The following is a 72,089-nucleotide window of genomic DNA, read 5'->3' on the forward strand; positions in this document are numbered from 1 at the left end:
TCTGCTCAGCATCGCACGCCGCTCACGGTTAGCCTGCTTTGTGGCAAAAAATAATATAATTGTAATGTTATTGTTATTATATATTATACTTTATTCACTCTAATTTGCAGCAATAATCCAGATTTCTTAAGCTAGTCATGCATTTACCCTGTATTAGATCAACATTGTTGCGACATGCTTATGGGAGTCATTTCAAACTAGATTGCTCAGCCAGAGTAAGTGCACATGAAAGTCTCTATGTTTATTCCAATTTGGTATTCCTAAGCGGATTATATTGGCAGAATTTTATGCCTGCTTGCATTTCCTGGAATTCCATGTCCTGAGCTGCAAAAATTGATTCCTTTTCTTGCTGTAGAAAGGCTGCTTCAATCCCGATTGCAAGCTATAATTACTCATTTCAAAGGTGTTCATCAATGACTACATCTCTAAACTTATCAGTGCGTTTTTGTTCCACGAACGCAATTCAGTTTTCTTTCTCCCTCTCATTGACAGCCATGGAAGTAAACTGTTCACTTTCATAAGTATCAGGATGCAAACATTCTGGGGTTTGTCTTGAGCATTTGTCCGCGTGCTATAGTGTGCATGTTTGTATCAAGTTCAGGTGTTGCAATCGCAGTGAGCTACGCATATTTTTATATTGCAACAAACGAATTTCGTTAACTTTACTTTCAAATCTACAATGGGAGGGGGGGGGGCATGCAGTAACGACCATATTAATAAGCAAAAGAAACTGCTGACAGAGTGTACGTCTTGGAATCTGTGCGAAATAAAGTTTTGTCAAATGGTCAAATAAATGCTGTTAAAGTAACCGCGATATATACACTTTGTCTTGTTTTCAACAATCCAACATGTTATCTTGTGCAAGGTTTGCTTATCAATCGCAAAGGTCACAACCTTTATGTCATGTAATCTTTATGCACTACACTGTTCACAAACTATACCGAAATGCGCGCAACAGTTAATGTTGCACACTGCGAGACATCAACACAGTGACGTTTGTTGAACAAGGAATGGTGCGAGGTGTATACACATGAACGAATGACATGTGCTTATGTACATATTTATTTATATTCATCGTAGGCTGCAAGGCTAGAGTATTCTTTGAAGGGGGAATAAAAAGTAGTTCTGAAAGGAAGATGGAAACCAGCAAACCAGCAAAATAAGCAGCACCAATACAATGCACGAACTAGTACAACGTGTTTTACAGGCACAACCTTATACAATACTTAACAAACAATAACAGAAAAAATTACTGCCCTTGCACCCTCCACAGATTGTAAACCAGCGAAACTGTAATGTGCGGCCCCGGTGTTTATCACTGGGTTAGTTCCGACGGTTTATTCAAGTCTTTCTATATTATTGATTATGTCTGCGTATCCTAATTAGGTCATGCGCACGTTTGGTTTGGGTTTATCACATTGTTTATTTGGAATGCCACACATTGCACATTGCAAGATCACCAAAATGGAAAGTGCAGTAAGTGGTTCCTTGTGTTAATAGAGCTGGTCCATCAAAGTCTTTCTGAATTATGTTACGCCTTTGTGTTTTGTAATGCGTTAATCATAGTATTTACGACCCGGTTATGTACTGTAGTTACCAATACCAAGTGGCACATTGGGGCTGCCCATTTTATTTAAATAAATACAAGGCCACTTTTAACCTATTGCCAAGTCGGAGAGAGAGTTGCTGCACGCGCGCTCTGCAGCGAGAGAAAAACGACCTCACTATTGCTGCAGTCAATGGCCCGCCACACCTTTGCTGCGAGAAAATTATGTCATCCTGACTTCGTCTTAACCCGTCCCGCTCTGTGTCCCGTCCATGCAATAATACGTAGATAAATGTCTATGTTTTAAATGCTTCAGCATTCGTGAGCGTAACGTGTACTTTGTGGCGCATAGCAGCAGGAAACAATACCAGGAACCGGAAGCGCAACCAAGCTTTAGGTATAACAATATGAATTGTCAAGCAATTTTAACTTAACTGCCAAATTCGTTTCGTAAATAAAGTGTCTTGAAGCCACATATGCATGGGCTCACGGTGTCTTTGGAGAATGAGATAGAATATATAAAGTTTATATTTATTAGGAATAAATGAAATACTACGTGTAGAGGGCTGAAAAGCTTTCAGGTGAATGTCCTACTTAGAGACGACATAAAAAAAAAACTTCGCTAGATGTTTGTTTTCTGCCTGCTTAATGGCGGTATTTGAAAGGCTTATCAAGTTTTCCCGCTGCTCTGGAAAAACCTTAATGAATAGTAATGTTTTATTTGCTAGAAAAAATGGCCATCCTGTGGGTGACCTGTTCGGCAAGGTGGAGGCTTGTGCGTTGTTTAAAGTTATCATACAATACGGTTTACGCAAGCTTTACAGAGATCTAGAAACATATCAGAAGCAATCTGTTAGCCCCTCAGTATTTTTCTTGGCTTCTACTGTTAGCAAATATGTGGATCAGTCCCAGCGGCAGTGAATGGGCGGAGCAGTGGATCGTACGCCCGTAAGGCAGCAAAATCAAGCATTCAGCAAAGGGAAGCGAACCGGGCATACATTCTTTGCAATTACGTACACAACACACTGTGCAGGGGCGCTATAACGTAAAACTATTCCAGTCTGTTTTTATTCCAACTCCTTACATCAAATTTACGCAAGCGCTGTGGCAAGCACCGGGCGGTGACCAGTAGCATTGTCTTAATAGCCAAATCAAACGCTCTCCTCGTTTGTAGGAGGTCACTTTGGTTCGTTTTACAAACGAATAACATTATCTGCATTGAGAGGGTCCTATTATCTAATTGCATGACAAGAGGTCCGGAGCACGCTCAAGTGGAGAGGGTTTCTATGGGGCCGAGTCAGCGCAGTGAAAATAGGTAATCGGATGAAGAGGGTGGTGCCGGCGTCTGCCATTGGTCCACTAAACCTTAATTTGTTGCGGTGGCTGTTCGAAAATCGCGGCGGCATGCAACAGAAGGTTAACCCTACCGCCAAAACGAATCCTTAGCAAATAGTTGGCAGAGGGCTGTAGTTTACGTTCTGAAAATGCCCGATGGCCTTATACGGCCAAGCAAAAAGTTTTACGATACGTAAATAAACCCACACTCTCTGGTAGGTGCCAGTAACCAGTGCCTGAGCGATCGGCGGGCAGTCATCTTCCATTACTTTTGTAACGGGGCAGTTTCCGACTATTCAGAAGAAAAATATGTTTTCTTCGGCATATTATTGCATCTTTCATGCGTACATGTCCCTTTGACACAGTGACATTTCGCGGTTTTGGGACGTGGCGTTACAGATGGGTTAATCCGTTATACGACGCACCCTTAGTGTCCTTATTAAGGCTAAATGGACCAGGTTTGTATTTCCTTAAAATAGGGACAACTTGTGGGTAACGTGTAGCCAAATTTCTATTTAGCTAGCTACAGACTACAATGTAAAATAGAAACGCGAGCACTGCGGAGTGTTCTAATTGTGGCTTACGAAAAGCTAAGGGTTAGTGCTCCTGTCCAGGGAGAACAAGAGTTATCCCAGAGATCAAAAGTGCTGAACATCTAGGAAACCTTCTCAGCAAAATGCATACCCAGTAAAAGCGTGTGGATGCCTTGAAGCCTTCAGAAGAGTACTTGTTTACCCAGTACCAGAACGCCATGTACGGGCGTTCTCCTTATAGTTTCCCAGTGTCCTAGTACAGCTGTACATCAGACGGAGTTCCCATTCTCTGGATACGGGATGGATCTTGTGGCTATTGAGTGTCGATGTTTTACCATTTTTGTCCTAAAGACAATTTTTTTCTGGTAATCACTGAACCATATTTGTTTTGCTGTATTCATTTGGGAATCGACGTTCGCGCAGTATTGTCAGTGAAACAAAATGAATGATCTTGCTCATATTTAGTGGAAATAGGGACGGAATATGAACAATGTGAATGCAGAGCAGTGTGCGGGTCTAGTGCTGCACCTCTATGGTTCTCTGTCTAAAATATTCCACAATTATTTGACGAACACAAAAACTGTTTCTTCACCTGCTCTCTTTCTATGACAACTAACTCGCCAACCCCGCCCTACGGCCTTCTTTGCCTGTTTTCTTTTTTGCATTTTCTTTCTCTTCTTTTTATGAATTTGGTTTCACTTAACGTATTCCACGAATCTGCGCATTCCCGTCCTCACTCATTTAGAATGTGCAACAGTGACCTGCCCGAACGTAATAACGCGGTTAAGGACCGCATGTGCAGCCATGACGAAGACAAGTCTTTTGTGGAAACGTTCGCTCCAGAGGCGTTTCTTGTTCCACTACTATTCATAATTAGGAGACTCCGTCTTCTTATGACTGTCTGCCTAATTTGATCATGTGGCAGGGTATAATGGAGTCTGCATTGGCAACATTACAGCCGATTATGTGCACGGGCATATCAGCACGAACAAAGCAATACCTGCGTGTCTATATTTTTCAGCTTTCTGATTGTTTGTGAGAGATATTACAATTCATTTCTTAGTGCTAATCAATATATAACTCTCCAGAGAGAACCAATATACGCCCCTGGCTGAAAACAAAAGAACCTTGCCATGCATCAGTACTTCATGCTGAATGCCCAGCTTGTAAGGCACTTGCATAATTGCACATAAGACTATTCGCGATAAAGACACTGCGTGTAGTGAGTATTGGTTCATTCAATTAGGCCCCCTGACAGCGATTTATTTGGCTTCTATGTGTGTGACTGCAGGCAAATAAGATTCGACTTTCTTACGAAAGTGAGTGCCGTGCGTTACTGAACGTGTGCATTAGTGCAAATGTTGCAGGTATTTAATGACTGTAAGCGATTGAGAAGAGTGACTAGTTACGATTGTAGCTTTCGCATAATTCTTACAAATAATCCGGTGCTTATTCAGAGATCAACAATAACAATTTTCCCCCTATTATCAGAGAGTACCCCCCGAATGTGAGCTGATGTTTTAGCGAGGTCTGTGCCTTTTCTAATAAAATTCACTACCGCTCAATGTCTACTTTGTACAGGCAATACAACTCATTCAAGGAATAGCTGGTCTTCTCTATTCAATTAGGAATTTTGTATCTTGGTCTTTGTGGTGAAAATGTTTGGGCAAAAGATACTATCCTAACGCCATCAGGTGATGACACCATCGCGCCTCGGCACATGTGAACTGATATTACATCTTCCTATTAATGTTTTATGCGTTCTTTCAAACACGACGATCGTGGTTGTAGGCCCCCTAGTATAAGTCCTGAATGCTTGCATTACTACGCAATTTATTTCCCGTTAGTGCAGGATGTTCTACAAGAAGAACTCGATTTTAAGCCAATGCGGTTTTATATTATTTGCAAGACGTCACTGACAGTACAAGTGCTGCATCGACCATCGTCGCCTTCAAGTTTTCGAAAGATAGGATTAGTCGTTGAAAAAGTAATGGAACACGAATTTACAACAAGCAAATCTGTAAGCACAACCGGGCATGCAAAAAGTGTCCAAAACGTATCTACGCTAAAATGACAAACGAAATCCATAGTTTCGAGTAGGTACGGCTCAATACTCCAGAGCATTTACAATGAGCTGTTCATGATGTACTAATCTATGGTAGATGTTTTTCTACGTTCGAAGAACGAAATTCTCCACCACACAGCTGATTTCCTTGTTGCATCATAATCTTCAGCGTTATGTAGTCTAAGTAGACACTATTGTACACTGTTCAAAGTATGGGCAATTTTTTGTGCGGCATTATTATTAATGTCGCAAACCATCTTAGGCTGCAAATATATTTGTTTTGATTGTTTTATTTTTGTTGATTTGTTTGGCTCACACAATAATTAGCGGTTTATCGCCCGTCACCTGATCGTACATGCCTTTACGCATAATAACATCCACTTCTTCTGTGGACCCTTGTGGAAGCAGAGCTCGGTTAAATCTCCCATCAAATATCGCACGTTTTATGTTTTCAACACATTTCACTGAGCTGACGATTGCGCCATGTGTATATAACTAATAAAAACGAACTGATGCTACGGTAGCAAAGCTTCTTTGTAATGAACTTGCAAATGGGAAACTCCTCTCATGGTTTTTTACTTGTTAGAATGTGCAGTAGCAATAAGTACTTGTCTTCACAAGAAGGAGAAAATTATCAGGAATACCGTTAAATAAAACTAGGTTTAATTGTGAGGCATGCCGTAGTGGGGTACTACGGGTTAATTTTCAGCTCTCGGTGTTCTTTATAGTTCACCCAACGCACGGTGCATGGGCTTTTTCGCATTTCGCCCTTATGCAAATCCCGCTACCACAGCCGGGATTAGATTGCGTGCCCTCGGGCTTCGCAGCGAAGCGCCAAAGTGACGACACCACCACGGCAGGTTATACCATCAAAAAAAACGGTGGTATGTAAAATACATAAGCACTACATTAGCGCATAAGCGCATAACAATAGAAGGCACGAAAAAGTGAAGAATGCGGAATTCTTTAGGCACAATCAAATCTACGCTGCAGAGAAAAGTGAATAGTTCGGTGGATTACTTTTGTACTCGAATACCGCCAGTTTCGCGTTTGAACTTTTCCCGGCAGTAGTAAAAGACTCATTCACATTACATGAGCCTGTGCTATAGTTGTCAAGTGTAAAACATATATTATCAATAAGAAGCTTAAGAAGTACTTCTAACATTTGCTTGGCGGAAAGCATAATATACTGTAGCCAAAACACTGCATGCCGGCTAAAGAGACGTCTATCTATTTATGTGTAGTGTTACAAAACGAAAATGTCATCATTTTCTTGGGATTCTTGCAGAAGGCGTTCTTTCCGCATTAACAGCTTTTTCTTTTCTAAGCTTTTTCTACAGGTGTCACGCGATGATGGAGACCAGCCAGTAACGCGTCATTTGCGGCCTCTTGGGATTCCATCAAGTTTTCTGATGCGCTGTTTAGAGGTGAGTTTGAAAAAAAAAATGTTTCATTAAACAAAGCACATCTGGCTCTCTGCGCCTGAAGAAGTTGCAGAAATAATTATTGTTGTTCATATTCCTGGCTAATTGCAGCAGTAGATGCAGACTCATATTATACTTGCAATACATCAAGTACATATGAATATTATGGTCTATACTGCTATGACTTTTATTAATAATACTGCAGAAACACGCAGACGAAACGCACTTCTTTAAATCTATGAGTAGAAAAGCTTTTCTCAAGCGTTTGTATAGGTGCTTTACAACTAACCTTTACAAGAATTGTACAGGCTTTCAGCCTAGGCCAACTAAAATTCAATCTCTTGTTTACGTGAATCTGACACAGAGGTCACAACTTTATTGATTTAGAAATCATCGGTTTATGTATTAAAGTGCCCACAAGCTATTGCGAAATGCAAACACCTTGTCAGGTGGACCCGGAGTGTAAGACATATATGCAGCATAGTCACAAGGATGTAGCCAATGTACCTTGAAGCTTGACGAGGGAGGAACAGAGACGACAGGCGTTTGCCCATAGAAGTATAAAAGTGTATGTGGCTAAGTTTTTTCAGTATTTGTGGCAGCACATTTGCACATACCCGTCCAGGAGGGTCATTCTGGAGGGCAAGAATAGGCACGCACCAAATGACATATACGAAATGTCTAACTGAACATAAATCAGGCCGACCGAATATTTTGTCAAAAATAATGCGCAGCGTCATTAAGATATTGTTGTTTTTTGGCGATACCTGTGGGCAAACTTTATATGTTGAAGTCGTAAGTTGGAATTTATTTCGATACAATGGCATGCAGCTGAGCGCTTGAAACGGAATTTACCTTAACCCTAAATCGGTCCTTAGTCTTTTCCGATACGCTGACGATAACCGCTGCCGTCATCGGCAACACATAACAATTTTTGTCGTCGTCAAGCCATCTCGTCACTCCCGGCTTCACTATGCGCACAGGGCGAAGAAAAATGAAATCTATTCGGAACCACCACCACTGAGATTCAAACTCCTTGTACTGGAGCAATGCGCATTTCAAGGCCGGGCGCCTTAACCATGGTGCTATCATTCAAAAACTGCGCCATGAAATTACTGCATGCATTACGCTCCACACCGACTTTATAGCGGTGGCGCCTGTGCATGCATTTTGTTGGCCAAACAAGCAATACTGCAGTGGACGAAGAAAGCATTACGTGATCACATAGGCATTCTTCTGGACAAGATTGCTGAGCGCTGCCGTGAAAGTATTTGCTGTCATACTGTTGAAAACAGTGTCGGCGGCACATAGTGGCAATAAGCGTACATGCACATGATGATGATTAGCCTAAAAACCTGGCCCATGCTCGCAATTTAGTTTACGCGAAGAATCAGGCGCTTTCTAGAAAAGAACGCAGAAAGCCTGGATAGTGTGAATATTGGTAATGACGTTGCAGTGATAACGCCACCTAATTTAGACGCTGGTTCACAGGTTTCGCAACCACCAAGTGCTCAGCAAGGGCACATGACGGTTAACGAAAAAAATCGCTCAAGTGTCGTAGATGGTACTACGTCATTTCGCTTATGACATCAGTTCTAGTAGTCCTTAAACACCTCGCTCTCTGCTTTTCCAAGATATGTCTCTCGGAGCTGGCTAATGAGCTCGTCATCTGTGCCACCAAAGCCATGCTTCGCTCTCACCTGGTTTGTGTTACCCCATCACGACGACAGAGGTTAGAGCAGAGATTAATAATCTCCGAAAGAGATCGGCCACCGGTCCGGACTGGATAACGAACACAGCCCTCAGGAATCTAGAAGATCAGTCCATCATTGCATTAACCAAATACATGGACCAGTTGTGGGAGAAAGGAGAACTCCCCAAAACATGGAAACAGGCGAACGTAGTCTTTGTTCCCAAGCCAGGCAATGTACCCGGCTTGAACAACATGCGACCAATCTCTCTCAACTCGTGTGTCGGGAAATTGATGGACCATGCTGCTCAAACGAGACTGACCAGGTACATGGAGGACAATGATCTCTGGCTGCATGAAATGGTTGGATTCAGGCCAGAGCTCAGTACACAAGATGTTATGCTCAGACTTAAGCATGATATCCTAGACCGATACGACTGAACTGACACCAAGGCGATCCTAGGCCTCGACCTCACCAAGGCATTTGACAACGTTGGCCATAAGGCTATCTTGGTAGGCCTCGAAGAGGTAGGTGTGGGGCACAGGGTCTATGCATACGTCAAAGACTTTCTGTCACAGAGTGAGGCGAATGTAAAATTTCTGGTTGTAAAATCTCCTCCCATCACACTTGGGAGCAAGGGGACCCCGCAAGGGTCGGTGCTATCACCCTTCCTATTCAACATAGCGATGAGGGGTCTCCCGGCGGAACTCAATAAGAATAAATTGATTAAATTTAGCATGCACGCGGATGATATCAACATCTGGATTAACACTGGGAGTGACGCAGCCATACAACTTAAACTACAGATAGCAGCGACAATGGTGGGAGAGTATGGGGCCAGCAGAGGGTTGGCGTGCTCGCCACAGAAATCGGATCTGGTAATCATTGAGCCGAAACTTCAAAGGGGACACGCTGCGAGCAGCTGACCCATCAATGTCTTCCTCGACGGAAATGAGGTTCGCAAGGTGGAGGACCTCAGAAGTCTGAGCATGTATATCGAGAGAAATGGATGCAACCACATGACAATCAAGAAGTTAGAAGGCTATGCGGTGCAGGTGACGGGGACCTTTAGGAGAGTTGCACTCAAAGGCAGGGGCCTCAAAGAGAACAGCCTCCTCAGACTCATGCAAGCCTTCATTACCAGCCGAATAAAGTATGCCACAACGTATCTTGTGTTTAAAGGAGAAGAAAAGGACAAAATAGATGCGATCATTAGGAAGAGCATTAAGAGAGCCCTAGGGCTCCCAGACTCGACCTCGATAGACCTCCTCCTCAAAATGGGGGTTCACAACACGCTAGTTGAGCTCACTGAGGCAGTACGAGTGCCTCAGTTGGAAAGAATAGGCCAGTCTAAAACAGGGAGAAAAATCATGGAATGGATAGGAATACAGTGCGGCAGGGTTGCCCCGACTGAAAAGAAGTACATTCCATTCAACGTGCGTAAACGCTACCGAATCGCCCCCCCCCCCCGCCTAAAAATATGCATCCTATCTACAACAAAGAGAGGAGAGCTTACAGGGCTAAGGCTCTAGTAAATAAACTTAAAAAGACATCGGCGAATAAAGTAGCGCACGTGGACACCGCTTGCAGCAGATACGTGGCTGCGGTATCGACGGTGGTTAATGGCGACGGGTGCGTTAAGATAGCGTGTTCCACGTGCACGAGGGGCGCCTATACAGGCGAGGAGGGTGCAGTAGCGCTCGCTTGTGTGGGCACAAAAGCGCGAGTAATATTATGCGATAACAAATTAGCTGCTCGAAATTTTAACAAATGGACAATCTCGGAAGAAGCCCTCCAAATTCCACTCATAAACCCACTCACAATGGACATAACTTTTATTTGGGTTCCGGCCCATGAAGGAGTCCCAGGCAACGAAGCTGCTCACGAGCTCGACCGAGCACTCTACCACCGGGCAACTCTAGAGCAGCCAATTCCAGGGATCATCACGTACAGGGAAATTGTAGTTCATTACAAAACCGAAAGAAGAATCTTTCCGCCTCCGCATCGGTCTGTCTATTTGGAGGACGCTCGAATTTGGCGGCGCCTTCAGGGAAACAATTTTACATCCCAACATTGGATCTACTTAACACAGACGAGGCACTATAATGACGCCCTCTGCAAAATTTGTTAGCAAAAAGGCACCTACTCTACGCCATATAATATAGGAGTGTGCTGGCTCCCCAGGGGCCAAGGAAAGCATTGACAGTAGGAAAGCCTGGGAGGCCTTGCTCCCGAGCGAGCCTGAGACGACCAGCGTCGAGCAATCCGCCTGGCCCTTGAGGCCGTGAAGACTCACCATCCTTAACGCATGGGGACTGCTTCGCCCTGCCCCCCCCCCCCCCCCTACCTACGTTTAGGTTAAGAGGCGGGCACCCCAGCTCGGTGGAATATTAAAGTTTTCAATCAATCAATCAATCAATCAATCAATCGATCAATCAATCAATCAATCAGTTGTTCTAGAAGTTTGGGCCTCATAGTTGTTTAGGTTCCCGGTGGGGCATTCACAACAACTGCTGAAACCTCAAAAGCCAGAAGCCTTTAACATAGGAATTTCCTAATCTGCGGTGACCTAAACATTGATATCAACAAAATGAAAGTACGAAAAGCGATGAAATGTAGTTCATAAAGGTTATCCGAAATGCCACGCTGTCGGAATGTCAACCAGGATGGTGCTTTGAAGTTAGCGTATTGATTACGCGAAACATAAAATATGATTGTTTCACACAAGTTTTCGAATATTCTTGCACGGCCCTAAATGAAGCATTACCAAACCAACAGACAAAATGAATGCAAATCAACATGTCTGAAACATTTACGAATGTACGCATTGTAGATCATTACAAAACCGAAAGAAGAATCTTTCCGCCTCCGCATCGGTCTATCTGGAGGACGCTCGCATTTGGCGGCGCCGTCAGGGAAAAAATTTTACATCCCAACATTGGATGGGAGGCACTATAATGACGCCCTCTGCAAATTTTTTTAGCAAAAAGGTACTCTAGGCCATATAATATAGGAGTGTGCTGGCTCCCCAGGGGCCAAGGAAAGCATTGACAGTAGGAAAGCCTGGGAGGCCTTGCTCCCGAGCGAGCCTGAGACGACCAGCGTCGAGCAATCCGCCTGGCCCTTGAGGCCGTGAAGACTCACCATCCTTAACGCATGGGGACTGCTTCAGCCTGCCCCCCCCCCCCCCCTACCTACGTTTAGGTTAAGAGGCGGGCACCCCAGCTCGGTGGAATATTAAAGTTTTCAATCAATCAATCAATCAATCAATCAATCGATCAATCAATCAATCAATCAATCAGTTGTTCTAGAAGTTTGGGCCTCATAGTTGTTTATGTTCCCGGTGGGGCATTCACAACAACTGCTGAAACCTCAAAAGCCAGAAGCCTTTAACATAGGAATTTCCTAATCTGCGGTGACCTAAACATTGATATCAACAAAATGAAAGTACGAAAAGCGATGAAATGTAGTTCATAAAGGTTATCCGAAATGCCACGCTGTCGGAATGTCAACCAGGATGGTGCTTTGAAGTTAGCGTATTGATTACGCGAAACATAAAATATGATTGTTTCACACAAGTTTTCGAATATTCTTGCACGGCCCTAAATGAAGCATTACCAAACCAACAGACAAAATGAATGCAAATCAACATGTCTGAAACATTTACGAATGTACGCATTGTAGATCATTACAAAACCGAAAGAAGAATCTTTCCGCCTCCGCATCGGTCTATCTGGAGGACGCTCGCATTTGGCGGCGCCGTCAGGGAAAAAATTTTACATCCCAACATTGGATGGGAGGCACTATAATGACGCCCTCTGCAAATTTTTTTAGCAAAAAGGTACTCTAGGCCATATAATATAGGAGTGTGCTGGCTCCCGAGGGGCCAAGGAAAGCATTGACAGTAGGAAAGCCTGGGAGGCCTTCAATAAAAAAATATTTCCGCAAGTCCGTGACCAAAACCTGCCAACATAAGTTCCCTTAGCTATAGATATGCACTAAATACGTGTTGCCTATAGTAATACATGGGGAGTCTCACAGGGCTAAGGTCTCTTCATGTATTCATTTGTAACTCCACCACATGCACTGACATGTCGTAGGGAGGAAGTTGCTCAAACAACGAATCAGATAAAGCCATAACCCATTTTTATAGTCTGTATCTTTCTTTCTCTAATATCATATTCATTTTTTGCGTATTACGGCAAAGCTCGTAGGCAATCTGACAGTAATTTTTCGGCCCGCACGTACGTCCTATAAAGGCCTGTTTGTTCGCAACTGCAGTGGGTGCACATATCTCTAAATAATGTATTCGAAGAGTGACGGCAGCACCAGACACCTGCAGCAGCCATGCAAAACCCAGAAAAATTGTGAAATAAGGCTTAGTTTCATCATACTAACGAGAGAGTTTCGTTCCATCTTATTATAATAGCTTGTTATGCAGGGCTACATGTATACTTCTCAATTCTGTATCTTTCTTTCTCTAATATTATATTCATTTTTTGCGCATTACGGCAAAGCTCGTAGGCAATCCGACAGTAATTTTTCGGCCCGCACGTACAGATATGTGCACCCACCTGCAGTGGGTGCACATATCTCTAAATAATGTATTCGAAGAGTGACGGCAGCACCTGCAGAGACACCTGCAAAGACACCTGCAGCAGCCATGCAAAACCCAGAAAAATTGCGAAATAAGGCTTAGTTTCAAAATACTAACGAGAGAGTTCCGTTCCCTCTTATTATAATAGCTTGTTGTGCACGGCTACATGTATACTTCTCAAGTCTGCCGGGCGAAGTGGACTAGCTACTTTATTAGGGCTGAAATCTTATGCCGATGTTGAAACATTTGCTCATATTAACGCGCGACAAAAACTCCTGCTTTGCCACCGAGTGGATTATTCCTGGTGTCGTACACAGCATTAAAAAGTACGGGGCATGCTTCGAGAGACAGAGAGTGAAAGCAAGGACAGGAAAGGCAGGGAGGTCAACCAGAAAAGTATCCGGTTTGCTACCCTACACTGAGGGGAATAGAAATAGGAGAAAGGGAGGGAGAGGGCATGCTTCGATCTTTCAAAAAATGTGAAGGCGAAAGGATACTTGGAGTTTCTGTTGATCTGCTGTTGAACTTTCTGCCGAACTTTCTCGATTATAAATACTGCATTACAAGAACACCTGCGTCGCAGCAAGCCCCATGTTGCTCTCGTCGGGCCGCTGTGGCAGCTTCATCCATAGCAGCTTCCTGCCGACGGCGGTTATGACGAATGGCATTTCGAGCGTCACAAGCCTCTTCGGCCATGGCGTGCTTTCCCGGTATTCCCCGCCCACGATTAGGTTTTGGGGCGCCTTCAGCCAATAGGCACCCTGCAATGCAGTTTGGCTGTACACGTCGCGCCACCTAGCAGCGGCGGTGAGCACCCGCGGGTAGGCCTTCGCCGCCGCGGCACCTTTATTCGTACTACGCTCAAGCACGCCTGACAGCCTCGTTTTCCAATTTTGCAATGGATTTACCGCTGCCTTTCGGCAGCTCCTCCGTGAGAGGTGTGAAGAAGAAGAACAAGCGCAGATACTGCTGCGTTAAGGATTGCCACAACTGCGAAGGTGATGACGGCATCAAATTTTACCGCTTCCCTTCAAGACCGTGGGAAGCAAACCGGCGGCTGAAGTGGATCGTCGCGGTTCGGCGCGTCAAGTAAGTGTCGCTCTTGCGAATTTCCGTTAAACGAACGAAGGCCTAAACGGCCAAGTAAAGTGACAACTGCATAAAGGCGCGTCAACTGATTCCTGCTGATGTAAATTGGTTAAATAGTCGTTTAGCTCGTCTCGCTCCAAAACAAATGTGCAGTGGTGTTTACGTGTCAAATCTAGCTTCGTAAGCGCTCCGTGCTGGAACTTTGTACGCAGTGTGCTTGTGTTATGCATTCATAAGCCAACGTGCAGCTCGTGTCTGCGCCGGGATCAAGACGCGAGTGCTAGAACCGGACTCAATCATGCCGATATTTTCTCGCGCGTAAAACAGAACCAAGGCTGGAGTGCACTGCACCGCAAGTCGAGTGTTCGCAAATTAGCATTTCTCTCGCGCACGCTAGCACACATTTGTTCAGTCTTCGCGGTACTTAGTGTCAGATTGCTTCGCGCACGCTAGCACACATTTGTTCAGTCTTCGCGTTACTTAGTGTCAGATTGCTCTCTGTCATGTTTCAGCGGTGATGACCTCTCACATTGGAGCCCGAATAACAATACGAGAATTTGTTCGAGGCACTTCGTCAACGAAGAAAAAAGCAACATCGAGAATCATCCGGGTTACCTGCCAACAATATTCGCACCCGTCTACAAGAAGCGGTCCACGGTTCCTGCTGCACAGATTTCCAGGTTCAGCAGGTACCTGCTTTACTCGTGCCGCGGTAAATTATAGATGATACGTATCGGACGGCCCCTTGTACACGCGCTTACTTTTGTCGCTTCAGAAGGGTTTGGTGTTGAACTAGTTGATACATAATGAAAAAAAAAGCTAAAGAATTAGCATGAGGAAGAGTGACCAGTCAACACAGCACTGACTTTCAACTGAAGGTTTATATTTGCAGTAATGCAAAATATATTCATGCAACGAATTGCGCACTGGGCTGCATGGGACAAAAAGCAGCCACAACAGAAGGGGGGGGGGGATTCTCTTGTAGCCACAACTTCAGCTGCATTTAATTTGCGATGCTGAGGCGTATAAATTTTTTAATGTTGTTGAATTGCTGTTATTCACTTATCCTTATTTGCTGTTATGATATTACTTTTGCTAGGGATATCAAATATACTTCATTTTCCTTCGACAACCGTCAACACATAAGTCTTTCTTTCGATATTGCATCTTGCCTGCCTTCGTCATAAATAAAATATGGCCTGTGGTGTGGTATCGCACTTTATAGCAGTCATGATTACTGGCTGAATTACATAGAGGTTGTCACACTTGAGCTTTCCGTGCGTTTGCAGGTGGATGCACAGATCTGCGGCTTCAGCTACTGCAGCGCCTTGTGCGGCAGAAGTAGCAGAATTTGATGCTGAAGATGCCAGCAGCAGTGCCCTCTCTGTAGCAGCCGAGGTGACTGGCGATTCTATAGATGCAGCAGCATGGGATGGCCTGAACGTGTTGTGCGCTGCTGCTGAGGTCCACGTAGCAGCCAGATCAGTGGTGAGCTTTATAAGAAACTGTGCACTAGCAGAAACACCCCACTACATTTCATCAGCAGAAAATTTTGAACTAAACCTTTCTTTGCCTCTTCCTGCAGTTTGGCATGAGTCTATGGTTTCTTGCCTGACATATTCGTGGAGCATATGTGAAGCTTATATATGCTCTGAATGGTAGTACCAGCTTACAGGATTATATATACTGTATGTTAACCAACAAGGTGTGCGAGGAAGTGGATGACTGTTCAGTGTAATAAAACATTATTTCATGCACAACACATTAGCCCGTAATGTATGCCTGTAGGCATATCGAAAGGACACCAATTCTTTAATGAAAAGTGCATTGTATTTAATGGCTTCCTTCAGGTACTTTATTTTTTATGATTTAGCCATTCAGTATATGCGAATTATTGGCTAATTTTCCAGAATGAGTATATGCCACTGTTACACAAGGAATATAAAAGCCTTAAATGTATTTAGAAGTAAATGCCAACATGGCATAAGAGATATAGAAATTGTTGCGTTTGTTGCACATAAAAATAACTGTTGCATGAGATTACATATTGCATATGGATGAAAATAAACACGATTGGCAAGCAATGTCGTTAGTTGTACAGCATTTATTAACCACTCCATTAAAGTTTTGCTTCATTAATACTCCAGCATTTGCATTTTGATCTGCATAATTCTATCAGAGTCCTTGTTTTAGGGTTCTAATTTCTATCATATCTAAAAGTATGGAGTCGATTATACCGATAGTGATTTTAGTACCTTGCTCACTACTGTAATTGTGAAGCAAATTTCAAAACAATGAGAGTATCTTTTTAAGTACCTAGTCTTCTGGGTTGTGCTTTTGTGCAAACAGAAGCAATTGGCAGTCTTTGTATAATAAGCTGAAAACAAATTGAAAACAGTCATGTCAATAAAATGCGTCTGCTGCACATGAAAGCCATGGCTTTATGAATAGAATGCAGCGATATAGAAATGGTAGATCAGCTGTCGCACTGACAATTTTGTACCCTAGTTATCCTTACAAGATTTGACACATAACAAACCTTTTGAGAACATGTCACAGTCTATACTTTTTAATTGCTATGAAGTGTTAGAATTGTGAGAGCAGCACCTCCCTAATATAACATGACATTTCTCTTAGGAAACTCAAACATCGGAGACGAGCAGCGTGACCACAAGCTTTTCAGTGTTTATTTGCTGCACTGAAGGCAACAACCTGTCAACGCAGATAACCCACCACGAGACACGCGACTGTGAAGTGCAACACATTCCGAACGTTTCCAGCAAGCACAGTGGTCCAGACCATCGGACAAGCTATTTTGCTGGCCACGAAAGTGTTTCAAGGAGTACAAGTGCTCTTGAATACTTATCTAATGTAAGTCAGGTGGTTTTCGCTGTGCTCTTGAGCGTGTTTCCGGTCTCGACTGAGCGCAGATGTGACGTATCTAAAGAAGACCGACTGCTGCTGTTCCTGATGAAATTGAAACTTGGCATCAGCTATTCATCCCTGGCTACCCTGTTCAGCATTAGTGAAACATCAGCCTCACGGCATTTCAAAAGTGTCCTCAAAACCTTGGCATTTGCTACAAAGCAATGGATTTTTCGTCCTCCACTCAGAGTTATTCAGGCTACCATGCCAGACTGTTTTAGGGCACATTATCCGGACTGCACAATGATAATTGACTGCACAGAAATCCGCACTGAGCAGCCACCTACTGTACAGCAGCAGAGGACTCTGTACTCCCAGTACAAAGGCGGGTATACCTTGAAATTTCTTGTTGCGGTTACACCTGGTGGGATGATATGTTTCCACTCAGATGCATATGGGGGAAGGGTGTCCGACACACACATTACTGTCGATTCTGGTTTCCTTGATGTCATTGAGTCTGGTGATAAAATACTTGCAGACAAAGGATTTCCTGGGATACGTACAGTTATTGGTGAATGAAACGCTGTACTTGTCATGCCCCCATTTTTACAAGGCCCTCAGTTCAGTGCTCAAGAAGTTAGGGACACACATAATATTGCACAAGTGCGAGTTCATGTGGAGAGGATGATCCAGAGAATTAAAGTGCATAACATCTTAAACAACAGGGTGCCAATTGAAATGATAGCACTCATGACAGACGTGTTTCACGTGTGCTGTGTGCTGGCGAACCTTCAGCCTCCAATAATTAAGTTCAGTTAAATCACTGAGAATCAAGTCATCTAGCGCAGCAACTGCCTCATTTAACAGATTCCACTGGCCGACACTGTTGTTGAGCAACTGCTCTAGTCGGACAAAGAGCACCTGTCTTGCTTGAATCCTGTCACCGGTGTTTGCAGATTTAAGACACCAGAAAGATGTACTCACTTTTAATCTGCCAATAAACTTTGACACATGCGGACATTTTACAATCAGTATTTATTGTTCCCACTTCATTTCACAAGCATGAATATGTGGGTGCAGTTTTCTTTGACCATGTAAAAGGAAAAGGTGTCGCCTCAGATCAGAAAATTCAATGCACAAACTTCCCTCAGAAATTTTCTAATGCTTATTAGACGTACATGAGCACTTATAGCTTGCGTAACTAACAAAGCTTGACTAAGAAACACAAGTGAGAAGCAAAAGCTAAGACATCACAGTATGCATGATTACACTTCACAAAACATCATTGTTTGCAAAATAAAAGGTTAGTCTGGTTGCTTGCCTAAAGAATAAATACACCAATTTACCATGCGTGACAAGATGCATACAGAAAATTCAGATGAGAATTCACTCCGGTAATACTAATACCACTGAAGAAAAAAAAAACCACAGCACCACGCATCCCTGACCCTGGTGACTTGTATCGCAGGAGGCTTACATGAAGTACAGATAATGCTTTGCTATGAAATGAATATGAGGACAGGCAGAAGCAAGTAAACAACGATCACTTTTTGCACAATGACTAGTCTGTTTGGTTGCCTAAAGAAGAAATACACCAGTTTACCATGCGTGACAAGATGCATACAGAAAATTCAGATGAGCATTTACTCTGGTAATACTAATGCCACTGAAGAAAAAAAAACTGCAGCACCACGCATCCCTGACCCTGGTGACTTGTATCACCGGAGGCTTCCATGAAGTACAGATAATGCTTTGCTGTGAAATGAATACGAGGACAGGCAGAAGCAAGTAAACAAACATCACTTTTTGCACAATATGACTAGTCTGGTTGGTTGCCTAAAGAATAAGTACACCAATTTACCATGCGTGACAAGATGCGTACAGAAAATTCAGATGACCATTCACTCCGGTAATACTAATACCACTGAATAAAAAAAACCCACAGCACCACGCATCCCTGACCCTGGCGACTGGTATCGCAGGAGGCTTACATGAAGTACAGATAATGCTTTGCTGTGAAATGAATACGAGGACAGGCAGAAGCAAGTAAACAAACATCACTTTTTGCACAATATGACTAGTCTGGTTGGTTGCCCAAAGAATAAGTACACCAATTTACCATGCGTGACAAGATGCATACAGAAAATTAAGATGAGCATTCACTCCGGTAATACTAATGCCACTGAAGAAAAAAAAAACTGCAGCACCACGCATCCCTGACCCTGGTGACTTGTATCACAGGAGGCTTACATGAAGTACAGATAATGCTTTGCTGTGAAATGAATACGAGGACAGGCAGAAGCAAGTAAACAAACATCACTTTTTGCACAATATGACTAGTCTGGTTGGTTGCCTAAAGAATAAGTACACCAATTTACCATGCGTGACAAGATACGTACAGAGAATTCAGATATATATATCTCTACCCGTGGCGTTTTGCTCGAGTATGTCCTTAAGTTGCCCACAAATTGCAGTAACACAGTGGTTATGGTGTGTTGCTGCTAAGCACAAAGTCATGCGTCTGATCCACTGATAGTACCAAAACGCTTATGCCATACGGTGTACTATATTTACAAGTAAATAACATGAGGGAGGACTTTCTGTCTCTCGGAAAAAAGAAAAAATTGCACATATAATAGCAAGTGTTTCAACGCTTGTATACCAAGCGTTGAAAAACCCTATTCAGTAAATAGAAGTACCACTCTAGAGCGAGGCATCATTCATTCTACTAACTTTGTTGCCTTACAAGTTCACACAAAATCCACTGAAAATAAAATTGTTGAAGAGTTGGAATGGCCTCTTGAAGGAAAGCATCATCCCTACCGACAACCTAGGTCACGCTCTGCTTCTTTGAATATATAAAGAAGAAACACTGCTTTGCATTAAGCAGGTACATCAAAATCTGGACCTGTGTATAGTACCTGTGCGACTTCCTTAGTATGGGATTTCCATCAACATGATGCACATAGTCAAGGATGCTGTGCCCTGAATCGTCAAAAATCCCTCTGTCAATGCATTTGTGTGGGCACTTTATCTCCAGCAAGCATGTCTCGCCAGAGAGAGAAAAAATTCCATCAGGGCTTCCACAAAGCCATGGCTGTTGCGGGTGAAGTAACAGGCCCACCTGAAATGTCATTTTTTGCTCATTTGTGTTACGCAGTTAAAAATTGTTGCACAGATTATTTCTTTCCTCATTACTTATTTCAATATTGTCAACATTTCCTCGAGCTTCCTAACAGTCAAGATGTATATTTAGGCTAGTTGGTTCATATCCATAATAAAACAGTGCCAGAGAACACACGGGACCAGACGAAGAAAAATATGTACATGTGCACATGGTGACAAAATAATGGGTTAATAAAACATGTTTTACAACATTAGTACAATTTGACTAAGATGTATAAAAGAAGCACAGTGCGAGACTGGGATAGTTGGTAATCCATGACGAGGTGCACAGCGCAACAATGGACAGAAGGGCACAACAAAGGCAATGACTTGCCTCCCTCGTGCCTTTCAGGTCCACTGTCATGCTGTGCACATCAGCATAAAAGAGGACAATGTACTTTGACATGTTGCCAGTCACCTATAGGCTGCCTGCGACAATATGCAGCACGATATGAGACGACGTGTACTGTAACATTAAACATTGCATAGTTGAAAATGATTCCAACTATTATGTTTTTTATTTATCACAAAATAGGCTGTACTTAGCTCTCCAGATAACGCAAGTGACATGCTCACCTCTGTCACCGTGACACCACGCTGCTGCTCAAAGTCCTTCCTGGCCACTGGCTCCATACGTATTCCTAATATAGAACACACACATGTAATTTATATTGCTTAATTAGATCCAACAATCTTAACGTACCATATGTTGTAGCCTCGGACGAAAAAAAATTGGACTTTAAAAGGCTGTGAACAATCTCTTTAGGGCCTCTGCGGGTACGCAAAATTGTGTGGACTGCTGTGCTGCTGATGCACACTTTGCGTTCCTTGTGCCACCTGCATAGACGTATATATAGACAACGTAAACATAACGAAACGAACATGTCAGAAATATACCTATGCAATGCTTTCTGAACCATTGTTACCTCGGACAACTTGACTGCCCAGCAGTCAGCACGCATAGCTCATTAACCGACTCGCATACAACGAAATCGTTATAAAAAGCCCTCTCCTCTGGTGTCAGCCCTTGCAGATGGTTCCTTGGGGCTATGGTTACTTTTGGAAAGTCACCTAGCACGTCCAGCATGTGAAGGGGTCTATGGGGTGACTTCAGCAGTATGTTAAGCTTTTGATGCAGCAGTGCTCTTCGATCTTCTTCGAAAATTCGATGCAGAATTTCGCCACGCCTAATCTCCGCTTCACTTTTTTCCATTTCCTTAAGTACAGTTGTAAAAGGGGATTCAATGCCCCCGAAATGTTGGGTGATGTAGGTAGGCGGCAGCTGTGCAGGCTGCTTGTTTGCCACAAAGGGACTGTTGTTATCTGCAAACAGGAGGATATGAAAGAGGATAGGGCATTAAAATAATACACAGAAAGACGGATTTGACTTCGTACAGGAGTAGATTTCGAGCGAAGAAGCGGGAAGGAAAACACTGCTTACTTGGTTATGTCAGGTTGCACAGTAAAAAGGATACACTTTCCCTCATAAGTGACCCATATTTGGTTTAAGCAAGAAAATTCTAAAGGCATGCTTTAATTGCACTTCGTGAAATAAAAAAAAGCAATTATGTGCGTGTATATAGTAATGAACACTGCATGAGTAATTAAGAGTTCTTTTTCGTAAATTTATATTGATATGATGCTTTAGCGAAAAACTCGGTTGTTTCTATTCACGTGTAGGCTGCACAGAAAAAATTCGGAGCGCGTACATAACACAAGCTAGAATAAAACGGCTAAATAATATAGCGAAAGCGCATAGAACAGAAAGCAAGAGCATCCTACCTCCAAACAGCTTTCTCAGTGTGCACTTTGTCGTCGCGGTCGGGCTTCGACGATGGTTTCCCCCATGACTGCGGGCCGCTCGTACACGACACGTCCTCGTGCAGCTTGATGTAAAATACCACCGCTGCGCAGTGTTTACAGTCACCGAGGGCGCCGTAACGGCACGTACACGTCCCCTTCAGTACAGTTCGAGGCGCGATCGACAGCTGTAAACGAAGACGGCGAACGAAAAAAAGAGGTGAGCGTTAGGCATGACGCGCGGTGGCACACGCATACGCAGTACATCGCGAGCGAACTGTCGACGGCAACGAAAGCGTGAGCGTGCGACACGGAAGCGAGGTGCAAGTAGTACGCTTCTGATACGTAGCGCACGATAAACGAGAACAAAAAAGAAAGAGAGACGGACGGGGACACAAGCCTTCCCTTTTGTTCTTGCTTATCGTTCACAACTCACCAAAACTTCTAGAAGTGAGATATGCAAGGCACGTTCGAAGTAATTAAGCTACAAATGACAGTTGGAAAAGCTCTACAGCCGTATGTGCACACTCAAGTGGAATAAAATAATTATTTGTCAACTTACTTGGAGTTCGACGTCGTAAGCCTGCTTGCTTTGTTGTGCCAAGCACTTCGCCGAGATATCCGTGCCGTTCACCTCTCTGACACGATACACATGATTGTTCTCGTAAAGCTTGCGTCCTTTTTCAAGCGTCGATGGTCGGAAATGAGCCTCGACGTTTTCAATTGCCTTAAAACCGCAATGCAGCACGACCGACATGATTCAAGCGAGTGCCGCAAAAGCATGCCGTCGGAGAAGCGGCCGCCTCAGTGTTTTGCAGAACTGACACGGTGGCGCTGATGGCTGAGCCGATAGCTGCGCCGCCTGACCATTGGAGGGTGCCTATAGCGAGGTGGCGTCAAGCTTTGAGGCCACGCGGCGACGTATGCGAGGTGCGCGACTGGCCGGCGAGAGTGCTGCCGCCGTTTGCAGAAAGTACTATGGGCGCTGCCACTGAGATTTCCCTCCTCCTCCGTCACAGCACCTCTGTTAAATAATGCCTAAGTATTTCTATACCTTTCCAACGAGAAATTTGAACGTCACTGGAAACAGCCAGTGGCTCATAGTCTCTTAAGCAACGGCTCATGCTTACATTTATTACTCTAGCGCACAATGTTACCTTGAAACATTGATATCTAAGGGTTTCGCATTAAAGGAAAGGCTGCACTATATTGCCGCACGCCATATACGCAAACACATTATGCGTGGTCCTTATGAACCGAGCCATCAAAAATAATGTTTTATACCCCTTCCTTATTCTGTTTATACTGCCCATTAAGTTAGGAATTTCGATTACTTTAAGCATTGATATATTAAAAATTATGATCGACACAAGACGCATACGAGGAAAGACTGGAAACGAAACAAGAAACACATACCCTTGTCGTGGCTTCACCCGACACACACTATTTGAGGAGATTTGTGCGGCATATACATGGCAGCATATGCTAGACTTCGTAGCAGATCCGCCAAGAGCTGGCTTTGTCTAAAAAAGTGTCACTCGTAGTGTACCACTAATGAATTCTGCTTCATTCTTTATTTTTTGTGGAGGGATCAAACGGCAGGTCCAGGTTCGGTCTGGGCTTTGCTTTAGATCGAATGGTTAGGTTTGTATGGCCTGAAACCTCTCCATGTAAATTATGGCTTAAAGCTGTACCTAATGAAGGACACCATGACCGACTTATACCTCTTACATACGGATGGACTAAATTCGTTTCAAGTAACTTCTTGCATTTTTCGCTAAGAGACATCTCTTATGACAAGAACTGTCACCGGTGAGACAAAGTGGGCGCAGTCTTCTTCCTATGCCTTCATTAAGTGCCGCACCCGAACCGAAGGAGCTATATATATATATATATATATATATATATATATATATATATATATATATATATATATATATATATGTATACATATATATGAAAAATTTGTCTCATCAATGCAAATCACAAGCATAGAAAAGCACGAAATAGAACTACAATAAATGATAAAACAGCTGTGGCCCCAAACTAATTTCTCTATTTGTTCTTTTGAACGTTTTGCTTTTGCTAGAAGTGAACTTAAACAGTCGTTGGGGACCCAGGCACAATCACCTGTTATTTTTGTTTTTTTGTTTTCTTTTTTGCGGTTGTTGTAGGCGTGTTTACATTGTGGCAAACCCGCTGAACAAGAACGTTGTGGTTCTCTACGTCAGGCCAGCTTTATGGCTCCGCGGTAGACCAAGTGGTTACACGTGAAACCTTGGCAATTCTTTCTCAGTTTCGGTGAACCTGTACAGTGTCAATGTATGCTCCCGGAATTTTATTCGCAACCATTACACTGAAGATATTACGATGGGAATGTGATGAGCTTTAGAAGACATTACCATTTTGGCTGCAGTATGCCGTGAATTCGCAATATTCTGCAATAGCGGCACAAAATGGCTCTAGCAACATGATCAACGACCACTAGAATGCCTTGTGTTTCTGCAGAGATTGTCCCGTAGGAACTTAAGTAGCAGAGAATGTCTACGCACACGCCTTCTGCAAGTGAAAAAGAAAGTGGTAACAGCTGCCTGAAGTTGAGTAAAATATCATACGAAGAAGGCGTTTCCAGCCACTAGCGAAGCGAGTTAAGTCAGGAACAAGCTCAGACTAAGTTTTTTTTTGTGTGTGTGGTATGCTTGCACATTTTTGTCTAAGTGCCGGAGGTCACGAATTGGTCACATACCATGGATTTTACAGAAATTTCACTTTTTGCACAAAATATGGCTAGCATTCGGATACGAGGGCAAAATCAAGCTAAAATATCCCAAATTTTTGTGCATTTTCTATTTCCGGCGTTAATGTTTTCAAAACAATTTCCTGGTACCTTGTCCGCTTTTGCAAGATGTCCATCGCTCTACCATCTATAACTTTCCAATTACGAATTTTAGTTCGCCTTACACTACTTCAACCCACCGTGGTTGCTCAGTGCTATCGTGTTGGGCTGCTAAGCACGAGGTCGCGGGATCGAATCCCGGCCACGGCGGCCGCATTTCGATGGGGGCGAAATGCGAAAACACCCGTGTACTTAGATTTAGGTGCCCGTTAAAGACCCCCAGATGGTCAAAATTTGCGAAGTCCCCCACTACGGGGTGCCTCATAATCAGAAAGTGGTTTTGGCACGTAAAACCCCATTATTTAATTTAATTTTACACTACTTCTACAATATATTTTCGATGTTACATATTAATATATATAAAAATTCAGCAGTGGTAAGAGCTCGGGTAGGTTTGTTTTCAAGAATGGGCTTTCAATATTTTCTTAATAAATGCTTCATGATTGTTAAGTTGATAGAAGTGAAAGATATCACAGTGTATCTAAGCACATCGCGAATTTAATCCATTGTTTTGTTATGGGAACTTTTATGAACCTCAATTGAAAATACTTTTTCACTTATGCATCTCTTGTTGTCGCTAGAGAAGTATACAGAGGATACACTTGGGCAATATGCCTTTTTGTATGACATTCTTCCCGTTCTTATGGGGTTTCTTTCATTGCATCATGCAGCTAACGTTATCTGCGACGAAGCATGTACTCAGTTGTTTCGCATAGGTGCTGCAAGTAGCCGTTATTGGCGCTGGTTTATGGGACGCTAGTACACAGAACGCAGTGAACAAAGCTGTACAAACAAAAGAGCTAGAGTAGTAAGAAAAAAATAGATATATTGTTAGTAGTCTCACCGGCTCCGACAAGCTATCGTATTGTTTACTTCACAAACTCCCGGTGAAGGAAATGTAGGTCACCAGAACTCTTATTTAGTAGCCATCCAATGCAGATGTGGTTTTCTGAGTGTCGCAGTTTGGAGCCCGTCTAGACATGCAAGAATAGAAACACAAATCACCGAGGAATTTGTCATACACGCGTATCCAAGCCATGTTAAAACTTAGGGACATTGTAACCCACACTCGCAATTTTTGTAGTCGCATTCCTTCCGCCCAGTGGAGGTGGCGCCGATGTGAGGAAAATGAGAGCTGGGGCGACTTACCTATGCGTCGAACCGAACCAAAATAGGAAAGCGCACCCGAGCCGAAATTTTTGGTGGAACTCAACTCGAACCCGCACCAGAACCAATATTTTTGGCACGTGCCTAAACCGGAACCTCACCTCAACCGAAAAAAAAAGCGGTTTAAGCACATCTAGCTTCGATGGCTGCTCAATAGATTCCAGGATTGTTCAAATAAATATACTTCTGCAATCGGCGCATCATACTTGCAAATTTGTACGCCTGACCGGTTTTCTTTTGTGCGAGATAGGATAGGGTACCGACTATTGACATGTCCTGGTAACTACGGCCACACCATCAGAGGCGCTAGCACTTCTGCAGTCGGCCAAAAGTTGTTTGGTGGTCTCCGCAGAATAAACATTTGTGATGACGATTCTATTTCGGCCATTAGATCAACAACTACAGAAATCAAGTAAACACGACTATGTCTTCAAAGGAGGATACGAACGAGTTCGGCTGCGTGACTCATTGTAATCATAACACTGCAGTCGCTAATGAATGTTGTCACCTTCTCAGTGAGCAGTAATCGCGTCCGTGAACCGCACGAGAAAGTTCCTTTTGTTACGTGCCATGGTTCAACGCATGTTTGCTGCTTATTCAAGAAGAGTAAAACGCTCTTCCCTTTGTAGAGATTATTCGTGTGGCGCAATGTGCGTTCTTGAAGCCATAGGTCTGCAAACTCAGTCACTCATGCTCAAAACGACCCTTGAGTTGGTTCTTGAGTCAACCAGGCTGAGTATAATTTTGACAAACAGATCTCACTATACGCAATATATATATATATATATATATATATATATATATATATATATTGCGTATAGTGAGATCTGTTTGTTGTGCCGACCGACCACAGCAACAACAAAAGTCGCCGCAACAGCGGCAACGCAGTGCAGCTCGCCGTGTGTATCATACACCTCCACCAAAACATAAACACTGAAGCACGGCCATACGCAGCCGTCCTTCGCGTTGGCGTTCGGCTTCCCGTGGCGCCTGCACGTCCTACCACCTCCTCCGCCACCTATCAGCCATCCCCTGGAGGTGAATCACGCACCTCCAGCTTTACACGCGTCGTTATAGCAGCAGCAATAACTTATGTTCGCGCACCAATGTCCATTTTCATTGGGCCAACATTCTACCCTGCCCCTCCCTCGTCCATGTATCTCCTTGCTTCGCATATGCCTACTAGTCAGGCCATCGCTGCACGTTGCAGGTAGGTTTAGAAGGGAAGTGCAAGAAGGCTTGCCGCAAAAGGCGAAATATTCAGGCGCATGAGAGTAGCGTGTGCTGTGGAAGCTTTCCCTTTCGTCATTGCGGCCAAGGTAAGACAATCCGAGATGCTACGGCGCTGTGGGCTGCTGTGTTGTCAGGCTCAGAAGGGTTTGGGTGCGAGCTGGTTGGTAGGAATCATTCATATGTAAATTCTTTTTTTTTTCTCGTCAATGACATTAAACAGTATAAAAGAAACCATAACATGGTGGACACAGGCCAAACTACTTAACTTCTAAGGAACTTAAGTTCTTTATCACAAAGTGCAATAGAAGTGGAAGTAACACAGGTGGCTCCTAACTGACACATTCAAAATGCCTCAAAGATTTCTCTGGCCACCTGATTGCTGTACCTTTTCAACACGCGTGTGTGGTCAAGGAGTAGAGTACAGCCACACTTGGCACAATGAACAGCCAGATTACTGCCAGTCTTAATCTTGACACAGTGAGCATGCTCGCGCAAACCTTCATTGATACAGCGTCCTACTTGCCCTATGTAAGTGCAGCCGCAAGAGGTGGGAATGGAATACACTACATTGGTACTGCAATGTACAGGCTTGGCGACATGTTGCTTATTGCACGGTCCAGGTGTTCTCCGGCTTTCATTTGTCTTGGCTCGGCTATCGTTTGTCTTGCGGTTGTCCTGTGTCCTCCTTTGTCCGTGTTTTTGGCGCTGTTTTCAATATGAGTGTTGTCAGAAGCGAGCGATATGAACGTCCCCGCATTTCTCGAGTACGGTAGGTCAGGTCAACTCAGTCACTGTTTCCGTCAAGTGTTCGCTCGACTTCTCCCCTGATTCGTCTGCACTTCGATATTGCTTTGGTACGCAAGGGGTGACGACTACTGTTCAGCGAGACTGACCGCTGACATTATGGCGCTGCTCCTTTGCCGGTCGGTAGAAACGTGTCCAGGCCAGGAATTGTGCTATGTCCTGGAACGAGCTAGAGAATAGGTACCGGAGAATGCAAAGTGTAGGCACCTTTTATCTCTTGCGGGAGGCCTAAATGACGTGCTAGGCAAGAAATCGGTAGGATTAGCCCAGCGTTAGACCAAAGGTGCAGACGACATGCCCGAGACATCCCCTAGGATGCAAACTGTGCTCTGCGCGGTTTCGGAGGTACCGTTACGTCACACTAACGCACAGAGAATGATTGCGACCGCTAATTAAGCTATATGGAGAGTTACCCAATAAAATGTTTCGAGTTTGCGGAAGTAAACAGGGAAGTGAGAAGGTGAAGTGGTTTTTAACGAATTAGATTTCACTTCAGTCTCAGGCTTGGGCGATAAATAAGTTTGCGACTTTCTTGTCGTGCAAGTGCCTTTTTGCGGGCACGTGGGCGCTCAGTAGGCAGGCTAAGCCGCAACGAAGAAGGTTCCCTGGGGTAACCTCAGACTATCATCAAAGTGAATAGCAGAAAAAATAGAAAAAGAAGAAAGAACAGAGGTCGCCGTGCAATAGGCCACATGAACATGCCGGCGGTAGAAAAGAAGTCGTGAGAAATTGAGGAGCAGCTAAACAAAAAGTTGATTTGCCATCACGGCCCCGATAAAGTGGATGTCCAGCGAAGCTTTTTTTCAAAACCACCAGTCAAACTGCTGAGGGGAACATTAAATGGTTTAATTACTCTTATGATGCTGCTTTTGGGCTTGTTCTTTATTGAAACGTATGCTTTTCTGTGTGTTGTGTGTGTGATTTCAGTAAACATGTATGCATTGTTCGCTTCAGTTCTCTGAGCGCTTGTTGACTCTGCCTTACGAGCGGGATGACCCATTGCAGTATTGCTTGCTTAGGGGGAGTGAGTCATTGCTGATGACGGGGATTTCTGCACACGGACGGAAACAAAGAACTGCCGACCAGCAAGAGGCTAATAGCTTCGTTGTTATAGATAAAAAACAAGTGTATGAAGGGTTACAGGAACAAACCATAGAGACTTAGAAAAGACACTAATGATTGCGGGTTATGTTGGGGAAGGGTGCAACAGAACAAAATTGGAAAGACAGGGAAGAGATGGGGAGGGGGGCAGCAGCAGCAGCTGGACGTGAACTCGTCTCTCACGAACGCCGCTTGCATTTTTTCAGCTATCTGCTGCTGCTTCGGCACCTGTCGTCCTGGCTTTCCTGGGGCTTGTCAAGATTCCTAATCATCGGGCCTCCGTCAACAGCCAGTATCCTGCTGCTCCGCGCATGCCCAGACGCATCTACACCAGGCGTGCAATTGACTGACCTACGACGTCACCGGCATCTCGGCGCCACCTTGGGCCATAAAAGCGGCGGCCTCACGGTGAAACGAGTCATTTGGTAGCAGCAGCAGCTGGACGTGAACTCGTCTCTCACGAACGCCGCTTCCATTTTTTTCATGTTGGTGTCACAACCCTATTACTTAAACCCGAGCTCCATTTTCTGAAGAGCGCTCTTGCTGCTGCTGCTGCCATCTTGCATTTGTTAGTCGGTGTTCGTAATATCCGTTTTATTCTGTTCTTTTTTTGCGCATGCTTGTGACATCATGACATCGTTGCAAGATACTATATGCACTAAATGTAATGTGAACTTCAATGCTGATGAACGCTCACTGTCCTGTTGCGAATTTCTCGGGGCCTATCACTTAGGCCCATGTTCTGGGATTTCCGAATCCACGTTCAAGTCAAAGGGAGCAGAGCAAAAAAAATATGGGCAAGTGTCAGGATTGCCGTAAACATTGCAAAACTGGCGGCTCAAGTCAGAAAGAGAGCGATGATTCTACCATTGCCACCGTGCTACTTGACATCAACCGAAAACTTGAACTGCTTCGTCTGAAGAAAGTCGTTCAAGACATGAAAGAATCCCTGAACATGAGGCCAAGAAATACGACACCATTATTTCTGATATTGGGAGGCACAAGGTTGAAATTAAGAACCTCAACAACAGTGCCCAAACTTGAGGAAATCGGTGCCTGCGCAGAAATAAAAAAGTTTTATTGTGCAGGTAACGACCTGGAATACCACAGCAGGAAACTAAACATTGAACTTCATGGCATCAAGAAAAAACACAAGCAATCTTTATTGTAATGTCTGAGGTTAACGCTATTGCGTCAAAACTTCAGCTCGCACCATTAACTGAGCAAAGTGTATCTGCGATCCACCGGCTGCCCTCTAGCTCAGATAAGATTCCTGGAATCCTCGTCCGCTTCTCGAATCAATCGACTAGGGATCAATGGCTCGGTAAACGTAAGGCTTTGCCAACTGTTCAGAACGGCGCCTACATGATGGAAAACCTAACTGCGCAAAACAGGGCCCTACTGAAGTTGGCTAAAGCATGGGCGCATGAGCACGACTTTTGCTATGCATGGCACCGAAGTGGCAACGTTTTCGTTCGAAAAGAAGAGGGCGATCACGCGCTCTTGATAAAATGCCCCAGTGACCTTGCCAAGCTAGTTTCCTGAATTCCTGGCGACTGTATTTGTATACGTCAACCATGTGCTGTGCTGATTGGGTGTGCCCTTCTGACTTGTTTTACTTTGGGCCTAAACACAGAAATGGCGTGAAATGCGTTCATATGAATTGTCAGTCTGCTTGCAATAAACATGATGAGCTCGAAGCATTTCTTGACAGTCTAAGCGTCTCTATCGATTTTATCATGTTGTCAGAAAGGTGGTACCACCAAAACTCGGCATTTTGGCACCCTCCGAACTACAGATGCTCCACGCAATCGAGGACGGTTACACGTGGCGGTGGAGTTAGCATTAGTAGAAGATTTCCGTACTGTGACCGAAGATTATGAGGTCCTTTCAGTTATATGCTCAAATTAATTGGTTACTGTATGGTATAGGCCACCTGATGGTAACATTGAGCGTTTTTATCTCTTCCTTGAAAACTTCTTTAATTATATCTCTAATACTCACTATGAAGTTATTTCGGGTGGCGACTTTAATATTGATATAATATTTATAATATGGATATTATATCTCTAATACTCACTATGAAGTTATTTCGGGTGGCGACTTTAATATTTCCAATAACCCCTGTGTCGTGACTTCAAGCTCTAGCTACATTCCTACGGTTTTTCAAATGTTATCTCAGTGCCGACAAGAGTGACCGGCCACAGAGCCACCTGTATTGATTTATTTATTACTAATTTCCTTGAGTGCAATACAAAAGCTGGTGTCTGTTCTTCTGTTCTGAGTGATCACATGCCAATTTTTTTCAGTGTAAACCATAAAATTAAAAGATATTCCCCATGTGGATTTCCCACTAGGCTAATTACGCTCTTGCGAATGCAGAAGTTTCGTGATGAACGGCGACATGTTGACTGGAGTTCAATTTTTCAGTCAAAATGTGCTAACTTCGCGTTTGAAACTTTCTTGGGTGTCTTTTGTGTGCTCTACAATCGGCATTTTCTGACTTGTACTACAACAAAGCGCTCCTCAAAGATAAGAAAACCGTGGATCACGGCAGAACTATTCCAAGAAATAAAAGAAAAGAATAGTCTATATAACAAATTCATCATGTCCTGCGACGCGGCAGATCTAGCCACGTTTAAGGGATACCGTAATAAACTTAATAAGCAGCTGCGGCTTGCTAAGATTCGCTATAATAACGAATATATCGAATCCTGTTCTAGCGATAGTAGGAAAATATGGAAGGAGGTCAATTCGCTACTCGGTCGTTCACCTGAAGCCCTACTCCCTGTTATTATTAAGAAAGACGGGGTTGATATTAGCCCTGAAATGCTACCTGATGTTGTTATGTTTATTTCACCGACATTAGCACGTTGCCCACAAATAGCAGTGCCAGCCGTTATATTAAAGCCGCGCCTCATGACACCGTTTTTCGGCGGCCAACTGATGAACGTGAACTTATCTGTATTTTTTTCCAATTTAAAATACAGTAGCACGTGTGATATAGATAACTTGCAGATGAAACCTGTTAAATATGTTATCGATGTAATTTCCCCAGTGCTAACGCATATTCATAACCTTTCACTCGCTAGTGGTGTCTTCCCACGTAAATTGCAAGCTACAAAAGTGTTTGCTGCTTTATCGCCTTTCTTGAATAAAGCTATGTCCAACTATAGACCAATCTCTCTACTCCCAATCTTTTCGAAAGCTTTAGGAAAAATAATTTTTACCCGTGTATCTTACTTTCTTAAAATTAAAAACCTCCTCAGTGACTCGCAATATGCCTTTCGCAAACACAAATCGACTCAACTTGCACTTCTTCAGCAGAAAGAATACATCTTACAAAATTTTGAGGACCGCCAGCTTACATTAGGGGTATTTATTGACTTTAGTAAGGCATTCGACTACATCCGTCATGAACTATTCATAAATAAACTTACCTACTATGGCATCCGCGGTGTCGCCCTAAAATTATTTTGGTCATACTTGCAGCATAGATGCCAATATGTGTTCATTAACAGCAAATCATCCAAAATTTCTTCTGTTACGGCAGGTGTTCCCCAGGGCAGTATCCTTGGGCCTCGCTTGAGTGGAACCAGCGGAGGAGGTAGCCATCGCCCTGGCCATCGCCGACGCAGACTGCCACACGGTGCTGAGTGACTCAAGACAGGCGGTGCGAAACTTCGCCAAAGGCCAAATATGCAGGGAGGCTGAGCGCATACTGCGAGCGGTCAAACTAGAAGAACGAAAAGTACGACTCAAGTGGTTCCAGGCGCACGCGGGCGACGCGTCGGAACGCATTGAGAACCATAATGAGACGGCACACGCAGCGGCACGAGCGCTTACCAACCGCGCCCTGGTGACAGAGCGTCCGACGTGGTTCGGAACCAAGGACCGCATGACGGATTACAATGAAATCACGAAGGCCTACCGACTGGCTCGCAGGACTCTCCCACCCCCGCACCCGGGACTGAGTCGAGCGGAGGCGGTAGTACTTTTCCGATAAATTCTTTTCCGAGAAATAAATATTAAATTGCAAAACGATACCAGTACCCACACAGGAAAGTGGTTAATTTTACTGGCACGGCTCTGTAGAAGCAGCGCAGTGGCGCTTGTGTTATGTCGAGTCGAGTGTGTTATGTTAGAGCCCTTACACGGGGTTAAAGCTTTTTACAGTGCAAAACAATTTGTCGCCCTAGCGCATGTCGCATTCGCGCTACTCGGACCTAATGTCCCGACAAAGTTAAAAGACCTAAGCATTTATATTTTTACCGAAAGCGAAACTTTGAATGGATCACACTCCCTTAAGCAATGGCTCATACTCCCATAAGCAATTAAGAAATACAATGGCTCATACCCACGTAAGACATAGGGCCAAACAATGAAATCTTCCTTACCTGAGAAAGGAAGCCTTCATTGCGGTGAGGCCACCTTATGTCACTCTGAAAGCTTCCTTACTGAGGGGCCCCCGGTGAAGGCTTCCTTAGTGCCTTCTCAGCATAATTTAGCCCCAAAGCTACATTCATGCGTCCTTAAGCCGCTCCTGGCCCTGAACGAGTGCTTCACCTCACTGCTTAACCACATGACCTGTGCTTGCGCATGCGCGCTGTCGCCCACTTGCGGAGAAGGGCGAACATGATACGTCTTGCCAGGCATGTTCGTTTCAGTCACGCGTGCGGCATGAAAGCGCTGCTAGGCGTTTCACGACGCCGGCGTTCAACGCCTGAGGATGGAGCACATCAAGGAGCACCGTGATGGAGCACATCAAGTTTTGCACTGTAATGCGCAACTTTTTTTAAAGTTTGGTAAACGAAACTAGAAGAAAGCGTCCACGCTTCTCTATATTAGCTCTTCAATTTAAAGATTATGTGACAATAAACATTTTTTGTTGAATAATGGTGTTCGCGTAAAGCTTTTAAGAGATAATCTCGAACCCACGCATGCGGCAACCGCTCCTTACGTGAAGACAGGTGAAGGGAGCTTTCAGAGTACGCTTGCTTCCTCCACCGGTCCTTCGCTGTAAGGAGGCCTCACGTAAGGTTAGGAAGCGCTCGTAGGAAAGGAACGTTTCATTGTCCGGGCCTTAGACCTTACGCCACAACGCCACGTCCGAGGTTCGACTCCCACCAACGGTCGAGGATACCACTCCCAACAAAGTTCGTGGGCTCGAGTGCCCTAATTAACTCTGTAATAATTACCTGCGCCTTAATGACCTTCGCCTAAATAAATACCAAAGGTAGACGGTCCGTAGCCTTTTTGTTCCATCGTGCGGTCACCCACTAGCGACGTATTTTCCTGCTTATGAGCGACTTAATGCTTTAGCAACAATAACTTCACTCACAACCACACGCGAAGTCTTGTGGAAGCGAAAAGTGGTGATGAGAACTTAAGAACATCAAGTTTGCCGACTGCGTGCACGGTCATGGTTAATTTCACCGCACGAACGCAGACTGCAAAAAAGAAGCACGAAAGCGACATGATAGGCACCTAGAGAATTGTTGATGCAGTTGATTATGTAAGTATTTTTAGGAGAGTACCTCAGCAAAAAGTGTCCGTCTTGTGACGCATTATATCTTAAAAATAGCTGCTTAATTACCGAAATTGACCCTTGCAATCATTTAAATTGCTCAATGGTATATCATTAGTAGCGTCAGAAAAAAATGCCTCAGAATGGCATTTGAACCGCGAACCGCATCCTTGGCAGAGGCCTGTGCGATACATTTTACATTCGTGGGAGTGAAAGTTGCTTTAGCCTAAGTTTACATCACACCCCCGTCAAGTCAAAAGGACTATAAAATGTTCCTCCCTGTTTCCTTAGTTTCTTACAGTAATGGGTAAGCTTTGTTTGGTGAGTACCCTACCAAAATGGGTACGTGCTGTGGCGCCTTATGTCTTCAATATAAATGCATAACTGGTCAAGTTAACATACGTAATCATTATTTAGTGCATTAGTAGTACATAGCAGGTCACTTATAAGAATAAGAAATAAGAAATAAGAAAATAAGAATCAAAATAATTAGCAGTTTGGATAGGTCGCCGTCACCGCGTCTAGGTCATGAAAAAAAAGAATATAGGAAAGTTAACACCAGTACTTATTTAACAATCTAATAGTAATAGTACATTATTCGTTACGTTACAAAAGACTAGTTACGTAGCCGTACCGTGTCATGCTCGCAACAAACGGAAAATAACGTAGTTAACACATGTAACCGGTATATTAGCGTAATAGTAGGGGATCGGTAACTTTAAAAAAACAAACTCGCATCGAGGTCATAACAAAAAAAAAGGAAAAGACGAAAGAAAACTTTGATGTGGCAAAAACAAAACTGGTTGTGGCAGCGTTTCGGCTCAATTGATACAATATTGCTATGTGTATATCGCTTCTTTCTTTTGGACAATGCGCATGGGCGCCTCGGCAATGAGGACAAAGTGCTCCTGGATCTCGAGATGTCGGCAGAACTGGCCAGCGCTGCAGTTTTTTATAAACAAACCTTGTAAATAGTATTCAGTGCTGAATCGCTCATTCATTTAAAATTTTTGTGGAGGTTGTCGTTCCTCTTCCTCGCCACAGAGCTCCGCAGCGGCCGCACCGTCTAGGTTTCCGACATGGCTACTGCTGACGACACGTCGTCTGAACGTGCACGTTCGACTCGATCCAATGAAAACGTACGTCACAGTTGTCACAGCCGTCACAATGAAAACGTACATCTCCGTGAGCTTTGCCCACTCTCTGGCCAAGATAATGTTAACGTTGACAACTGGCTCGGCATGTATGAACGAAGTAGCGAAAAAAAAAAACAACCCGGACTCTACAATATTGCTAGCAAATGTGATATCCTACGTAGGCGGCACACTGCGTGACTGGTTGCAAGTATAGCAAGAAGAACTGTCTTGCTGAAATGCCTTCAAGGTGAACATCCGCAACCTCTATGAAAACCCAACCGGTCACCAATTGGCTGCAGGAAGAGAGCTTGCTATCAGATTGCAGTCTTCCACTGAATCGTATGTCTCGCACATATAAGACGTGCTCGCCCTTTGTAGGGAAGTCGAAAATAAAATGACCGAGGTTGGCAACAATAGGCCACGTTCTCAAATAAATCGTGGACGACGCGTTCAACATGCTAACCTACAACAATGTTTACACCATGGACGTCATTGTCAAGAAATGCCACCGCTTCGTACTGGGTAAATGCCCCCGAGTCATTCCACAGTTCTCCCGTCTCCCTAAGACGGCTGCGACGTCATCTTGCGTCGACCTTATGACTGCATCCCCTTTTAATGAAAACGTGACGTGTATGGCTCACCGCGACCTCGAGGCTGCAAGTCGAGCCCCCATTCTGTCCACGTCCAGTTGACTACACCACTCACTAATAAGCAACATTGATCTCGCCAAATCAGGCAGTTGTGCTGCAAGTACTTGCCAACGGTTTTAATGATGCTTGGCTTTCCTATGGCTGATTTCAAAATTTCGTTAGTATTTGTAAGGTACGCACTTCTTTGTAAGCACGGACCATCACGTGCTCAGCGTGGCTTTCTCATCCAATGATCCTACCAGCCGGATGGGTCGCTGAGCTCTGAGGCTACATGAATATTCGTGAGCAGGGGCCCTATAACGTACAACTATTGCAATATGTTTCTATTCCAGTCTCCTGACGTCAAATTTGCGTAGCCACCGACGCAAGCACCGGGCGGTCACCCGCAGGGTTGTCTAACATACCAATCAAACGCTCTGCTCGATCATAGGAGGTCACTTTTGTTTGCTTGAAAAACGAATAACATTGCCTACACTGAGCGGCTTGTCGTATCTGATTGGCTGACAAGAGGCGAGGAGAACGCTCAAGTGGAGAGGGATTCACTGGGGCAGAGCCAGTGCACTCAAAATCGATAACCGGATGAAGAGGGTGGTGCCGGCGTCTGCGATAGGTCGGCTTTCCCCTACTTAGATTGCGGTGGCTGGTCGAAAATCACGGCGGCAAGCAACGGAAGCTTAAGAATGACGCTAAAACTGACCCTCAGCAAAGAAGAGTTGGCAGAATGAGGTGGTAAATGTGCCGAAAGGGCTCGAAAACGTTACACGGCCACGCAAGACGATTTATTATACGCAAATACACCCATGCTCTCCGGCACGTGCGAGTAGCCAGCGTCTCAGCGATTGGCGTCAGCCAATTTTTATTCCTTTCGGAACAGGGCAGCCTGCGGCTATTCCCAAGAAAATTCAGTTTTGTTCGGCATATTAATGCATCTTTATCGCGTACACGTTACTTTGACGCGGTGAGTTTGTGCGGTTTTGTGACGTCGCGTGGCAGGCAGGTGAAGTGGGTGCAGCCCGAAAACGTTTTACCAATAGCCAAGGGCTAATAACGAAAAGCGGTCGAATCAGAAATAACTGTTTTTCTTTTTTTGGTCAAATCATGCATAACCAGTGTGTACACACGACATCAGATGGGAAAGTATCGCAGTTTTCGTGACGTCGCGTGAATGACAGGCGAAGTGGGCGTGGTCGAAAAACGTTTTTGACCAATCGTGGAGGGCTGATAGCAGAATCGGAATAGAAAAGTTTATAATAGTTTTACGTTATAGCGCCCCAGTAGTGCACAAGGCGGGTCGGCTACATTAAGACACAGATTGTCTATTACGTTAAGCACTGTCTGAACCACCTGCCGTCTCAGACAACAATACCGACGCTTGCGTTTCCTCTATTTCTCAACTGCGCTACGTCGCCACCTTGTGAGCATGCATCATAGAATCATCATAGCATATGCGCCTTCAAATCGCCCCTTCGTTTGTTTGTCCTTAGGGATGGTGTATTATGCCGCCACAGAGGTCATCCGGATGGTCCTGCCCTACTGCTCCCCATTCCAAAGCAGCTCTAGTCAGCTGTTCTCTACGAAGTCCGCTACCTAACGAGTGTGGTGGCCTCGGCATCTCCCGCACTTAAGGCCGGATACACCGATGCCTCCTTCAGACAGGCCTTGCCCTCTCCGTCCAGATGTACGTTGCGATGTGTCTTCTATGTTCCTTCCAAAGTCATTGCCGACATCCTGCAGTCCTGTTCAACCAGGCACAAGCTGACTACATCGTACCATACAGGAACTAATGGTCTCATGGAGCGGCTGAATATAATCCTGTCAGAGATGCTTGAAATATATCTCGTCCGACAATACTGATTGGGACCTTGCTCGACCTAATGTCAGATTTAGATGTATTCCTTCGCGCCATGGCCCAGCCGGTTATTCCCCCTTCATTACGTTCTTCGCCAAGAACCAACATTACCACGTGACACACCCCTTCCACCCGCCGCTGCAAAGGCAGGCGAATGCGCACTTAACGCCGTCACCAGAGCAGCCCAAACGCGTGAATTTGCCTGCGCTCGCCTCCTGACCTCCCAAGACAATCAACGACGCTTGTACGTACGTCAACACAAAGACTTGCACTTTTAACCTGGATCTCTGGTACTTCTGCAGTCCCCGACCCGTCATGACGGGCTGTAAGAAACGCTTCTGTCTAGCTACACGGCCCAGACTGAGTGCTGCGTCTGTGATTACCCCAGTCAATGCCAGTGCCTAATCTGCCCCGCTATCCCCGGTTGTTATGCAAGTCGTATGCCTGAAACCTTATTTCCCTCCTGTTAACACCGGTACTCAGACGCATCTGGATAGTGCTTCTACCCCCGGGGATAATGCTACATGCATATCCTTTGTTTCTTTTAGACGATTTGCATGGGCGCCTTGACGAAGAATGTGAACTGCTTCTTGGCTGTCGTCTGTCGGAAGAAATGGCCAGCGCTGCAGCTGGTTTTACAAATATACTTTGTAAATAGTCTTCAGAGTTCAATCTCTCGTTCGTGTAACAATATATATGAAGAATAAATGCCTGATTGGTTCACATAGCACACGCATTTATTATTATGTTTTAATGAAAGGTGATTTGTAGCGACGCGTAGACATACATAATCTAGCTAAGCAGGTAAACAAAAGCGATGCAGCAGCCGAGCCAGAGAATGTTTACGGACTTGTAAACAATTCTCAGAATTCGTGCAGCATTTCTTTTATCCCTGGTCTTATTCGCGATGTATATTTAACGTGAATAAATAATATTCAATGACTTTGTTCATGCAAAATATTCTCATATAGCTTTAGAAGGTCGCTTGAACTTGTGTGCACTTGTACTAAAATTACGTTTTTTATTGTCTACTACCTGAAAACTACTGCATATCAGTTATAGTGCGCTTCTAGCCCCCGTAATGATTCGAAATTGCTCTCACTTGCGTAAGTGCACCCTTAGTGGGCAATATCCATCGCTGCTCTCTGTTTCTCCGTTCTTCTTGACCGTTTTGTTCTTACTAATGTTTCTATTTAGGTGGTCATTTCAACGCGCTCACGTGGCGTTAAAAATGTCGTGTAAAAGGTTTACTATACGAATACTCTGGTGGCATTGACAATAACAAAGCAAGATTGTCACATCAGCACCACGTTATTCTCGTAATACAGCTCCAAATCTGTTTTTAATGCCTTTATAATATGACCAGAACGCTCTAACCATCTCGAATATGACCCAAAGTTGTACAATTATTACTTGATCTTTATGTGAAATCATTTTTTTTAAAAAGCTGCGAGATCTTAATTGAATCCTATGTCGCAATCATGTAGTAATTAACGCGAGCATTGGTACGCTCTTCGTTTGTTACTCAGATAAAATCGCCTGAGTGCTGTCCGTAATGACTTTGTTATTGTTGAGGGGGATGGCAGTGGCAGTCGTTTTTATGTCGCTTGCCAGAAACAGGCATAAATAAAGGTATCAAGACCCGGGTATCTTGTACTATACAGGCTGGCGTAAAAGACAGTATGAGAACAAAAATAATAAATCCGCACTCAGTGCCGGCGCAAGGTCCGTCGTACACGCCCACAAACAAGCCTTTGCATACCATGGAATTGCTGCATTAGATTTTACCACCAAATGCTATCCTAACTGATGTCGTTTGGAGAGAAGCACATCATTAATCCTTCATGTAGTCTGTGTGCCAGGCGTATGTCTACTATCGGTCCCTGAAACCTATATTTAAACCTTCCAAGGGCTCGAGAGGCATGCTGAAATAGCCTGCTTTAGTAGGCCGAGATGCCATAGCATTTAGGGATGACACATGCCATTAACAATTGTTGCAAGGCCCCTTTCAACAGTTAAATGCTGCTTCTTAAGACAACCACTGCCGCATATTTTTTTATGTTTTGAAGCTCTGAGATGGAGCGACCATTAGGACTAGCCAGGCACAAGTCTTTTTCTTCTTTCTTTTTTTTTCTACGTAAGCTTTTTAGAAATAATAGTAATGCTGGTTCAAACACCTATTTCTCGGTGTAAGTTTGTGAAGATTATAGCCGATCTATGTGATCCATTTCAGGATGCCTGAGGAAGATCAACAGAAACCATTAAGCGAGGAGCTGCTGGTATTTATCCTAAAGGGAAATAAAGAACTGAGACTATTGTCGTGTTTGGGGCATGGTTTCCCTTGGATACGGTGTGCTAGGAAAAAGTACACTTACAGGACACGCCAATGTAAGCCGTACTGGACATCGCTTCCACCAGGATTCCATTTGATCGATTCTCTGATAACGAACCCCTGATTGTCAGTAGTGATATAGGTGCTATTTCGCGTGCAGTCTGATTGTGTGCGCTTCAGGCTTTCTTCCCGTGTCCTGTTTGGCGCCCTCAATGATAGGAAGGAAGTCGGGTTCATTTAGTACTCCCACCTCTTTCACGCTTTCAGTCATTTTCTGTGAAGAAAAGGATTCAGAATCCCGACAGAACCAACCTTGGCTTGTGCCTTTGTAAAAGATAGATTGTGCATTACGAAAACAGACGCGCTTCAGATTTGGGTGATTACTGTGTCCCTGAGCCACCATGGATGAATTCCAGAGAAAGCAGCGCTCTTGGTCAAAGCATGGTGAATCGCAAGACACTGCGTGCTTTATCTTGCAGGAACACACAACAGCGCAACAGTACCATGACAGACGCGCAGTGAATCTGTTGTTGTTTCCAATGAAGGGCTCATTCCTACAACGGGACACTGGCTACGCAGGCGGCTCTTTGCTGTTGCTATTACGATTGTAACCGGAATAAATTAATGCAGATTCTTTACTGAGGCAGCAAAACTCTGGCCTGCTGCAGTACGGAAATAAAGTTAGCATAAGAGAGCGTAATTTCGAGGATGAACGCGTCCCGTAATTACTTTAACAAGTCAATAAATAAATTTAATGAGTAAATTGCTTCTATGTGACGCAGGCAAAGCCTGTCAAGCGCTGGCTTACATGAGTGTACACGGCCTATGGATGGGTGTATGCGTTCTTCGTCTAAGGGCTAGGGCATCAGTCTTCTGTGTTTGTTGGAAGGGTCCGAAACAACATTGGTCACCTTTATTTATTTTATTTATTTAGAGTGGTAATTTGCAACTATTATCCGAAGTTATAATTCCCTCTTTTTTTCCACAGCCAACATTTCTCTTGTTGAAAGACACAGAGAAAAAGGAACAAACGAACTGTGGTGAGGAAGGCGGGCAAATGGAAGTGATTTAAAAGCAGCCTGACCGGCCCTACCTGTCAGCAAGATAATGCGGCGAAGCTTCAGCGTTATAAGTTTCATACAAGTGAGAATATACTATACCCTTATTTTTATTGTACCATGTGCCTAACAACTGTTACAACGTTATCAGATGGCGCAAGACGTACCTTCGTCCATCAGACCTTTCACAAATGCTTTAGCACGTTCTGTAGCAAAAGAAACTTCTGTAATCATCTTGCGTGCGCGGCGAGAATGGTGGCGTACATTCAGAAACGCGCGCGGGCACAAGCGATTACGCTGGTAAGTATCCATGACACGGTCTTATTATACCAGCATGTCAGAGGAATTCTATTCATCCTATAATTCTGCCAAAAAGATCGATCGTTTTCTGCATAGAGGAGGAGAGACTACAATAATCGCAATCTGGGCCAGAAAGTGCACGAGTCCCCTGATTTGCAGGCGACCTGCAAGCGTTTCATCTATGTCTGATTTCAGGAAAGCGCTACTATCCAGTCGGAGGTAGATAATTTGGCAAACTTAAATTTAATGTTTAGGAATCTATGGCTCAAAGCAGGAGCTTCGTGGTATGTAGTAAATTTTTGTTTTTGGCCGCTTCGGGTTTATACAAAAAAAGGAGCATTCAAATTCTTTCGGCACTGAACTAAGTTACTGCGACAGCAACATTATCCTACTATGACGACAACCATGCAATTTTCACTTACCTGCTTTTTGTGGTACTATTGCGTTGGCCGACTATGGGTTACCGAACAAGAACCCACCTGTTTAGGGCAGTTGGCGAGGCAGGAACACTTTCGTTCCACTCAGTTAAGAATTAGAGAAAGAAAAGCGAAGATCCGTTAAAATATTTGAGATGTAATTTTAATTGGACGGGAGCGTAAAAACAATAATTTGGAATACATAACAATGTTCCGGCTTTTTTCGGTGATATACGCAACTTCATTTCTGTATGATACACTATAAATGTTGAAGGGGATCAGAAATTATTTCGTTATTTCCTTCAATTGCTTAAATCTACTCTTGCCCTTTATGGTAATCTATGTTTGATGGGCCACACAACATTAAACACACATATAAGGAGACGTCCTTGCGGCCCGCTTTACCGCTACATGTTGTTATGCCACAGTGCGTGCCTTCTTCGAGGCGGCTGGCACTCCCCTTTTGCCCCTCCTCATTTTTTTTAAGTGTTTGCCCTTGTGACAATTCTATACTGCCAGTGTCTTTTCGTGGGTCGAACTGAGGAGTTCGGCGAGCTCAGAGTACCAAGACGAATCCAGTGACAGCCTTCACAATTCCACAGAACTGCTCACCCTTTGCCGTGGTGACCAGCGGTATGCAGCTTAGACTTCTCCCGCCGCGGAAGAGGAAAGGGACGTGGTTAATATCAGCACCGATCTTGCCTCATTCCCGCCAAAGGCATTTAAAGCAGAACCGGCCCAGAGTTACAGAGAGTTGCCACCGGCCACCCCGTCGGTCTGGTGGGCACCTAGACATCGCGACCTGCATGCAATTACCGGCTATATGGACACACTGTATAAAGCTTTTCGTTTCCTCTTCATCTGATCCAAGACCGTGTCTCTCGTCTTCGACCTCGACTCGAAATAGCGGCCACGTACATGGTTAGACTTACCCCTAAGGTTAACGCAAAACTACGTTCGCGCTGGAAGTGATTATTTGGTAGAACGCTTGTGCTTTTGTCTCCGCTTTTTCGTTTTGTTTCCCTGCATTTCTGGGAGCTGCCGCTCCCTCCTTGCGGCAATGGATGATGAAATCTCCGAGGACTTTCCTGGTGTGCAGCCGTCAGGTCGGCGAGCGTCGAGGAAACGTGGAAGTGCGTCAAGCGATACAGACAGCGAGGCCACTGAGATATGTTCGGACAGCTACCACTCGTCGGACGATGACTTCCAGGTCGTGATGAGTAGATCAGCGAAGAGAAGACTACTGCAGGCATCTTCGTCGCCAAGTGCTTCTACCGTGTACAGTGCACCGCTGCGCTGGCCGCACACTGTGCTCTTAATGCCCGTGGACCCGGCGACCAATTTGCGGCTCCTAAACAGGCAGGTACACTCTTCCTTACTCGAGAGAATCGCACCAAATGAGATTAAAGACGTGCGAATAAACCCGCGGAAAAATGTCCTGGCAGTTGATGTGCTACATCGCAGTGCCCTACAACACCTACGAAATATAACTGATATCGACAACGTAAACGTGCGATTAATGAATCCTACAGGCGGTGATGGTACTGCGGGCGTCATTTATGACGTCGACGTTGCCATTCCTAATGACGACTTGCCAACGCTGATAAACCCAACGACAGAAGGCAATTTCATTACAACAATTTCCAGATTGGGAAACACACGCTGTGTGAAGATTATGTTTGAAGGAGACAGCCTTCCTTCCCACGTCAAAGTAGGACATGTCCGTCATCCAGTACGACCATTCGTACCGAAGCCCCTCTAGTGTTTCAAATGTTGCAAGATTGGCCACGTGAAGGGTGTCTGCGTGAACAGCGTAGTGTGCCCGCGGTGCTCTGAGTCCCATTCAGAAGACGCCTGCAGCGCACATGTTCTAAAGTGCCTGAACTGCACTGGTCCTCACAAGGCCTAATCAAAGGATTGCCCGCGGATGCGGAAGGAATTCACGATTCTAAAACGCATGGTGCGCGACAATTCAATTCATCGAGAGGCTGCTACCGCTGTTCGGCGACGTCGGCATCGACACAGAAAACGTTCAAGAAATTCCGCAACTGCAGATAGGTACACGCCAGCAACAGTCAGAAGGGCTGCCGCATCTCAACACTGCGCCAGCAAGACAGATACAAGGAAAGCGAACAAAGAGGAGAGCCTCGCCCATGATGAAGAATGGCCTGAGCTACCGAGGGCATAACTCCCTGCTAAGATACCTCAAAACGCACCGACTTCAACGGCTTCTGTCACTGTTGAAGCGACGCTGGCTGATGATCTCCAGGTCATCAACATTCTGCGGTCGCTCATGAGTGCCATTCGCGCTATACTTACCAACATGAAGTCTTCGTCTGCGCAAAGCGCACTACAGGTGCTGGACACTTTGAGTCCAGTACTTGCAGCTCTTGGTTAAAATCATGGCTCTCCAGAAGCCGTCGTTTCGTGACGAAGTCCGAAACGCGTCGATGTTTCAGTGGAACGCCAGAGGACTGAAGTCACGCATGTCGGACTTTCGACAGTTTGTGTTCACGAATAAGTTCCTAGTCATCGTCATCTGCGAGCCCCTATCATATAACATCAGACTGTCCGGGTATGAATGTTTCATGTCCGCCACCCACGGAGAATGCAGCAAGATCATCGTATTCATGCGACGTGATCTTACGTATGTCCATCACCCAGTGTCGCCTCACCAAGAAAACCAATACGTCTGTCTGACAGTGAAGAAAGGCAAGCTCACTGTCACATTAATTGGAGCCTACATATCGCCCTCAAGTCGGTTGGACTGCGAGAGATTACGGCGAATCACCACATCGACTCCGCAGCCTTTGGTGATTACTGGAGATTTTAATGCCGACAACCATCTCTGGGGAAGTTCTAAGATAAACTCGAGAGGCAGAAGATTAGTGTCATTTGCCTCCGAACAAGAGCTATGCTTGTTAAATGATTAAAGCCCCACCTTTCTACGAGGAACTGCCTACTGTAGCTGCCTGGACCTGACCTTTGTTTCACGCTCCTTCACTAGAAAGGTCAGGTGGTTTCCGGATATTAAAATGCGGGAAGTGACCACCTACCCACCTATCTTAGGGTTCAAGGGTTGACGGACTCCAGGTTAGCCGCCGTCACACAATGCATCGACTGGCCAATGTTCAAGTCAATTGTCGAAGACGGCTGTCGTGATGACTTGGCCACTAGCCTAGAGGACATCATAAAAGGTGCCCTAGAGGCTGCGAAACATTCACTTCTGAGAACGTCCACACGCACCGAATACGACATTGAGCTCGAGAAGCTTCGTGCAATTCGTCGTCGTGCAGAGCGAAGATACAGGCGCACGAAGTCTGTAAATGACTTGAGGTTGGCCAGAAGAACTCAAAAGAAAATTCAGCGTTGCATGGACAAACTTGCATCACAAAGATGGAAATCATTCTGCGAAACTTTGGATCCACGCAAACCATTGTCTCTGGCGCTGCTGGAACCCCTCAGCAGCGCCACCCTTTTAAGTCTTTGGCCCTTCACCAACAATGCAGCGAGATAGACGTAGCGGAAGCTTTCTGCCGGAGGATTGCTGGCGAAACTAGTTGCGCTGGAACATCGACGCTCCGCCACTCACCGATTTCACGCGACTCCTGCATGGATAGTCCTTTCTCCATGGATGAGCTCGAAGCTGCACTGGCCTTGTTCAGGCGTTCATCTTCACCAGGACCCGACGGTATAACCTACCGTGCCCTGGGTAATCTGGGTGATGAGGCTCGAAAAGTGCTCCTGCTCCTGTTCAACAGCTCCTGGCGGACAGGTACGGTTCCCCAAGGATGGAAGACCAGTCGCATAATTCCACTGCTCAAGCCTGGCAAGTCGCCTGTAGACATTGCATCATACCGACCAACTGCGCTTGCCAGTTGCATCGGAAAACTAATGGAGAGGATGGTTCTAGCACGGCTAGAATGGTACCTCGAACATTACCAGGTATACCCAGATGCAGTGGCCGGTTTGAGGCGGGGCCGTTCTTCCATAGACAAAGTTATCGACTTGGTAACGTACGTCGAGCACCAGAAGTCCTGCAAAAGATTATCTGCTGCCCTGTTTCTGGATGTTAAAGGAGCGTACGATAACGTAACGCACGAAGCGATTTTGAACGCGTTAGAGGCAGTAGGACTTGGCGGCAAAGTATATATTTGGATAAGTAGCTACCTACATACGAGATCCTTTTTCGTACTTACCGAGGATGGCCCGACCTCCCAGCATTACAGTAACCGTGAGGTGCCTTAGGGCGGAGTACTCAGCCCAACGCTCTTCAGTCTAACACTCATTGGACTCACCGACATCCTGCCAGGCACCGTTAGGCTCTCCATCTATGCCGACGACATTTGCATTTGGACGTCGGTTGTGACGCGACTGCAGCTTCGCGCGCGCGCCTTCAAAAGTCAGCTACTTTAACGTCATCCTACCTTCGAGAACAAGGACTTCATATATCATACGAGAAGTGCGCAGCGGTGGCATTTACCAGGAAATCAATGTCTCCATACGTGATATCCATCGAAAGACACATGAGCTCGTACAGCACGAGTCACAGATTTTTAGGGGTGGTCCTTGACAAAAATGTCTCCTGGACCCCTCATGTGAATTATGTGAAAAAAAAAACGCCTGACAGGAATTTGCCATATGTTTAAGTTCCTTGCAGGAAATACCTGGGGAGTGCCAATACACTCTACGCTGCAACTGTACAGAGTCCTCTTTATTGGATTCCTGCGATACAGCCTACCTGTTATGTCCAACACCTGCAGAACTAACCTGAACATAATCCAAAGCACCCAAGCACTCAAGATATGTCTCGGTCTACCGCGGAGTACGTCAACGACTGAAGTTATTGCAGTGGCTCAAGATTTCCCTATTAGAACGCACATTAGCATGGAAACAATGCGTGTGCACATAAGACACTTCGCCCGGAACCCTACCCACCACCTAGCAAGTCTCCCAGTAGATAGGCCCCACACGACATTCAGTGCGGCTGTCTTCGCGCACCGTGCCTCATTCAGGTCAGGTTACACACCTGCGGCAAGGCCTTCTATTCCTCCATGGTGTATGCGCCGTACTCAAGTGAACCTTACAGTCCCAGGACTTCAGAAAAAGTCGGACTTGCCATCATCAGTGCTCAAGCAACTAACTTTACTTCTCTTGTACGAGAAATACAGTGACTGCACACATGTCTACACTGATGGATCAACTACATCAACCAGTTCCGGCGGCGCTGTAGTTATACCAGCAATGAGAATAACCAAGCGGTTCAAGACTTCCCATGTCACTACGTCTACAGCTGCAGAGCTCGCGGCTCTCCGCGACACGCTTCAAGTGATAAATACTGAAAGTCCTAGAAAATGGGCAGTCTTCTGCGATTCAAGGCCGGCCTTGCAATGTGTGCATTCATTTCTCCGACATGGAACTCACGATCAGCTCACGTGCGAAATCGCGGAACTTGTCCATCACTTAAGAGAAAAAGGCCATGATATCTCTTTTCAGTGGATACCAGGTCATTGCGGTATCATTGGTAATGATGACGCCGATAAGGCAGCTCGGACGTCAAACCAAGGAGACCGCTGCGTCCCCATTCCGCTCTCAAGGACCAACGCCGCGAGACAACTTGGCATTCTGGCACGCACGATCTTCTTAGCAGAGTGGAATACCGTACATACAAGGCGCACAAGACTGCACCGACTAAACCCATCACTTCAACTCAGAACTCCAGCCGGTGTGCACCGGCGTGAAGCGTCTCTTCTGTGTCGGTTATGGCTTGGAGTGGCCTTCACGAATGCCTACTCAGCACTAATTGGAATGGCTGATAGTCCTGCATGTGATGTTTGCGCATGCGAGGAGAACATTGACCACATATTGTGCCATTGTCCTCAATTTCAAGCCCGAAGACAGTATTTGTCCGACACATTGAGGAAACTAGACGATCGTCCTCTGAGTGAACAGACAATATTAGAGCACCGTCCCGACCGATCATCGGCTCAGAAGGCAGTGAAGGCACTTTTGTGATTTCTAAGGACTTCTGGTTTGCTCGAGCGACTTTAACTGAAGTGCTGTCCGTACACGTACCTACACCTTCTATCTCCCTTCTTTCTCTTCCTCTTCTCCCTTCCCCCAGTGTAGGGTAGCCAACCAGACTATTGACTGGTTAACATCCCTGCCTTCCTGTATTCTTCTCTCTCTCTCTACGTTCGCGCTGCGCAACTAACGACATGTAAGCACGTCAGTCGGCTGTCTTACCGTTAGAGAGAAATGTATAAATGAGGTGGGGACGTTAAGCGGAAAGAAATTATCGAGTTTGCTACACTGCATGTGGAAGGGGTAAGTAGATAAAGAAGGATAAAGAAGAAAAGCGCACACAAAGAGAGTGGGGAAAAAATGAATTGTACAAAAAGACATAAACGAACGGGAAAATATCACATTCGATCAACTAGGTCACTTGACCGGAAGAACCACAGTAGCGTCTTCCTGGCCTTCTTGTATGCGACCGTATCAGCGGTAACTTCAAGATCGTCTGTTCAGAGAGCGGCCGGTCGTCGAGGCTTCTATGACAGCTGCGTTGTTGTCCAATTAGATGGTATTTGTTTCCACTCACCCGCTGAATCATCTATAGCATCGCAAAATCAACAAAATGGTGGCGTGATCAAAGAAAACAACTGGAACGCCGCGACAGAAACAAAGTGCGCCGAGGTCGAGCAGCACGTGGCGCAAAATATGGCACACCGACTACGCAGCTGATCGAAGCTGATCCGAGGCGCTCAACTGGATCCGCTGTGTGAATGACGAGGCCAAGGAATCGCGCCGCGCTTGTTTGTATTGGACGACTCGTGGCCTCCAATATTGCACCGATGCCATCCCGGACACCTCGCCAAGCTGCATCAGCCTGCGCGGCGCCACAGTGTGAGAAAAAAGTGCCAGTACCATAAATATCTGGTGCTTACGCGCAGCTACGTGCAGTATAAGAGTCTGAAAACGATAAAGTCTGTCTGTGTACGTAGTGCAAGTAGCACAACTTAATTTACCATGTCACGCAGAAAGGAAGTGGTGTCCTTCTAGTATTAAACACCAAAACGCATATATCCAGACCCGTTTTTCTCCATTCTCACAGAATTATTATAACTTTTGAAATGCGAGGAAATGTTATTTAACATGCTATTTTAAGTTATGTTCTTATGCGATCCCACCATTTGGCCCTAACCAACCTCCCAATGACCGCTGGGCATTTGAGATGACCCTCAAATTTAGGCTCACGTTATACCAATTTATGCTCACTTTTTGTTTACATATTTATTACGCCATTGGGGAGGCGGAAGTTGCTGTGTTCAAGGCTCCTTGGTATTTGGGCCTCGATGACTTGTTTTGAAGCTCCCGACTACACATTCTAACTCTGATGCCAAAACATCGACTATAACTAATGTCTAGCCCTAAATGACACACTTGCACGCAAAAGCTGTCAGTAAAGTCGCTGTCCCTGTACTGTCGGCCAAAAAAGTAAACGGACCATGGCTTAGGTGGCCGGAGCAGCGGCGGGGCCACATCACGGCGCTGCTATCTCGTTCCGCGCGCTGACGGCGAGAGTGCCCCGAGTGACGCCCGACTTTGCCCGCACTCTCAGGCGTAGCCTTGTCACGCTTGATAAATTTCTAGTGCACGGTTCGGTTGCTCTGGTGCTGACAGTCACGACGCATCGCCAGTAGTCCAGCACATGGCGCTGTCGTGCAGTAGCGGGCGGCCGCAGGGCATCGAACCACGGCCCTGAGAGGGAACGAAGGCCAGTTCTGATTGTTGGTTTTCTTATATTCACCTTGTCTTTCATATTAGTGCATGTCGCCGGCGTCCACCAATGCTAGATTTTAGGCCACACCGCGCAAGTAGTCGCAACGGCGGCTACGGTGAAGCGCGCTCTTTCACGTCGGCGCGATAGAGAGTGGGAAGTGCTGCACCGACGTCCGAAGCTATAGCGGCGGCGCTCTCGTTGCCAAGGCGAGTAAGCCAAGTCATCGTGGTCGGCGGCAACTTTTTATCGCACTGAGAACCCCTTCAAGCCATGGAATGCTTTCGTGAATAAACTTTCACGACTGACTAGTTATTTGGATTCGTCGTCTCAATTATCTCTTTCTGGCGGAACTATTGTAATGTTTCATAACGGCCTACGCATTGTGGTAACTAATTAAAGCAGTTTTCAGGGGCGTCGCTGATATAAATATTAAACGCACTGCTGGAGACAATGCCGGAAAAGTAATCTCGACAGAAAAGCCGTGCCCTCAGTAAAGCTTGGCGCCTGCAACTTATCACGCCGGCGTGAAAGAGCGCGCATCACCGCAGCCGCCGTTGTGGCTACTTACTTTCTGTTGCCTAAAATCGAGCCGCAGTGAACACCGGCGACATGCATTAATATGAAGGGCAAGGTGAATATAAGCAAAAAAACAATCGGAACGGGTCTTCGTTCTTTCTCAGTGTCGTGGTTTGATGTCCGGCTGCCGCCCGTTACTGTGCGACAGCGCCACGTTGTAGACTATCGGCCATGCACGGTCCCCTTCGTCGCAACCGCCAGCACCAGAGCAACCGAACGGTGCACTAGGAATTCATTAAACGTGATGAGGCCCCGCGTGAGAGTTAGGGCGAAGTATGACGTCACTCGGGGTGCTCTCGCCGTCAGCGCGCGGAGTGAGATAGCAGCGCCCCGGTGTGGCCCCGCAGCCGCTCCGGCCACCTAAGTCATGGTCCGTTTATTTTTTGGCCTATAGCACATTTTATGTTATGCTATATATGGCGCTAATTGGCGAATGTGAGAACTGTGAGCTACTGAATAATCTAGTTGGCGTTGTCGCTGTTAGCAGAGACGTTGTCGGTGCTTTTGACGTTGTTTCCCACTATCCGCCATATTCTCAGCTCTTCCTTTGCTGTGGGTGCGTGGCCTAATTCAAGGTTCCCAGCAATAGGCACGGCTTCGAATGGTGATCTACAAGATACCGGGCAAGAGTTGTGACTTTTCCTACATCGTTGAATATGGAAAATTTTAAGAGAGTGATTGAAGAGCAGCAGAACGGCGTCAAAAAAAAAAAGAAGGTCATACTTGGGGTATCTTCACGTGGCTATTAAGAACACCACTTATGGGGATGCAGCTAATGTAATTGTGACAAAGAAACGCCTTCTCCTTGTCTGATCTTAGAATCTTTCCAAATTCAGTTGGCAAAACATGCAATTAACCGTACACGTGGTAATCTGCCGGAGATATACGTGTGCATCCCACGCCACCTATTGCAATGTAATCGCTCCTTTTGCGCCCACTTTTATTGTAACAAAGGGACGCGAAACGGCCCCTAAACATCACAATGTGCTTTGTTGTCTTTGACATCTTAAGTAATTGTATGTATTATTTCGGTGATGAGGATAGTGCTCTGTCCTAGGCTTAGCATTCTATTTGTGGCATACAGTCTACCGATTCTTTAGCAGTACCGCCGCGAGCGTCGACTGACCTGCCGGCCAGCGCTTTCTGGCGGCGCGAAGCGACGTGATCAGCATGAGTAGCGCATACGCCGCAAGTTCACTCGAAGCGCAAGTTTCGTCTGCTAGGCTGTTCCTACCAATGTGGTGACAGGCCGGCCAGTCGACGCTCGCGCGCTACTGTTACAGAATCGGTTGAATGTACTCCTTTTTCAGCCAACCCTGTTTTGAGGAAGATGACAATGACGAATCGTACGCAAGTGCACCCAGGGGAGAAATCTCCGCATGGGTACCTTTGGCTGTTTTAATGCAGACGCGCGATCGACGGTAGCGTCAAGGCCCCCTTTACTTACGGCCCAGCAGGCGGGCAATACATTTAGCACAATATCGGCGCACACGGATGTTTACGTCTTCATGGAAGCAGGCGTAGGGGAAAGCGCATGCGAAGCTACCACGGCCCCTAGTTCTTACGCATGCAAGTCACTTGGATCCCCTAATCTAAAGCTCTCATATCCAGCTTTTCTGGACACGTACTAACTAGCGCCCGAAGCGGCCCCGCCATGAAGGTAGCACGTTATCTATCGAACGACCGGGTTTTTCGCGAATAACTAAAGATGCAGGTCAATTATTGAAGAAGGCAGGTGGCAGGCTTGTTCTGCACGACAATCCACATTAGCAAATGCAGTGATCACGCTGTGGCAAGCAAGAATTTTATTCTCAGAGCTGTTATGTTCCCAGCAGTGGAAGCCTATGGGAACGACGAACATCTGTATTCTATCTTCAAGAAAAAAATGGTAGCTGTGATAAAGGAATGCCTGGTATCGTAATAGCCGTTATATTGTATGTAGACCGGAGACTCAACTTTCGATTGATGCCTTTATAGACACTCTGCACATTGCGTAACACTGCTACCGCAAGCGATTTTCGAAACACAGTCGTGCATGCTCATGTGATATCTGTAAATACCTGAGCGTAGACAAGCAGCAGTGTTGGAAGCCGGGGCCGAATCTTTAATCGCTCGCACTTATTGCTCCGCCTGATGCTGGCCGCAGTTCGGTGCCCTGCTGCGCGATATTTTGGGTTTAACGCCACGTACGGTTGGGTTGAACAGTCTTCTACCAGATGACTGAAACAAAAAAGTGAAGATTTTGTTTCAGTATTGGTTTTCTCAAGAGTGCTCTTCGAATATTATATTTTCTATTTGTTCTTCCTAAAACATAGCAACGTGACGCTTATTTGTTAAGCCATCGCTATTATTATCAAATTTTATTCATTGGACAACATAACAACAAGCGTGCACATGTCTTTGCGTTACGTTTAAAAAAAACACCATCATGCCTTGTAGCATGGACATACTCACCTAATGGATATTGCACCTTCACCACCCTGTGCCCATTAAGCACTCGCGTACCTTAATGGGCAAAAGTTTAAAGAATTCTATTTCTATATAATAGCCGAGTATGAATAACTTTTAACGGTCAGCGTCAAGAGGCTAGTCCCGTATATCAACATATGCATTTATGGTACTTAGAACTTCGGTGGTGCGTGAAAGTAGTGTTTTGCTCGAGAATGGGCGGTTATGTCATACGACAGGAGCAAATTGTTTTGCACTCTCTCAGCAGAGGGCCCATTGACATGTAGAAGCGCCAAATTTAAACCGTAAAGTGATTTATTACAGCTGGAGTTTAAACGCTAAATGCAGAGCGAGTGTCATTCACCCCTTTATTCTTAAACACGTCTTCACTCAACACTTCTCTACTCGACTCAGCCAAGTCGAGGCTATGGGGCTTCCTTCACTGAAGGCGCAGTTGCGTTTCATGAACTCTACTCCACCCTTCCTCCGCCGAGGAACGCATTGAAAATTTGCCCTCGAATCGAGTGAAGTGCACCAACCGAGAAAAGCGTGCTATACTTAAATGTGCTTATAAAAACTGCAATTATCTAAAAGAAATAAGTGTTTTCGTTTGTTTGTCTTCACAATCATATTACAACATGGCGCAATCAACAACTTTAGCTCTGCAATGCTGCCACTGTGAGTATTCGACTGATAGATGAAGCAGGAATGGTGTTTGAGGTATGGCAACAATCGCACCCCAACTGCTGAGAGCATGGCACACGGCTGAAAACAAAGAAAATTTGCTCCGCGGCTTTTTGCTTCCTAGTGTTACAGGGTGAGTCGGGTCGAAAATTTTGGACGTGGACTTCATGAAATTAAATACATTGCACTCTATGGTGTCATTGCTCGATGGCTCAAACCGATTCTCGCGCAATGAGGATGGGAACAAATCGTCACATGCCGACTGTCACCTTCCTCGAACTGGCAACATTCCTTACCCGCCACAGTTGCTTAGTGGCTATGGCGTTGGGCTGCTATACTCGAGGTCGCGGGATGGAATCCCAGCCAGAGCAGCCGTTCAATGGCAGTGAAACGGGAAAACACCCGTGTACTTAGGTCAAGGCGCACGTTAAGGAAGCCCAGGTGGTTCAAATTATTCCGAAATCCCCCACTACGGCATGCTACATAATCAGGTCATGGTTTCGGCACGTAAAACCCCATAATTTATTATTTAACATTCCTTAAGGACGTCCTTGGAATTCGCCCAGCATTTGATTACAAGTAAATGTTAGGAGTTGTGCACTAGGTCTTTGAGGATGTGGGTAGTCCTTATGGCGCTGAATACCTGCTAGTTTACCTTTCGGCTATATTATAAAGGCGGAACGACAACATGGTATACAATATTGAGAACAGACAAATCCCCAATATATATAGAAATAGAATCACTCCCTGTAGACCCTGCAGAACAGATGACCGTAATTTTTCAACTGCTCAAAGATGTTCACTCCCGCTCACTACAAAGTTCGAAGGCGCAACATGAGCTGACCGCAGACATTAAATCCATTAAGGCTGGGCAGAAAAGCATCGAAACAAAAATAACTAACGTTCAGAAGCGTCTGGACGAACTAGAAGAGAAAGGGAAAGTTCTTGATACCTTCAGCCATGAGTTTGCAGGCATGCAAGAATGTATTGGAAGCTTAACTTCACAAAATATATTTTTACGAAAGCGCCAGATGATATGGAGGACAGGTCACGCCGCGATAATTTGATTTTCCCTGGGCTAACAGATTCATCTGAAACTTGGCAACAAACTGAGAGCACACTGACCAATGCACTAACGAAGGTTCTTGACTCGCTACCAAACGACCCATTTCAGCGTGTTCATCGTTTAGGTATATTTTCCGCTAATAAATGCAGACCCATCATAGCGAAGTTTACCAACTGCAAAATAAAAGAGCTAATCCTAACACATCGCAATGATTTCAAGGAACACAAAATTTCAATAAGCGAAGGTTTTTCATCCGCCACTCGGACTGCGAGATGGAAAATTACCGAATTTGGAATTGGCCATCCGGGATCACCAAAATTTCGCCTTCGCTACAATAAGCTATACATACGCGGCAAATGCTTCACGTTCAATCCTTCTAACGACACAATCGATAAAATCGAGCAGCCATCCGAACACGCGCCCCAAGGATCAAACGCTTCGTCACATGGGGCGTCCTAGGGGCGCGATAGGGGCAGTGATTATTCATCATCGCCATCTGATGTTACGATTCTGTATACTAACATCAGAAGTATCTTGAATAAGAAAACTTCTCTTTCTCTTTCAATGGCAATCGACACCTGTTCTGCGCATATCATCGCACTTACTGAAACTTGGCTATCATCTCAAATTCACGATAACGAACTCTTTCACAACGCACACCACTTCGCAGTATATCGCAATGACCGAACTAATCAACGGGGAGGCGGCGTACTCCTTGCTATTTCGAAAGACATACCGTCATCATGCATCTGCACTAATAGCGTCTTGGAAACTGTCTGGGCATCAGTTACTCTTGACCATCAGAAATTATTATTCGGCGTATGCTATCGTCCTCCTTCTTTTCTATGCTCATTTATTAACGACCTTCATGACGAACTTAACATAATACACACCAGATTTCCATCGGCTTCCTTGTTTTTACTAGGTGATTTTAACTTTCCGAATATTTCTTGGGTTACTCAGCCACCCACCCTATCTCCATTTTCATCCGATGCCAGAGATTTTCTTGATTTATGCTCTGTTTTTTCACTTACCCAATTAGTCACTAACGCTACCAGAATCTCTGTCAACACAGCCAACACTTTAGATTTGATCCTAACTAATCGAGCCGACTTTGCTTCAGCCATTACCTATTTACCTAACATAAGTGATCACTCTTTGCTCGTTTTCAACATTAACACTGCTTGTCCTAAACCTGCAAGAAAGAAAAAGACCATACTAGATTATATTAGAGCAGGCTTCGATGCCAATAACAATGAATTATCAGTTTTTACTCAAAACTTCTTCAGAAACTTTAACGAACGCTCTGTGCAAGCTAACCGGGATATGTTCACGGCCAAAGTTCATGAACTCAAAAATATGTTCCAAGACGCACCATCACTTCTAATCCTCAAGCCCCATGATATACCGCCCATATAAGACGCCTAACAGAAAAAAGCGCCATTATCGTACAGCCAGGCTATCACAATGTAACGCACACTGGGACGCATACAAGACTGCCGCTGATGCGCATGTAACTGCGCTTAAGCAAGCAAACGATAACTTCATCTCTAACACTTTACCATCGATGCTATCTACCAACATTAAAAAGTTTTGGCGCGTCATCAACCCGCATACCGAAGAATCTATTAACTTAACTGACGCGTCAGGTGACCCTATTCCGGCTCATTTATGCGCATCAGAACTTAACGAAACCTTTGTACTCGACTTCTCGCGCACATAAAACACCAAACATCCCGTTCCACTCCCGTGTAATTTCCCAACTATGCCTCAAATTTTCATCGATTTATCTGGCGTTGCTAAACTTATTGATGCCCTAAAATTTCATTCATCGCCCGGTTTTGACTGCATTCATGCTAAATGTTTTAAAAAATACAATTGTCTACAGTTCCTTAATACTAACAAACCTATTTCAGCAGACTCTCGATACTTCCACTCTGCCAACACAATGGAAAGTCGGGAAGGTGGTTCCATTATTCAAGTCAGGAAATAGAACATCAACTATAAATTATCGCCCCAGCTCGCTCACTAGTACTTGTTGCAAACTATTAGAACTTGTAATCTTCACTAACCTTGTGAACATTCTCGAGTCTAATTCATTTTTTACACCCGCACAGCATGGCTTTCGTAGGTCATTTTCTTGCGAAACACAACTTGCCAGTTTCACTATCAAACTTCATCGCGCATCAGAAGCTGACTGCATTTTCCTAGATTACTCGAAAGCATTCGACAAGGTATGTCACCGCTTAATATTTGTAAAGCTAACCCAACTGAATATCGACTACAATGTTCTGAAATGGAGAGAATACTTTCTTCTTAACCGATCTCAGTTCGTTTACGCTAATAATTTTAACTCACTTTTCCGCGAGGTTTACTCGGGCGTGCCACAAGGGTCAGTGCTTGGACCCCTTTTATTTCTTATTTACATCAATGGTCTCCCTTCCATTGCATCATCTAACATTCTTTTGTTTGCTGATGACTCTGTTGTTTTCCGCGAAATAAAATCCCCCGACGATGCTGACAGTCTTCAGCGTGACCTCTCTAACATTTCTCTTTGGAGTAATGAATGGCTTATTAAACTTAATACTAATAAGTGCAAAATTATGCGACTATCAAGAAGTGCCAACTCTCCGCCTTTATACTACTTAAATAACGTTGCGTTAGAAGCGGCTACTTCATATAAATACCTGGGTGTTCATATTTCTACTGACCTTATCTGGACGCGTCATAATGAATACATTGCTAACAAAGCTAACCCCATGTTGGGCTACGTATGCCGTAATTTTTCCAAAACTCGATCTTCTTTGAAATTGCTGCTTTGTAAAACACTAGTACGTTGTAATTTGGAATATACCGCCGCGATATGGGATCCACATCATGAAAAACTGATAACTTTACTTGAGCTGGTTCAAAATAACGCTGCTCGTTTTATCCTGTCCAACTTTAACCGTACCGCAAGTGTAACAAGCATAAAAGCTAATCTTTCTTTACCTCTTCTAGCATCCCACCGGCAGCGAATTCATTTGAGCCTTTTTCGTAAACTATACCATCACCGCGTGCTACGCGATTCCTTCATTTCGTCCCCCAGATACGTGTCAAATCGCATTGACCATCGTCACAAAGTTGGCATTGAAACATGTAACACTAAAACTACATTTCAGTCTTTCTTGCCTCGCACATCACGCGAATGGAACCGCCTTCTTCCCGCAGATATAGTCGACCTAATTAATAACCAGCATTTTCGTTCTGCACTAGCTAACATTGTATAACAGGACGATGATAATACTTGTTCTGTAATATGCATTGTATTTATTTATGTATTTCTGTTTTGTAACCACTCCCCTCTTTAATGCCTTTGGCCCTGAGGGTTCAATAAATGAAATCAAATGAAATAATTTTAAATATCGTTCTTCCTTCACGCACGTACATAACCGTGACAGGAGACTACTTTGAGAACTAGCTGCCAATACTATATATGCCATACCCAAAGGCCTGCCCAGATCGGTGGCCAGTAAATGTGATGTAATATTGCGAGCAGCCTCGGCCATAGCAGCCTCAAGGGCTACGACACAGAGACAGCTTGCACAATTCTTGTGCCGTGCCTTTTGCCTCAAGGTGCAAAACCAACATATCCGCCGTGTATATACAGAGTGTTTCTTTTAGCTGCACCAAATGTTTAAAATTCGAAAAATACAAATTATGGTAACGTTATCTTTACCATACGAGTGTACGCATTGGCAGCCTCTATATACAGAACAATTTCAGGACTTACGGGCGTAATTAGCAAAGTTAGGTAATTACCTTTTATTTATCAACAATAGGTTGATGCAGCAAATGAGTAATTTAGGGTTCGTCCTCGACACTATCCATCCGAACGACTGCTACATACAGGCTTAACCTCGGCTGAACGCGATCGGCATCGGCTCAAACTGTGCGTGCGGTTGGCGAGGGCTGAAGTTCGTCCGGCCAACAAGGCAACACCACTTGACTCGCATCTTTTGCCCGTCGACAGGTAACGCAACTTCTCGCGACAGGAACAATTTCTACCCCATGCACTAGCTCACCATCGTCGTCGTCACTGTTGCCGGCATGATTCCGACATGCTCTTCTTGGAACACTTCTGACGTCATACAGAACCTTGCTTGTAACCGAGGAGGTGGTAAAGTAGTGTGTTCGAGGCAATTATTTAAGTTCATTTCCAAAATAAATATGTGCAACTCTCAGCCTTGCATTTCTTTCGGACATGACTGAAGTGTTCAGAGGAACTTATCCAGCGACTTTATTCGACATCCATTAAAATCAACAATCGGCGGAGTTGCCCTTTAAGCAAGTACCATGTTCCCCCTCCCTCTGCAACAAGAGCAGAGGCCTTCTCTCACGGCAACATAAGTTGCAGTTGCGCTTTCCGTGAAATGACCTGGCGTGCGTTGGTGATGCCTACGATGACTTTAAATTGTAGCAATACATGGTAATTTTGAAATATTTACAATCCCGGTGAGGTATATGTTGATATCCAATAAAATTTTGTACCATTGAAAGTGCGATGAATAAGCGAGATGAACTCAACTCGGCAGCGTACGCCTGTGATGCGCCCCTTATAACACTTGCTGGGCTCGAAAATTTCCAATAACAAAATTTTGCACAACAGTAAACATTACGATTTGTACCATTTCGATCGAGAGGGCAGATCTGGTAATGGCACATTGACTGTTGCATCAAAGAGAATACCATCATTTCAAGTACACGTGGTGTCGCATTCGGAAATAGTTTGAGTGGGCGTTTCTCTTAGAAATAAAAAAGATGTCACTAGCAGCACGCTATTGCCCTCCTAACGCCACAGAGACTTTTGTTGATGACTTGCATGACGTCACTGCCGATATTATTTCTCGGTATCTTTTCCTGCCCCGTCATTCTCTTAGGTGACTTCAATTTTCTACGTATAGCATAGTCCGGCGCTTGTCCTATAGTCCGCCCATCTTCCATCCAGTGCAATCAGTTCTTAGATGTGTCCAATTGCTTCCAATTAACACAGCTTGCGAGAGAACCGACAGGGACTACGCCTGAATCCTTCATACCATTGACTTAGTTTTTTATACACACCCAGAATTCATATCTCGTATAACTTACCTCCCTGGCTTCCCTGGTCATTCGCTCTTGCGCTTGTACATTAACATATCCACTCCTTGCCTCTTGTGCAAACAAAGAAATTCGTGACTGTAATAGAGCTAATTTTTAACTTACCAATGAAAACTGACTGAATTTCTTAACGTTTACCTTCAGAACTTTGATCTTCGAGATGTTCATGAAAACTGGAATATTTTTCCTACGTAAGTAAACCAATTGAAACACAAGTACGCACATGCCAGAGAAGTAGTAAAGCAAAATAATGCACCACGGTTTACTAATATGCTTAAACATGTATGTAGTACAAAAAGTTGCTGCGGCTTTGCTCAGCTAATTCTGGATATGCAAAGCGAAAGCTTGGTTTAGCCTGTTTAAGTCTTGGTTTCACTTGGTTAAGCCATGGTTTAGCTGTAATTATTAATCTTACGTATACATTCATCGTTAAACCAGGTATGACGACTGTGCCTAGGTCGGTGGCTAGACATGACTTTGATTAGGCTTGGTTGGACACACATTGTTAACCAGCGATATCCACTGGGAGTTCAGCCACCGCTTGGCGACAACGGCTGAAGGCGTCCCGCTTCCGCGCAACGCTCAGGGAAGAAGGTCCGGCCTCGCTCTCATCCATGGCCAAGTTCACACTGACTAGGCGAGCGTGGCGCTGCTCTTAGCCAGCTGCCCTGCAAGTCACAGGTCAGGCGGCGATCCAGCTGCAGAGAGCGGATGTGCCAAGCCGGCGGCGGCGGCTAGCGCACGTGGCGGCTGCGGACCTGGGCGCGGCGGGTCACGTGATGCGTTGCCAAGGCTGCGGTCAAATGAAGGTCAAAATAGTGGCGACGGCGAAACACTGATCGAATAGGTTTGTAAAGCTTTCGCTTTAAAAGCAGCTGCTGTTTTGTTTGGCAAAGCTCCGGGACACTGCTGAACGCTGGGAAGTCTACTTTGAAGCCGAGGCACATTACCTAAATTCTGTTCGCGCAACTAAGGCCCGTATTCACAAACCAACCTTATACTTATCTTTTGCCTTCCTTACCTTTTCAGCGCCTTAACGCGTTTCATTAACAAACCTTATGCTTAAGTCGAACCTTTCCTTAACCTTACCGGCTCGGAAAAGGAGCGTTCCTTAAGGTAGCCCGGCAGCTACCTTAAGGCGCCACTTATTATGGCCGACCACGCAAGCAGCTTTTCGGAGCTAGTCGATTTTGTCGCCCTATTAAGGGAAGCCGATGTTCGCGAAGCCCTTCCTTATGTAAAGCTCATCCGGCGTGTACTTAGGAACCGTCACAATGTCATGGAGATGTACCATGACGGCGAGTTTCTTGGCAGGTTCCGCTTTTCAAAACGAGCGGTGGTACACCTTCTCTCCATCCTGCCACTTGCTCCGAGCCCAGACGATCAGGGTTCGCCCGTGCCGCCACTTCTCTTTCAAGTTGTCCCAACACTTGCGTAGCTGATGCTCCGTGCGCGGGTGGACTCCGTTGTTACTGTTGAACTCTTCTTCTATCTGCTGCCATTTCTTTTTCTTCTCGCTCAGGGACACCGCATCAGTACGCTTGTTCTCCAGCAGGTTGCTCTCTCTCGTCACCAAGTCAATCGAAATTCCCCGCTCCTCCTCCGTAAAGTTGATTTTCTTCCTCTCAGTGGCCATTCCCACAACAGATCTTACAATAAGCGAACGAACACTTCAACACAAATAAATGAACAAATAAGGAAATAAATAAATAAATAAATACGCGCAATATTTACAGCGTCTAACGCAAGTTATAGCTAACACAGAAGAGAAAAAGTGAAGGAACTGCGCTCGAGCACCGCAAAATGGAAATAGAAAATGAAGCACCGCAAATGGAAAAAAAAAAGACAGCAACGCGTGTTGCCATGGCAACACGCGTTGCCGTTCTTTTGCGCGTCTCTCATCTGCAGATGAGAGACGCGCAACAGCTAGAACTCGCTCTTTTCACATTGCTTTTTCACAACGCGTAATAATGCGCTATCCAATTTTTATATTTATTGTTCTCAGCGACAAAAATGTGTTTCCTTTTTAATAACTGAGCGGTTTAAGACCAAGAAAAGTTCATAGCCTCGCACCCATGCTCATCTCTTATGACGATAAGGCCGCCTTCGATAAGGACGCCTTTTCACGCAATAAGGGACGCTTCTGAATCATACCTTGGCCTTTTCTCAACCTTATACTTTCCTCATCCTTATAAAAGGGCGCCTTATAGCGTTAAGATAAGGTTGGTTTGTGAATACGGGCCTAAGACATGTTTCTATGGCTCTACTTTACCTAACATACTGTGTAATAACCCTGAAGGAATCTTGGAGCATTCTTAAGCGCTATGAAAGCTACCTTATATCTCTGATTGATGAGTCACGCAAACCCATACCGGTAGCTGATTGCCCTCTCATATTTAATAAAACTTTAACTAGTAATTTTTGCTATCATTATGCAGACGAGCTTCGCAGTTTTCGCACGCAACTTTTCCCCCTATGTCTCCTGTTACAATAGGCTGGTATCGTAAAGGCAATAAATTCTCTAAAATTATGCTCTTGTGGCGTAGATATCACCAACTAAAAATTTTAAACCAAACAGAGATGGCTCAGCTCTTTTCATTACTAACATTTTTCAGCGATCTCTTGATCATATTTCCTCACCGTCGGACTGTAAGACAGGGATGGTGATTCCTACTCGCAAATCTGGCAACACGCACTGTCCTCTTAACTACCACCCAATTTAATTAACGAGCTTCCGTGTGAAATTATGGAGCATGTACTCTATTCTACCGTTTTTTTTTACTTTTTAGAAAGAAATAACTTGTTCACGATTGCTCAAGGCCGTTTCCGCCGATCCTACTCATGTGATACGCAACTACTACTTTCCAGACATAGCTTGCACACCGCACTGGACAGTAGATCGTTTCGTGGCTGCGTATATTTACATTTCGCCAAACCATTCGATAGCGTATACCACGCTCTTCTTATCGTTAAATTTTCAGCATTGAACTTACATCATAAATTACTAACATGGCTGGAGTACTTTCTCACCAATCTACTTCAGTATTCCACGGTTGACAATGACGATTATTCACCAACATACGTTCCATCTGGCGTGCCTCAGGGCTCAGTTTTATGCTCATTGCTTAAGTTTACAATAATGATTTACCAAGTTGTATTTATTCTAATACTCACCTTTACGCTGATCATTGTGTCATATATTGAGAAATTAGCAGTGAGCACAATGAACATACATTACAGTCTGACTTACATTGTGCAACAAGGTGGTGAGACAAGTTGGTTATGAAAGTAAACATTCATAAATCCAAATACTGGGTGCTTCTCGCACAAGCGACCGCCGCCAGTCTATAAACTCAAATGTAGTAAGCTTGAACATGTTTCATGCTATCGACATCTCGGAATGAACACAATGTCTGATCCAACAGAGAAAACGCACGTTACCGTAATTGTTAGTAACGCAATTCGAATGCTAGGATACTTAGATCGAAATTTCAGTGTCTCCGACAGAACTAAAATTCGTTCTTTATAAAGCCCTTGTGTGCCCCAAATTAGAATATGTGACTTCTGTTTGGGATCCTAACCAAGATAACTTTACTAATGCACTTGAATTGGTTCCGAACAACGGCACGTGGTTCATACTAGCCAATTATTTTCATAGATCCAGCATAACAACAACGAAAGCCAGTTTAACATTGTCTCACTTATCGCTACACAGAAAAGTTTTTCGCTGATGCTTAAGAGGAAGATATAGGTCGGGCCCACTCCGACGCGGCCTATTGAAATACACGTAAAACAGAGGAACGCTTTTCTGAGATAACCCCTGGACTTACTTATGTGAAATGTGTTGCATTTGCAACCATTGTGGAACCGTTGGAATCACCTTCCTGCCAATATTATTTCCATCACGGACTCTTCTTTGTTCAGACCATCCTTATTTGTAACTTTGTTCAGACGATCCATTTTTTCATTGTAACTAGAGGTGCCATACAGCGAGTCAGTTTTTTTTGTATCACGCGACTTCTTTTTTGTCTGTATTTCGTGTATTCTGCCTTAACATATTCTGAACTACTAATTATTTTGTATAATCTTGTTTAACTCACCGTTCCATTGTAGCCACTCCCCTATACAAACCATTTTCATTTGAGGGCATTTGGAATAAATAAATACATAACTAAATAATTAAATAAACTAATGAAGAAGGGTAAAAAGGACACTGACCACTGAAAGAATACAAGATGTTCCGGCTTCCCTGATGGGAGCATTTTTCACAATTAAATCAAGGACCTGTGGTACAATGTTTATATGGCTTTAAAATATGACGTAAGAAGCGCGGGTAGATCGGGAGGAGGGTTCCGATTCCGGTTCAGGATGTTATTTGCCATTTGAATTAGGAGGAATTCCAAGTGGTCTCCTGAAGTCAAATTTCTTTTTCTAATATCTTTGCGTTATCACAATCAAACATGTGGCCCAAGTCGCCTGCATGTTATGCCAAGGTGTTTGAGGCAACGTTTTTTTTTTTTACATCGTTGAGATGCTGTTTCAACTGCCGTTTGAAATTGCCTGTCTCGCCGATATCTGCGCAGTCTGAGTCTTCACATGGAATCTCTTAGACGATGCCAGGAAACTTTCTCTTCGCAAGCTTGTCTTTCACGTTTACCAGCCAATGGCGTAATTTTTGGGACGGCACGCGAGCTACCGGGACGTCATAGCCGCGTAGAACGCGGGCTAAGCCCTCGCTCACACCGGGCACATACGGTATGGGGGTGCCTTTTCTTGGGAGCACACAGTCAGGCCTTGGGGACTGAGGCAGATGGCGTTCCAGCGAGTTCACAGACGGCCTCGCGTAGCCACATGGCGAGAGATTTTGGTGCACTTCTTGTAGGTCAGCAGCCCTGCTTTGTGGCGTTGTGCAAATACGCTTCGTTCTGCCGACAAAAGAGGCTGCTACGGATCTCTTCTGGTTCGTCGGGTGCACTGAATTAAAATGCAGATAAGTGCCTCTGTGTGTGCTCTTTCTATACAGGGAAAATGCCAGACTGTGCTGGTCACGTTTCACGAGGACATCAAGAAATAGAAGCTCGCCGTCTTTTTCTTCCTCGATTGTGAATTGGATAGACGCTTCAATACTTTTCAATTGCGACAAAATGAATAAATTTCTTCTTGCTGAATTATGCAGAACACATCGTCTACGTAAACTAGAAATCTGTGGGTGGCGAATTGAGAGAGGCGAGTGCTTGATACTCAAGCCATTGCATTGTTAAATTTGCATCAGTTACCGAAATAAATGCCCCCAATGGTGTCCCGGGCACTTGCCTGTAGAAGGTGCCTTCAACAGTTAAGTAGGTGTTCTCCAGACAGAAGAAAAGGAGCTTGTTCAAGTCAGGAACGTCGATGGGTGTCCCTTCTGGTAAGGTAGGGTCATCGTCCAGAGCGGCGGTGCAAGGTTCCGTGGCGAGTCGAATAGGAACGCTTGTAAAAAGCAACACGACGTCGAACGAGACAACTGCGTCCTGATCTTCTGGAGTAAAATGACGGATCTTGCTTATGAAGTCTTCAGAATGGTGAACGTGAGTGGCGCCTCTACCAACGAGAGAAGAAATACCCTATTGAAGGTATTTGGACAGTTTATTAGGCGGAGAGTGAGTAAAATCAAGAATTGGTCGCATCGGGAGGTTAGGTTTATGTATTTTTGGCAAACCGTAGAGTGCCGGCGCCGAACCATTAGTGCACAGAAGGGAGAAGTACAACCCTTTGTGCCTTGAGTCTAGAAAACGAAACACATCCGTAAGAAGCTTCTTTAGCTCCCTCTGTACCTTGAACGTAGGGTCTTTCTTCAGACGACTATACGTCGCCTCGTCAGCACGCAGTTACAACATCATACCACGGTCGTCAGTCTTGTTCAGTAAATAAATAAATAGATGTGATTCCGTGTCAGTATTTCAGTTTTTTTCAAAGTTGAGTAAAGAAATAAATAAATGTGGTTCTGTGTCAGTGTTTCATATCTCAGGCTCAGTGAAGACGACGTGTGTTCAATGCCGCAAACTGAGAGCGGCAGTACGGAAAATCAGCGGCGTTATACAAAAAGAAAGTGTTGAACAGATTGCAGTTCCCTGCAGATGGAGCAAGGAGATACTGCGGGACCCGCCTCATTCCAATTAGCAATTGAATAAGTTAGAATGGAAATGCGGCTTCAGTGTGCGCTGAAACTGACTACATAGTTCTGTCTGTTTAGCTACCAATAGGAGACAATTTACTCGTAAGGGCATGGAAGCGTGATTTAGAACATGATTTTAGCTTTCGGCAGACATCAACGCTTCTCATTTTCAAAAAGATGTCGTCACATTCACTCAAATACATCCTGAGAGTGCCTGAAGATACACAAAGTATATGTTGCATGCTGTTACGGGAGGCTTAGGTACCCTGCGGTCAAATGTATTCATACAGTTGTATTTATTGCGTAGAAAATGTCAGCAATCCTTTCCCTTGTAGATTCATGGGGAGTTGTATGAACCGATATTCCTACAAAGGAATAAGGAACTTGTACTTATATATATAATAAATCCTCAATAATAGCATCCTGCGTTGCACTAAAAAGGCGTATGGGCGCACTGGATATCAATATCGGTATGAGCAATAGTACTTTCTTGCGGAGTAGTTGGTTAATACTTTAATTTTGTTGGTTCATAAGAAAGAAGAGGACAGGACGATGTGCTCGGTCGTGCACTGTTTTTCATGTCTTGTGCATCTAGTGCAGCGCTGCTGTAATTCGATACCAGCAAAGGACGCACATTGTCATTCTTTGGTTGTGATCACCGAATATGCTTGTACAAAAGCGATTTAGCATTACTGAACACACTTATGTTTCAATGGCAGCGCTAACGCGCAAAAAGTAACGTCATGGGCGGATGCCTTTAGGAGTCGGCAAGAGCTGTGATATGGACTGGTTGGTTCGTCATGATAATCCGAGTTACAGCGCAAGAATAACAAACACGTAATTTGTCACTCTCCGTGTCTGTCGAGTGTGTCTTCTGTTTGCATGTCTGCGCTTCAACTAGACATGGCTTGCACCAGAGCAGAAACCCAATAAACAAGGAGCCATAAGCCAGCATGGGCGACTTGGTGCAAATGAGGAAACGGGAGCCGGCGGTAAAGTGCTACCGCTGTGCAAGGAACAATGCCAACGGAGCGCGAACCTGTCGCACGTGGGCAAAAGTACAAAACCCAAGAAGCACAGAAACAGCTACCGATAAAGCTCACAAACCGAGTTCTGAGTCGGGAAAACTCATTAAGGCAAGGTGGGAGCCTCGTTTGCATGCACGCCACGTCCACAACCTTAGGCATTGACATTTGCGACTTTGAAACTCTGGGCTATGCAAACGTTTGCCACATGCGTGAATAAATTCTATTCAGAAGTGAAGCTTGAACGTCCCGATATTCAAAGGTCGGGGCTTCAGAGTCAGCGTCCAAGTTTTCTCTCAGTATCTTCAGGCGCTTTGCAAAATACCTGCTCGTTCATTTTCCAAGCGATGCCGGCGTGAGCCGTAACCTTCCAGCAGCTATATCCTCACTGAACCTTACGAGCGCAGCCCTATAGTAGTCCCACGTGCTGACGTTCCCATCAAGGAAAACCCGTAGTGAATGGGCTTAATGTCCGGCAGGGCCGCGGTGAACTAATTCAGTCCGGCAACTCACACCTGGCGCCATCTGGGCCCACAAAACACCGGTGAGTGAAGGGAAAGCGGCCATTTATCAGCTCGTGCATAAGGGACATCACAAATTGGGCTGATCAATATGCGCGGTCCGTAGGTTAACGTGCGCCTGTTCATTAAAGGTGACTTCTAAGTGAACTTTGTGATTTGCATAAGACGAACGTATAATTTCGTGAATCCATTGTCCCATAATTGGGCCTTGCACACTGCTTCCTTTCCTTTCGCTATGACAGCCTTATTTCTTTGTTGCTTCGTCAGTTAAGCAAACGAACCAATCGTGACGTCGCATGTCTGTAGGTCGCGTTAGGCATAAATCACACTTCAACTATGCAATATATATTCAGAGATCGCAATGGCCACATTGGGAGAGATGGAGCTACCTTTATACAAGCTCAGTGAAAATTTATTATTTGGAGTTCTCCCTAGTGGCACCAATGTTATTTGGCTATTACGTATGCGAAATTTCCCCTGAAAGATTAGCGTTACTCCTAAAGATCACGTCAGCCATTACGAGAAGAAACGCACACATTGCGCTGGTTAAAGAAGAGCAGTATTCACACGTGTACTCGTTTAAATTTCTCGATTGACCACTTTTCGCCAGCCAAGAAATGTTACACGTTATAGCCCAGCGCAAGACGCGCCTTTATGTATCGGAACTTTCTTGAATGTTATCGATGGTGCTAACCATTTTCTGTTGTCACCGAAACTTCTGTAATCTGAGTGTTACGTACTACGCAAATTCCGTCGTACTTTCTCGAAGACACGCAGCCAGCAGCGATTACTCTGGAACCTCCTAGGACTCAGCTATGAAAGCCGACGCTCATGACCCGATTATCAGATTCCGACGATCGCCAACTATGTTCCATGCTGTCTTTGTGCTTTGAGTGTAACTTGTTTTTGGGAGCACAGGTACGACAAAAAAATGGTTATTTACAGTTTTGCTGCTGTTTTTCCCGTCACTATTGCGGAATAATATTTTTACAATACTTCCACTTATTACCTCCGGTATTGACAACGGCTTTCGTCGCGTAATTTGAAATTTTCAGTCAGTAATGTCTCATATACCACCTAGCGTCCTGCTTCTGCTACTAGCGTCAATATTCCATCTTGTTTTTCCTTAGGCCGCGTGTTTTTTTTACCTATAAAGCTAGGCCACAACGACCAAATATTGTACATACGAACAAGCATTATCTCTCCAGACCTAGGTGTTATTTCCATGACACACGTGCTTTATTGCTACACGGGCAATGAATTGTTCGGAAAAATGCATTCCCTGCAGTTGTCGTTATAAATATCTACTCGTAAGGACTGTTGGACGTCTCATTAATGACTGCGGCATGAGGAAGAGAAAATGATGATGGCATGATAACGACGGTATGACGATGACGCTAAGATGATCTTGAAATGGTGGCGAGTACATGCCACAAGTGGCACGACCATGGTTTAATCATGGCAGTGGAATGACAATGGCACCTTGATCACGGCGTGCTGACGAGTTGACGACGCAGTGACGGCGACAGGTTAAAGATGGCTGAATGATGGCGAGGAGGCCATGGCAAGCAAGGAATGGTCAGAATGGAATACAGGCAACGAAGTGACGTAGCCGGCATGCCGACAACGACACGTGTGTGTTAAAGCACTTGTATAACCGTCAAGCATGCTTAATAGTGCCCCGCAGGGGCGTCTGCGTCAGCAGGCGTTTGGTGCGTTGCGACACCATGGACCCGAGCACATGAGGGTTGGACCCTCCCGCGTGTAGCCGTGCGCGGCTTAGCCGTGTCCGGGGAAAGGGGGAACCTGGAGGTTGAGCCGATGCCGGGTGCTCGGACCGTTAAGGCCCCCCGGCGGAGGCAACACACCTCTTTGGCCTCTGCTTCACGTAGACGGCACCCCCGGACTGACCCACCCGGGGGAAATCGGTAGTTGCCTTTTCCTATCTCTTTCTCCCTCCAGCCTTCGTCTTTCTCTCACTTTCCGCCTTTCCTGTCTTCTCCTAGCTTCCGTTTACTTCCAATTTTTCCAGGCAGCAAGGGTTAACCTTGTGTGAATAACCAACCTAGGTTATCTCATATTTGGTTATAGTGATAACGTACAGCTGGCGTTTGCAGGACCTGTTTCTACAGTCCCTGTAACGTCCCCTTGTAGGGCTCCGCGGTGGGTGGTTGGCCTTATTGCCGAAAATTACATTATTCTATGGCTAGTTCCTTCCCTCCCCTCCTTGATCGCCCTCACAAAAGAGGGCACACCGAAGATGTATTCACTTTCTTTGGTCGTGAAAGACCCAACTTCCCACGATTTCATGTGATTAACTCCGAAAAGTCAGACACACAAGTGCGTGCAATCTCCCCATTTCTAGTATCAAAGTCTTTAACTGACGCCCTTGGTCCAGGTTACAAGGCGACAAGGATGGCAAGTGGAGATCTCCTCTTGGAGCTCGAGGATCTGAAACAATTTGAAAAGTTATCCAGTCTCGTGTCATTTGGGGACGTTCAAGTGACAGTCACTCCGCACCGCACTATGAACACTTCACGCGGCGTTGTCTCAGATGATGACCTGCTTCAGCTGACAGAGGCAGAGCTCCTAGAGGGCTTCAATGAGCAAAATGTTGTTAATGTGAAAAGAATAAAGATGAGGCGCGATGGTAAAGAAATTGCAACCAAACACCTAATTCTCACTTTCAATTCAAGTGTCCTGCCCGAATAAATTGAGGCCGGGTACATAAAGCTCCGTGTCAGGCCTTACGTGCCTAATCCACTCCGATGTTTCAAATGCCAGCGCTTCGGCCACAGCTCGCCGAGCTGCCCAGGCCGCCAAACTTGTGCTAAATGCAGTGCCAAAGAACACACCACTGAAACCTGTGAGAATGCTCTCCCCTGTGCAAACTGCGATGGGGAGCACGCCACATACTCGCGGTCGTGCCCATTCTGGAAGAAGGAAAAGGAAATTGTTACAATTAAAGTCAAGGAAAATATCACTTTCAAAGAGGCATGCAGGCGGGTTTCATACCTGCCCAAGAAAAGCTTTGCCGAAGTGGCGCGTCAGGGGGCAGCGTCACAATGGCCTCCGGCGGCTGTCCGACCCACAAGCAGTGAGTCGGCAGTTACGCCGTCTGCCCCTGCGGCGGTTGCAGCTAGCGCTGCTCCGTCAACCGTTGAGAGGGAACCATCGATCCCGAAGGTGGGCGCAGCCGAGGCTGCCTCAACCTCCCAGGTCCCTTCCAGCGCTGGCAACGGCCGGCGCAGCCAAATCCCCCAGGGAGCCCCATCGATCTCCGGGCTGGTGGGTGCAGCGGTCTTGCCCTCCAAGGCGGTACTCTCCCTCATAAGTTCTCGCTCGCAAGAGCACGTGTCCGGCGCCTCACAAGAGGCAATGGACACAACACCTATCCCCACGGCGCGCCAAGCGCCTAAGGAGCGGCGAGGCTCCCTCGAACGCTCCAGAAAGAGCAAAACTCCCGTTACAGGGCCTCGAAAGGGCTATGTAATTTAATCACTGTAATTTCCATAAACACTACTTCTGTTTCTGTACACACAGCACATATTATCTCCCAATATGGATACACAAATAATTCAATGAAACGTCAGAGGTCTTGTCAGAAACCTTGATGATGTGCAGGAACTTATACAAAAACACAATCCAAAAGTGCTGTGTTTACAGGAAACACATTTAAAAAAGAAACACACAAACTTTCTTCGACAGTATCTAACTTTTCGCAAAGATCGCGATGATGCCGTCACATCATCGGGCGGTGTTGCCATAGTCACTCATAGAAATATAGCGTGCCAACCTTTACAGCTACAAACGCCCCTTGAAGCAGTGGCGGTTCGAGCTGTCCTACTAAACAAACTCATCACCATTTGCTCGCTTTACGTACCCCCGCATTACCAACTAAACAAACATGAATTTCAGTCCTTGATAGATCAATTGCCAGAACCGTATGTTGTTCTTGGCGATCTCAATGCGCACGGCAGCCTGTGGGGAGACTCTCGTATCGATGCGCGAGGTCGCCTCGTTGAACAATTTCTTTTTTCGTCCGGTGCGTGTCTGCTGAATAAGAAGACACCCACGTATTATTCTCTCGCAAACAGAACATTTTCTTCAATTGACC

The 72,089-nt window shown here is 45.1% G+C and overlaps 1 protein-coding gene and 1 pseudogene across 1 annotated transcript; one reads left to right on the forward strand and one right to left on the reverse strand.

The window, feature by feature from the left end:
• The first annotated feature begins 13,949 nt into the window (after positions 1 to 13,949).
• On the forward strand, positions 13,950 to 18,173 carry LOC135916370 (THAP domain-containing protein 11-like). Its single transcript, XM_070522790.1, has 5 exons — positions 13,950 to 14,280; positions 14,793 to 14,969; positions 15,570 to 15,768; positions 16,918 to 17,020; positions 17,804 to 18,173. The coding sequence occupies exons 1-5, from the start codon at positions 14,090 to 14,092 to the stop codon at positions 17,962 to 17,964; spliced, it is 831 nt and encodes a 276-aa protein (XP_070378891.1). The 5' UTR covers positions 13,950 to 14,089; the 3' UTR covers positions 17,965 to 18,173.
• Positions 18,174 to 19,873: 1,700 nt separating this feature from the next.
• Positions 19,874 to 22,867, reverse strand: LOC139049229 (uncharacterized; annotated as a pseudogene).
• Positions 22,868 to 72,089: the final 49,222 nt, after the last annotated feature.

This window comes from Dermacentor albipictus, chromosome 8 (assembly GCF_038994185.2).
Source record: "Dermacentor albipictus isolate Rhodes 1998 colony chromosome 8, USDA_Dalb.pri_finalv2, whole genome shotgun sequence".
Taxonomy (NCBI): Eukaryota; Metazoa; Arthropoda; class Arachnida; order Ixodida; family Ixodidae; genus Dermacentor; species Dermacentor albipictus.

Bases quoted from the DNA above. Each gene is read 5' to 3' on its own strand.
- LOC135916370 (XM_070522790.1), top strand. From the start codon at position 14,090: ATGGATTTACCGCTGCCTTTCGGCAGCTCCTCCGTGAGAGGTGTGAAG. The intron at 14,281-14,792 runs GTAAGTGTCGCT...GTCATGTTTCAG, and splicing joins GTCGCGGTTCGGCGCGTCAA to CGGTGATGACCTCTCACATT. The intron at 15,769-16,917 runs GTGAGCTTTATA...CATTTCTCTTAG, and splicing joins ACGTAGCAGCCAGATCAGTG to GAAACTCAAACATCGGAGAC.